The sequence below is a fragment of the Anabrus simplex genome, chromosome 13, assembly GCF_040414725.1.
Source record: "Anabrus simplex isolate iqAnaSimp1 chromosome 13, ASM4041472v1, whole genome shotgun sequence".
NCBI lineage: Eukaryota > Metazoa > Arthropoda > Insecta > Orthoptera > Tettigoniidae > Anabrus > Anabrus simplex.
The window spans coordinates 42,783,599-42,855,687 of record NC_090277.1 but is presented as its reverse complement, the minus strand read 5'-3'; positions in this window follow the sequence as shown (position 1 = coordinate 42,855,687).

The window sequence follows — 72,089 nt, the reverse complement described above, 5'->3', positions numbered from 1 at the left end:
TTAATTAAGGTACAGCCGCAGGATTTGCCTGGTGTGAAAATGGGAAACCACGTAAAACCATCTTCAGGGCTGCCGACAGTGGGGTTCGAACCCACTATCTCCCGAATACTGGATACTGGCCGCACTGCAGCTATCGAGCTCGGTTAGTATAAATTTGTATAACCGGGTGAGTTGGCCGTGTGGTTAGGAGCGCGCAGCTGTGAGCTCGCATCTGGGAGATAGTGGGTTCGAACTTCACTGTCAGCAGTCCTGAAGATGGTTTTCCGTGGTTTCCCATTTTCACACCAGGCAAATGCTGGGGCTGTACCTTAAGGCCACGGCCGCTTCCTTTCCATTCCTAGGACTTTACTGTCCCATCGTCGCCATAAGACCTATCTGTGTCGGTGCGACGTAAAGCCAATAGCAAAAAAAAAAAAAAAAAAAGTAAAACCTCAAATAAGTTGTGTATAAGTTTCGCCTCAAAATCTATATAATCGAAAGCCGCAGAAAATTCCATAATGTTCGTATGTTAGACTTATTGTACTATAATTTGATAGGGTTCTGGAAACTTACTGTAAGGTTTTATTATCCAGATACATTGCGAATGTTGTAGATATTTCCATGTGTATTAGTAAACAGTAAACGAAAGTTCGAGTACTCATTCGACTAGCTGGTCGATCGATGTTTCGAGTGTGTTCCATTAGAGTGTTGTAAGAACTCTTCCAGAAGTCTATCATTCTAGATGGTTGATCGAATAGTATGTATATCGACCTGTCAGTCAGTCAAGTCAGTTCTTAGGACTCAGGCAAGTGATGGACTGCGAGTAACTGTTCGGCTCCGAGGCGCAGTCGGTGAATTCAAGAGAGTGCATGTTAAGTGCGCGAGTCAGTGTTGTTGATATCTACTTGTCAGAATCGACTCCAGGATACTCCGCTATTGAGTGTTGTAGTATCAGTTGCTACTGTGTCTAATTGTGTGTTGTGACGTATAGTGTAAATAAAGTAATTTATACAAGAAAGTGAATGTGTTCTCGTGTGATATTTATTTACGTAAATTAAAATCGCATTGCAGAACGATACATGAAATTTGAAGTGTGGTACGAGAGCTTGAACGCGGTCCACTCAGCCTCAGGAGGTCAAATGAGTGGAGGTGGGTTTGATTCCCACCTCAGCCATCCTGGAAGTGGTTTTCCGTGGTTTCCCACTTCTCCTCCAGGCAAGAACCGGGATGGAACCTAACTTAAGGCCATGGCCGTTTCCTTCCCATTCCCCAACAAGGCCCATGTTCAGCATAGCAGGTGAGGCAGTCTGGGCGATGTACTGATCATTCTCCCCAGTTGTACCCCCCGACCGAATGTCTCACGCTCCAGGACACTGCCCTTCAGGCGGTACAGGTGGGATCCCTCGCTGAGTCTGAGGGATAAACCAACCCTGGAGGGTAAAGAGATTAAGAACAAGAAGACGACTCACATTAGCACTCTCGGTGGTAGAAAAAGGCAAACTGCCAATCTAATCGACCGGATAACGATGATTACGAAAAGGATTGTCATTTTAGAAATAAATGAATATGTTCCCGTACTTCATTATATTTTATTTACCTAAAATCCATAGCTCACATCCCTAGGATGTTTTCACAATGAGTTGCTTGCCTGGAGGGATTTGCCTGTGGATTTTTGGGCTGGGGGCCAATCCGGAATTAGTATCATCAATTTAGCGTTGAGCGACACCGAGGTAACCAGGCAACCAGTGTTCGTCATCTCTTCCTCACGCTATTACCGTGTGCCAGAGCTCTGCCTTCTATATACAGCAGGTACAAAATGCTCCGTGTTTTAAACGATTTTCCACTGTCTTTGACTGGCGTTTCATCTACGTCACAGCAAAGCCCCCTTAAACACGGTAATGTCACTGAAGGCAGCAGAATTTTTCTCTTATGAATATTTGTTGCCATAAAATTATATGCTGCATCAGCTGCCATACTGTTGGACGTAGATCTGGATGCTAGATATTTCTTTCGATTTGTCCGGCTCCATAGCTAAATGGTTAGCGTGCTGGTCACAGGGGTCCCGGGTTCGATTCCCGGCAGGGTTGGGAATTTTAACCATCATTGGTTAATTTCGCTGGCACGAGGGCTGGGTGTATGTGTTGTTTTTATCATCACTTGGTACTTATCACGACGCGCAGGTTGCCTTCGGGCGTCAAATCGAAAGACGTGGACCTGACGAGCCGTACATGTCCTCGGACACTCCCGGCACTCTATATCTCCCCTGTGGGTGGAGTCAAAGGATGCAATATCTGTACCCCTGCATGTCGTAAGAGACTACTAAAATAGGAACAACCAAAGGATATGTACTCACTCACTCTAAGCCCAAAACACATTCATGATTCTATGCTTTGCCGTGTAACGAAGAACTTTACATGCAGTTTTCCTCATCTGCTTCCTGGAGCAGATAAGAGCACAATGCAGCTTCCACAGAAGTCTCGGTCTCAATATGGAAGCTGTCAGGGTGTGGGTGGTGCTGAAATCCCACTTTCCGGCACATTGAGGAAAACAATGACAAACTACCTCATTCGTCAACCTGCTAGGTACGTCCCATTTTGGCACCGCCATCGCATTTTAAGGTATGCCTATAAACGGCTTAACCTTTAGTGGTGGTATATGAGGATATAACCAATCTTTGGACCGATAATGTAATAGACAGACATTCAGAGACTTGCCCGCATGGAGGTTTTCGTCTTCCACTATACGTTCTTATTTAAAAACTGTTTTACTTCAATCCCTTTACGGGATACATCAGTGTGAGCCCAAGCTTCTGAGCCAACCTGTAGTGTGTATATGACTCTTAATAGAAAACGAAAATAGAAGAAGAAGAAGAAGAAGAAGAAGAAGAAGAAGAAGAAGAAGAATGTGGTGTAGTGGTTAGTGTGATTAGCTGCCAGTCCCGGAGGCCCAGGTTCGATTCCCACCTCAGCCATCCTGGAACTGGTTTCCCGTGGTTTCCCACTTCTCCTCCAGGCGAATGCCGGGTTGGCACCTATCTTAAGGCCACGGCCGCTTCCTTCCCTCTTCCTTGTCTATCCCTTCCAATCATCCCATCCCCTCACAAAGTCCCTGTTCAGCATAGCAGATGAGGCCGCCTGGGCGAGGTACTGGTCATTCTCCCCAGTTGTATCCTCCGACCCAGAGTCTGAAGCTCCAGGACACTGCCATTGAGCCGGTAGAGGTGGGATCCCTCGCTGAGTCCGAGGGAAAAACCGACCCTGGATGGTAAACAGATAGGAAGTAGATGATTTTTTGTGTTTACTAGTGGCTTTACGTCGCACCGACACAGATAGGTCTTATGGCGACGATAGAATAGGAACAGCCTAGGAGTTGGGAGGAAGCGGCCGTGGCCTTAATTAAGGTACAGCCCCAGCATTTAGCTGGCGTGAAAATAGGAAACCACGGAAAACCATCTTCAGGGCTGCCACAGTGGGATTCGAATCTCCCGGATGCGCGCCTCTAACCGCACGGCCAACTCTTCCGGTAAGCATAAGAATAGGAATAAGAATAAGAAAAATAATATGAATAAGAATAATACAGGAACCAGAGGTATAACACAGACTGATTTTTAAATAAAAAGTTCACGCTTGCACAGGTTTTCAGGACAGAATTAGTCCCAGAACAAATACATCATGGACAGAAGAGCGATGAACATGGCAAAGTATGAGAATGAAAGAATAGTGGACAAGGAGAAAGACCAGAAGAAACGAAGCTGAACGAATTAACATGGTCCTCAGATGGTCAAAACGAAAAGAAAAAGAAGAACAAGGGGAAGAATCATTAACCAAACCGAAAAATTATCAGACGCTCTCCGGAGAAGAATTTATCTTTATGGTCACTTGATCGGAATGAAACAAAAACACTGGTATTTTTTGGCATTATAACAACCAATCCCAAACGAGAAATTCTAGACACGCTTACATTTCGAAATAGGATTGCATTCCTCTGGTTTTCGGAGCCACCGAGGTGCTGGAATTTTGTCCCAGAAGAATTCGTTTACGTGTCAATCAATCTTACCAACGCGAAACTGACGTATTTGAGCCAAGATCGAACCTGCCAATTCAGGTTCTTAAGTCCAGCACCCTACCGGCCGAGCTTCTCAGCCCAGCTTCGAAAGCAACCTTAAAATTTTGGCCGGTACTGTAGGTCTACTTGATCGACCGTCGTACATCACACCAACAACACACATTGGTGAAAAAAAAAATACATTTTATTCCATTTTAGCCGGTTAAAAACTAGGAATTATGGGAATTAATTTAAAAAAAAATTTAAGCCCTGTTGTCTTATCAGCTGATTCTTTCTTTTATTTTCTTTAATTATTTGCGGAAAACTTTCTTTCCTTCTTTCTTTCTTTCTTTCTTTCTTTCTTTCTTTCTTTTACCCTCAAGGGTTGGTTTCTCCCTTGGACTCGGCGAGGAATTCCACCTCTACCGCCTCAAGGGCAGTGTCCAGGAGCTTCATACACTGGCCCGGGGATACAACCGGGGAGGATGACCAGTACCTCGCCCAGGTAGCCTCACCTGCTATGCTGAATCGGGGCCTTGGTGGGGGATGGGAAGATTGGAAGGGATAGACAGGGAAGAGGGAAGGAAGCGGCCGCGGCCTTATGTTAGGTACCATCCCAACATTTGCCTGGAGGAGAAGTGGGAAACCACGGAAAACCACTTCCAGGATGGCTGAGGTGGGAATCGAACCCACCACTACTCAGTTGACCTCCCGAGGCTGAGTGGATCCCGTTCCAGCCCTCGTACCTCTTCTCAAATTTCGTGGCAGAGCCGGGAATCGAACCCGAGCCTCCGGGGGGTGGTAGCTAACCACACTGACCACTACACCACAGAGGCGGACAATAACTATTATTACCCCACTTAAGTTGTTAGACTGTATCGTTAGACCCTGTCGAATTTCGCTCAGAGCTCATCAAAACTCTTACCATGATATAGCTTACTTTCTTTTCCAGTTTTGATGTAAATTCCCCCATCCTTCTGCACTCTATACCCGAGAAACACGCTTACTTTTCGTTGTCTGTACATTATTTTGCTCGCTTAAGTGCGGCCAGTATCCAGTATTCGGGAGATAGTAGGTTTGAACCCCACTGTCGACAGCCCTGAGAATGGTTTTCCGTGGTTTCCTATTTTCACACCAGGCAAATGCTGGGGCTGTACCTTAATTAAGGCCACGCCCGCTTCCTTCCCACTCGCAGCCCTCCCCTGTCCCATCGTAGCCATAAGACCTATCTGTGTCGGTGCGATGTAAAGCAACTAGCAAAAAAAAAAAAACATTCTTTTGCCCCCACCCCCGCCCCTCCCCACTTCTAATTCCCAATCACCGCTACTGACAAACACACACGTTAAATCACCAAGAATGAAAAAAAAAACTTACCTTAAAATATACAGCATTTTCCTTTCTTCCGATCAGCTGATCATTCTTGCCACGAAATATTTCATCACTACCCTCTACAATCTAGGCCAAGAAAATGTTTTAAAATGAACACTTTCACTGGGTTAGGTACTGTACAGTTCGCACGGCCTGGCAATTGACACAACAAGAGAACACCCACATGTATGAAGAGAAGGACACAGAATGCAATGCGCTCTTTTTCAAGTCCGTCAATTCACCCCTCCCTTCTTTCCCCTTCACTATCTTCCCTTATGCTTACCCTCGACTCTCCTCTATCTTTATTAACTAACCTACATCCCCTCCCTCCCTCCCTCCCTCCCTCCCTCCCTCCCTCCCTTCAGAGCAGTAAAATGCAGCCAAGATCGCAGGGAGATACAAATTGTATATGTGTGTCTACTGAATTAGAGAAATGAGTCTAAAGACTGTAACAGCAAGCAAGGAGAGATACTCTCTTATTATTACCATCATCGGAAATTGCAGTTCAAGAAGAGCTTTGCAACACCCTCACGGAGAACTAATTGGCATAATGTCTATATGCACATCTGAATCATGAATTATACTCCCTTTCTTTCCTAAGTGCCAACGGCCGTAGCAGTGTTGAAACACCGGATGCCGGGAGATCTCCGAAGTTAAGCAACATTGGGCGTGGTCGAGAGTTGGATGGGTTGCCAAGCGCTGTTGGCGGGGGGAAAGGAACTGACCACCCTACCGTACGTAAACTCCGGCTCAGGCATACCTCTGCGGAGGTTCGGACCTGCCTTCGGACAGAATAAACCCTTACCTTACCTCTTTCCTAAGTACAGGGTTACGATGAGATAACGTGTTTAATGTAATCATATAGAACTATCTACTGTGTAGAGATGAGAAGAATGCAAGAATGAGAAATGTGGCCTGCAAGCACAAACTTCCTGTTCTGTCCAGGCAGATCGGCTCTTATCTGCTCTTATCTGCTCTTATCTGCTCTTATCTGCTACACGAAAACATTGACTCACACTTTGCAGTTTGCTGGATTACAACTGACAAGAGCGAAGAGTTGCCAGTAAAAGATAATATGTAGTCGCCTGGGTAGTAGCGGAGTTGCTATGGTAACCATTGCGTCACTGGCTCTGCTGGTGAAAACCCCTTCGCCCCGTGCCTCACCGGGCATGTGCATTCTTCTGATCTCCCAACAATACAAGTGACTACACTAGATATTTATGAATTTTATGATGCATCCAGTAAGCCTGTGTGGTTCAAGCGGCGGTGCGCTGGACTCTAATCGCTGGATTCGGTCACTTCATGTGAGAATTGTGTTGAACACAGTGGAGGCGGGATAGGTTTTCCTCCGGGTACTCAGGTTTTCCCTTTCATCTTTCATTCAGCAATACTCTGCAATATCACATGATTTCATCTGTCAGTCATTAATCATTGCCCCAGAGGAGTGCGACAGGCTTCGGCAGCCGGCACAATTTCTATCCTCGCCGCTAGATAGGGCTTCATTCATTCCATTCCTGACCCCGTTGAAATTGGGAACAGGCTGTGGATTTCCATTTTCATGATGCATTAGAAGTGGCTGAATTCTTACGATGATTTTCGTCCTCGCACAGAAACAATGTACACCATCGAAGGGTGTCTTGGCTTACCTGTGCACTGGATAGTTGTTCGGCTATATGGTTAGCGTTCTGGACTTTGGCCAGGGGGTGCCATGTTCGATTCCCGCTCAGGTCGGTGATGTTTAAGCTTAACTGGTTAATTAGTCTGGCTCGGGGACTAGGCGTGTTTTCTTCATTAGAAATCATCTTAGGTAGGGGCCAATCTTCGCAGACAAGCAAATCGCCTATAGGCCGTCCACTAGTAAAAGATCTGCACTATCCTCTCCGGAGGATATACGCCATTATTATACTGGATAGTTACAGCTACATTTGTGAGTGCTCTTCGCCGTGCCATTCACTCCTTAGGCCTCCGAATTCGATTCCAGGCCGGGTGGAGGGACTTAAACGCTCAATTATCTTGGCTTGAGGCCTGGTTGTTTTTACTGTCTTCAACATCTCTGCAAATCATACGCCACACACAACACTGTCTCCCACCTTACTAACACGCAGACTGAGCGGGTTGGCCGTGTGGTTACGGGGTGTATAGCTGTGGGTTTGCATTTCGTAGACAGTGGGTTCGAATCCCATCTTAGGCATCCTTGAAGATGGTTTTCCGTGGTTCCCCATTTTCACACCGGGCAATTTCTGGGGCTGTACTGTAATTAAAACCATGTCCGCTATATTCCCTTTCTCACCCTTGCATCGCCGAAAACCTTCGATATTTCAGTGGGACATTTAAACCACTGGCAATGTATACAGGAGGTCGATTAACAGTTATAATCAGTTTCCTATACACGACAGATGCTGCCACAGCATTACAAGCGTAGCACCACGCTAGCAATTGCCACTCTAAATTATTATTATTATTGTTGTCATTATTATTTATTTATTTAGAATGGTTTCAACCTCCTATGGGTTACGATTACACAACTTCCCTGATTGTTGATGTTCTTACTCCTTCATTCTCGGACTCACTTTTGCTCGTTCCTCACCCTTCTTGTTCTCCTGGGTTTCTCTACGGACAGACCCGTCACCTCTGCCATTTTCCTTCCGAACACTGCTCTGGTTGTAATATCTCCCTCGTCAATGCCACATTTTTAAGATCCTGATGAAGTTCTTTCAGCCATGGTATTTGGGTCTTTCTTCTTTCTTCGAAGGTGAGAATCTTATTTACTGGGCGTCCCGGTGTCATTCTTCTCAGAGGTCCATAGAAAGTCAATCGCCTTTTCCTTATCGAGGTTGAAATGTTTTGGCATTTTTAATACAGCTCCTGATTTGATCTCAAACGGAGAGTAAACTCACTTCCTGTTGCTTTCTTGGATTCCATACTTTTCCTCAGAAATTTACGTTCTTTCTCTCCTATTTCTGTGATCACCTTTCTGCCAATTGTCTCTGCTGCATAGAGGAATTCAGGTTTCACCACGGTATTATAGTGTCTGAGTTTGGCTTGATAGGAGAGGGATTTGGACTTAAAACTTTTCTGGCATAGTCTGAATGCAATCTCCATCTGCTTTGCTCTTCCTTCGATAGCTGGCTTCTCGCTATTGTTAGGAGTCAGAATCTCCCCTAGATGTTTGAATTTGTGGACTCTCTTTATGTCACCATACTTAGTCTTCATTGTGCATGTTGGTTCTTTGGGATCTATGTTCATGTACTTAGTTTTCTCAAAGGATATTTGCAGTCCTGCCTTTTCTGCTGTTTCTTGCAAGACCTCTATCTGTGTAGTGGCAGTCTCTAGATTTTCATCGAAGAACACTAATTCGTTTGCAAATGCAAGTATTATTATTATTATTATTATTATTATTATTATTATTATTATTATTTGGCGCTGTGGAGGACCACATTAAGTCTTGTTACATTTGGCAGTGAGCTTTGCTCCCTTTGGAGCCCAGAATTCCCTCATTCTGTCTGAGTGAGCCTGCTTGCGTTCCCCTGTCCAAGGGACATCGCGTCTTCATTCCGGTTGTTGGTCTCGGGTTAGTCCGTCACTAACTTTTCTCGGAAGAGATCTCTGTCAAAGGTTCTTTCTGGTTTAATTTGTACAATTTGGAGGCCTTCTTTGGCATTTCTAAACCAAAGCATCGTGGTTTGGGATTTTAAATTCGTTTTAACAATAAAAGATCGTTTTGGTCAACCCGTTTCCGTTGCGGATTGTGTCTGCAGTTTTGTCTGTTTTGCTACAGACTTCCTTGTTGGAGAAATTTCTTTCGGATAATAATCCGGCGTGTAGATACTCTGGTGGGACCAGTGAACGTAACATTAACCAGGAAAATCACAACTGAAGGAAATTTATTTGGTACTGTATTAACCACAACGTTTGTATCAGTTACTGTAGGGGTGAAAAAAGAAAAATCCACAGCCTGTTTCGAGTCATTTGACCGGGTCAGGAATGGAATGAATGAAGCCCCAACCTAGCGGCGAGGATAGGAAATGTGCCGGCTGCCGAAGCCTGTCGCACTCCTCTGTGGCAATAATTAATGACTGACAGATGAAATGAAATGTTAATGGAGAGTGTTGCTGGAATGAAAGATGACAAGGGAAACCAGAGTACCCGGAGAAAAATCTGTCCCGCCTCCGCTTTGTCCAGCACAAATCACACATGGAGTGACCGGGATCTAGCGGTGATAGGCCGGCGCGCTGCTGCCTGAGCCACGGAGGCTCCTTACTGTAGGGGTATGGGTCAGTTAACAAGTCGGAAGTCAATGACACGGAAATGCCTCATTTAGAGAAAAACTCCTTAGCTGACATAAATCTAATCTGGGATCGAACTTAAGTGTAAGGGGACGTACGGACAACAGTTAACTAGCTATTCCACGAAAACTGGTGAAAATCTTACTTTAGAAGAGGCACTACAAACCTAGACCACAAGGATGGCCTTGAAGAATGGGTGACAAGGAAATAATTTTCACAAAAGTAAAATAATAATGTCCTTAATAAATAATTTTATTAGACCGCTAACCTTCCATTTATTTCTGTATTTTTTTCAGTTAGAACTGTTAATTAAGAATCATAAAACTTTTACTGGACTTTTGAGAAAACAAGTAGCCGTAAAACCATTATTAACTGAATAATGCACGCTTACAATAATTTTTGTTCCCTACAGAAGAAAGAAAACGCGTTACTTTCAATTACATTCCTCACCATTTCATTTGACTGGACGGGTAGTGCAATTCGTTCCCCCTCAATTCAAAGAACTGAGTAATGAACAAATAGTTTTGCCAAAGGTGCATTCAGCAATACCAGCGGTTGGAACGACGGCATTCAAGCGAATATTATTGTTACCTTTTTATTTCCCCGCATCAAGGCACTTTAAAAAATATACGACTTTTTGTGCAACTCAGCGTATCATAACTAGAGCGTAAAAACTGTACTCAAATTAAAAGCATTTTCCCCTACCGCGAGGAACTAACATTATCAGTTTCGGGGACTATCAAAATTAATATTTTCGAACATGAATGGAAAATTGAATGCTATTTCAATATGATGCATATATTTTAAACGGGCAAAAGAAGAAGAGAATAGTAAAGAAGAGTTTGTATTCACAGACTGAAAGTGAAGAATAAAATTTCAATTTCATAGATATAAATCTGTTATGTCAATTGTAGCATGGATATTTCTATTGATATGAAAGTATAAAGGCGGGCAAAGAACGTCTGATGTAAGGCTAATGTTAAATTATAAGGGACAATCAAATGAAAAGCGAACACCTGCTACAACGTGACCATGGAATGGTTTTATTCAAGAGTAATTACCGAAAGCGTTAATACATTTTTCCCACTGGGAGACGAAGTGATCAATTCCAGTTTTGTAGAAAGAGGTAGGTCGCTGATTGATCCACAACTGCACCCATTCTTGAACTTCCTCGTCCGAATGCAATCGACGTTCTCACAAGGTGGAAGATCCGGGCTAAACGGAGGATGTTGAAGGGTTTCCCAACCAAATAGCCTTCGTTAGATTGGAAGTATGGGGGTGAACAATATCATGCAACAGGATGACTCGTTCGAGAGCATTCCAGGATGTTTTGACTTTCTAAGTTTCTGCTAAGTGTCTTCATAGTGCTGCGCCACCAAAAAATAACCACACTTCTCTGCTCTTCTTTGCTTGCCTCCATTTCTACACCTGTACAAACACACTAGACCAGTCCACGCACCAACCAAGACATAATCCAACAACTGCGTGTATCTGTGTATCTGTGAGTTGTCACTATGCAATTCTCCTAACCCAGCGATGACAGCATCGATACGAAACAACAGTGTTGCGACCTTTCGAGAGGAATGTGTGTTATGGTGGGTGTCCGGTTTTCATTTCAATGCCCCATATACCATACTTAGATGTCTTACAATAAGCAACAAAACCCTTGAGCGAAAGACATGAGCGTGGGAAGTTCCGAGAACAGCTCACTTCTAATACTGTAGTTTGTACTGTGAAGACTTAAGAGGGCGAAATGCGAAGCCAGGGCGCAAGCAATACCACAGCAATGTAACTGGCTGATTATATTGTAAATAAAAGACAGGTTATATGAACGAATCGTATCCATAGAATTTCATTATTATTTCTGTCTTAAATTGAAGATAGTGATTGTTTTAGAGTAACTGAGTAAAATTAGCGGTGGATTAATAAATACCCTTATTAAAACAGATATATACACATACGTACATTGCCGTGTATATTAGGAGTGTCTACTGGAATTCAATATGTCTTTTGCCGTTTGTTTGTGAAGTCTTTCAGAGCAATTAAAGTTATTTGCTTTGTTTGATTATTATTATTAAATTACTGCGATCCATTCCGATTTCTTTATCTTTCCTCCATAATTTATTAATTAATATTATAATTGGTCCAGGGGTTGTGAATTTTTTGGTGAAATACATGAATTAGGTCTTGCAATTTTCGCAATATTATTGTTGGTCCAGGGGTCATGCTATTTTTGGTGAAATACATGAATTAGATCTTCCAATTTGCGTCAAATACGCTCATTGTTATAGTTAAAGGAGGTTATTCTATCCTAGACACTTTTCACCTCTATTTTTTTCAGTTTGAACTGGCCGCATTAGTCAAGATGGACAAAGATATTGTGAATACACCGACATAGCACTCCCCTTGGTCAGTGCTAGCCCTGCATCTCAAGAAGGAAACAAGATGAAGTGGAATACCACAGACGAGAGTCGTGTCTATAGCGAATGGCTCAGGTAGGAAAAATTGCATAAATCCCAAAAGAAATTCGAGACAAAATAAACCATACTCGCTTGCATACTTACTACAACCCCTTAGTAGCACTTGAATTAGTATAAGATTCTATATTCAATGCTATTTTCGTCATGGTTTGGAATTTATATTCAAATCGCCAATTTGAAAGACAAAATCCAACTGCAAATTTTGGGCCCCTTGGTAAATTTCCAACGTCTTTGAAATTATTTAAGAAAAGTTTAGATAAGCAAACGATAGAAAATTTGCCACCTGGCGACAGCCCGAAATGCAAATCAGTGGTGACTGATTGACAGTACACAGTCATCACAATACAAGTCATCAGACTCCTTTCCACACACTCAAGTACACAAAGGTGATTACTTAACCCCCAAAATTAATCATTCCGATTTATCTCATTCAGTGACAGCTGCCAGTAAAAAATAAATTAGTGACAGGCTGCCTGTTATTGCAAACAGGAGTGCGCGCGCCTGCTGGTCGCTCCTCAGCTTGACCGATATTTCAGTTGTTGAAATGATGATTTGATGAACGAATTGGAATAGAACCGAACTGAACTTCTTTGACTTCAACTTCACAAGTTATAAAGGCACGAAAAAAAAGGCATACGACTTATGGAAGTACACGCGCTGACTGGTATGGAATGTTAAGGAGTGTTATGGTTCGCGCATGTTCAATTGATATCATTGCTAATTAGTAGTATCCGGATTTTTAGTCAGTAACAGGTTAGAATGCAACCTTATTGAAGCGAGTAACAAGTATAGTCTGTCCTACACAACGCTTGAGCTATGAGATTTGCATAAACATTAGGGGTACGTACTATTAGAACCCTTGGAATTCATGTTACTCTCACTACATAACGGAAGAACGGGCTAGTCGACACTTCCTAATAATGTTAATGTTATTTGCTTTACGTCTCACTAACTACTTTATAAGGTCTTCGGAGACGCCGAGGTGCCGGAATTTATTCCCGCAGGAGTTCTTTTACGTGCCAGTAAATCTACCGACACGGGGCTGTCGTATTTGAGCACCTTCAAATACCACCGGACTGAGCCAGGATCGAACCTGCCAAGTAGGGGTTAGAAAGCCAGCGCCTTAACCGTCTGAGCCACTCAGCCCGGCAGTCGACACTTCCTACTAACCAAATTAGTTTGCAATCTAACCTATGACTGCCCTAAAATGCGTGCACCCAGATTATAAGCCATACAATTTTATGCTGTCTTTAATTTCACCCTGTGGGACACGACATTGTCACGCGGGACAGGGTGTTGTGTACATATTAATACACACCCTATCGGTTACACCCAGCACGAAACACGAAGAACAGAGACACACAATATTGAATATATTCCTTCAAATAGGGTTGCCCCACAGGTTCCGGCTGTAAAATAGGGCTGGATTCATACATAGCGCCGACTGAAAATAATAATAATAATAATAATAATAATAATAATAATAATAATAATAATAATAATAATCCGTTTACACTCCAGAGTTGGTTTTTCCCCCAGACTCAGCTAGGGATCCATTCTTTACCACCTGAAGGGCAGTGTCCTGGAGCGTGAGACATTTGGTCGGGGATACACCTTGAGAGGAGGACCAATACCTCGCCCAGGCGGCCTCACGTACTGTGCTAACACGGTTCTTGTGGGGGACGGGAGGATTGAAATAGATGGGCAATGAAGAGGGAAGGAAGTGGATGTGGCCTTAAGTTAGGTATCATTCCGGCATTTGCCTCGAGAAGAAGTGGGAAACCACGGAAAGACACTTCGAGGAAGGTTGAGCGGACCCTGTTCCAGTCCTCGAACTACTATTCAAATTTCGCGGCAGAGCTGGGAACCGAATTCGAGCCTCAGGGGTTGGCAACCAATCACATTAACCACTACACCACAGAGGCAGCCACAATAAATTATTAATAATAAATAATAATAATCTATTCATTCATTCTATTAGGCCATTCTTTTCTTCTTCTCACCTTACCAATACTTTCTCGGTGGTTTTTTCCTTCTTCCGTCCATTTACCGCCTGATTTCTTCTTGGCTTTCTTTCGAAAATTACCTACATTATTTTCTATTTCAGTTTGTTCTTTTTTAATATTTAGCAGTTCCAAATCATCTTCGTCTTCTTCGAAATAAATGCTGGGTTAGTATTAATATTTTTACAGTGTTCAAAAGTTTTTAATCTGCCTTTGTCCACTCTGAACAAGTGACCAAAGAATCTTTATCTTCCTTTTTCCGAAAGCATGGCCTATTTTTTCTGATGCTTTGTCTAAATTTCATTCTGGTCTCAATTTGTACATGTCATTCTTACAAATAGGTCCCATAATTTTCCTTAGGATTCTCTTTCCTGTTTTGCTTAATATTCTATTTGAGAAGGTATTCAAACATTCTGTTGCATATCAAGCTGCTGTAAGGATTACAGTTTTGTAGTGTCTCAATGTAGAATTCCTGTATACTGACTTTTTGTTGTAGACTATACTCATAATAAATTTTATTCCATTTTGTGAATTTGCGTCTTCATGCTGTTACCGTTATAATTCCAGCTAGGTATTTGAATTTGTTGACACTCTTGATAGTTTCGTTGTTGGATATTATAATTGATACTGGTGATCCATTCTGTTTTTCCGCAGGAAACTTTTAATCCTATTTTGACCTCACACTTTTCAAGGTCTTGTTCTTCCCCCTCCCCCTTTTCCAATTACCTGGGGTTGGTACTTTGCACGGATTTAGCCTGGTTTTGATGATGATGATGATGATGATGCTTGTTGCTTATAGGGGCGTAACATATAGGTCATCGGCCCCTAATGGTACGAAATGAGGCGAAATGTAATAACAATTAAAAATCCAAAATCATCCACTGACTAGAATTCAAACCGTGATGACGAAGAATGAATGGATGGATAAGAATTTAAAACAATCAGTGGATCCGACTCGCAATGCCTCACATTCCCAGCAACTAAGGTTAAACAATAGTATTACTAACCAAGGGGCTGCTTCAAAAGCACAGTCCTGAATCGGTCATGCTTGTAGTCTAATGGGGTCCAACATTCAGGTCATCGGCCACTCACATTGGTACTTCTCGCTAGGAAAGTAGAGCCATGGTATTTGCCATGTTGCGGTACTAATCAAAAGTAGCGTAGACTCGCGGTATTCCACACATTATGGTGCTACTCACAGGTAATGAAATTCGCACATGTATTACAGACCTACGGACATTACGGCGCCATTTACAGGCAACGCAAACCTATGGTGTTCCTCACATAGGTGTACTAATCACAGGGATTCGTACTACCCCGTTGTGTCGTTCATAGAGTGGTACTAATCACAGGTACTGTAAAACTCATCCTGATTCACACACTGTCGCTATTAATCACAAACCTAGTGTGTACCCAACATAGTGGTACTACGCGCAAGTAAAAGCGACCCATGGTGTTCCCCGCGTGGTGGTACTTATTACTAGTAGTCTCATGGTTCTAATTCGATCTTCCCTTGGCCGCTCCTTTTAGTCGCCTCTTACGACAGGCAGGGGTACCGCGGGTGTATTCCTTACCTTAATCCCTCACCCACAAGGGTACGAGTGTTTGGTCCGCGAGAGCTATTTTATTTCCCTCAAGTCCGCCGGCAAGCCGGTTAGGACACCCCTATCCGCCACCTGGGGCGCGCCACTTGGGAGTAACACCTCTACCCCTGTTGTTTCGTGGTACTAGTTTTACAGTCGGAACATTTCACTGTAGATGAATAATAATAATAATAATAATAATAATAATAATAATAATAATAATAATAATAATAATAATAATGTTATTTGTTTTACGTCCCGCTAACTACTCTTTTAAGGTTTTCGGAGACGCCGAGGTGCCGGAATTTAGTCCCGCGGGAGTTCTTTTACGTGCCAGTAAATCTACCGACACGAGGCTGACGTATTGGAGCACCTTCAAATACCACCGGACTGAGCCAGGATCGAACCTGACAAGTTGGGGTCAGAAGGCCAGCGCCACAACCGTCTGAGCCACTCAGCCCGGAGAAGCATACTAAGGCGAACAGAAATACCCAGTTCACGAGCCAGAGGAATTAACCAAATGCAGTTAAAATCCTCGGACCGGCCGGGAATTGAACCCGAAACACTCGGAACAGCAGGCCACTAAACTAATTATATATCGGTGAAACTGGACAACATAGATATCTTCATTCTCGTATGAAATTTAAGACAAAATATAGAAATCACTTGCCGAGTGTATCCAACCGACTTTTACGATGAATGACGTATGAATGAGCTTTCGTTAAAAGTTACAGTTGTAGTTGTAACTTACAGAGTTCTACTTTAGTTTTTATTTCTATTATTACTATTGTTACTTTCTTAATGAATTTTCATTGAATATTTTCATGTTAAACATTCTATTCATAGTGTTTTATTATCATGTCAATTATGTCTGTGTTTTACTATTAATTTAATTACATTTTAATTTGTCTTTTGAGATACATTTTGGTGTATTAGTTTAATGCTATTGTAATTGCATTGTTGAAATGAATCATAGGGCTTAAATCCCTCATGTTACCACAATATAAACGATATATCTTTCTACCTATCTATCAATCTACATACTCTGTGAAAGAGAAAATCCACTGTGGATATTTGTCCTTATACTAGGAGTTCTCAAAGGTTCAGCCTACCGATAAATCTATGAAAACAACAGAAATTAAATACTTTTACTTAATTTTCATAGAAATTTAAAGAATATTAATCGCAATATTCAATATTTTCGGACAGCTACAGCCTGATTCTATACATTTCAATGGCAATTATTTTAATTTATACAGACGGTTTTGCACAAAATGGAGGGAATCTCTTAAAATCACAATATTGAAGAACATTCGTAGGGAGTCTAAACCATTTGAAAATATTCACAGAGGAATTTGTGCTTAATCTGTGCGCACCAAAAAACATACCATTAACTTCCCAGTTATTAATTTTAGACTTTTATCCCAAGTCAGAAAAACAAGGTTCTTAGTGCCTCTTCTTTACTGTATCAACCGCTTTGTGCTGATTTTCATATCACTCAAATCTGACTGTTGAATTTCCTGTCGATGACTACAATGTCTAATGGTATCATTGAACCTTCAGTTGACGTACATGTTACTTCGTTATATAACTAAATTATGACATATAGCCTATACAGCGAACTGTTCATTTGGAAAATCTGGACGGATATTATAAATTATGTTAACATCAATTATTACATTTTGTGAACAGAACATTTTGGAAGTCATATTAAAATTTAATAAACTATTTTTAACAAAGCGAAATACATTGAAAACAGAAATAAAAGATATAGAATTGTACGAAGAAAATTTCTCGAAATTGTTTGCAGTGGTTTTGATTAAATATTCTTAATATGTTCACAAACCAAGACGAGTTCATTGCTGTTCACAGGGAGAAATATCAGAATTATTTCCTGTTTCGAAATAGCTTACAGTAAGAAATACTTTTCATTGGAAGGACATTAAATCAACAATCAATGAAGTAAGATGCTTCAAATTCTAAATGTTCTTTCAGAATAGCAGTGTGTATGTTCTTTGTGCAATCAGATACAGACATTTTCCCGCGATCAAAACGCACTTGGTTTACCTCATGCGGTCCATTTACATTCTCTCCGCAATATCTACATAATATTTACCCCAGAACATTGTAAATGCATCACATTTTACAAAAATGTTTTAAAGAAGCTGAAACAGATTAGTCAGCAAAAACTAACGCCTTGTTTGATGTAAATTAATTTATGATTATCTGACTAGTATGTAAGAAATTCTTACGAACAATATTCAGTGGCCGAACGATTTTATCTTTCTTTGATATGAACATAGACAATATGCATAAATATAGCATACTCTCTTTTCTACAAAGGAAGTAAACTAAAACTAAATTCTTCAATTATTTTCTTTAAGAATAGAATTATTCTCTAAATTATGGTTTATCATTTTAAATCTCTAAAGGGAAGAAGGGTGATTAAAGGAAATATTCTGAATGTCAACGAGTAAATACAAAGACTAGCATAAACGATATTCAAAATATATTTGGTTGCGAATTGCTATAAAGGCTTAAATTTCATCATAAACTCATTTCTGTATCTCTAACATTGAAAGAAGCTTTTATGATTTTGTTACACCAAAACTTTTGAAAAAGCATAATGGATTTTGTTCATAGCTTATTAGAATGGCCTCTCGTGTTCTTCAATATACACTATTACAAAAATATTTGGAAAAGGTAAGTATTTAAACTATGGATATTCAGAAACGTGTTTCCTTTGAATACAAATGCTGTTATTTCTAGCTACGAAGCTGTTAAACTAATTTTGACATGACTTTTTATCATTGAATTAAACTTTGAATTTGGGAAAATAAAAAGCGTTCAGTCCACCAGAAGACAAAATATTTGAGGGCCAGTTACAACAAGCTAAGGGGATGTGGTGGCGAAGAATTATGGATCAGTTAGTTTTCAATTAAACGAACACTGATTCAACTTTTAAAACAATCTGCACTGTTCTAAAATAGAAAAACCTGAAACGACAAAGACGACTAATTGTTATGCATACATTAGGTTTCAAAACATCATAATTATACGGAGAAATTAACCATTCATAATTAGCCTCAATCAACACTGCATCTACGCACTTCTCCTTTCGAATTAAATATGAAGAGAAATATACACATAAAATATCTTAGCAAGGGCAAAAAATGTATAAAAATCACAATCTGATGCCTATATTTCTTCAGTAGATTTTAGTATGTTGATTTCATTACGTTGAATTCATTTCATAGACAAATTTGTTTCACTGTTCCAAAAGTATTTTTGATGTCAAATATTCATGTTGAATTTCACATGTGCCTATCTTCTTAACCTTGAATTATGATGTTTCACAAACATTACTCATCGAGAGACCAGTAACATCAGGGGAAAGGGTGAGGGGGCGTGATCGTAAATCACAAATAGAGAATCACTCCCTTCCATTTAGTGGCTAACAATCTTAACAACATTCACAAAATTCTTTTAACGATTCCAAACCATATTTTTCATTATGTGTGTGTAAAGGTATTTTAAATCTCTGATTTATACCTAGAAATAGTTGATAAATCTTACACGAGAGGAGGGGAAGGGATTTTCCAGTGTACAAGTGAGTAATAACATGTACACAACAAACTCATGCAAAAGGGAACTGTTAAAACGCTTTAATTTGTATACAACTTACCACTTGTTACTGTCTTCAGAAGAAGTGACAATCACCGTTATGGGGCCACTGCTGCTGCTGCTGCTGTATTTTTTCAGATCCATTCCGTTGACAAAGACGACGGTGACAAAAACAACAGTTAAACAACGACAACACCTGCAGTCCGCTTGGAAACAACCAAAACAACCACATTGTCTGATAGTAAACAACGATAAAAATACACAACTAAATACACGTATAATGAGCAGATGTTCACTTACGAAAACACTTTAATTTCAGTCCTTTTTGTTTCTTCGTCTTCATTTCGTTGTTAGCTGTTTTGGAAAACTAAACATCAGTGGCTTAGTTTTCAAAAGCAAAGACTATAATATAACAGATGCACCATCTATTGTTTCAGTTTTAAAATTTCCTATATTTCGTGCTTGTTTAAGTTTAAAACGTCACTGAACGGTCACTTATTTAATTCTTCAGTTCTTCAGAAAAAAATATTTGCGTTGTATTTTTTTTCTACTGTGGTTTCATTGAGAATAATTAGAAGAAAATGTGTTTTCGTAAAAATAAAACAAGTACGATAGTAATACTCTTCGAGTAGTACTCCTTTATTTTCGAAAAGAGTAAAAAAGGAACGAAATAAAAAGAGATGACGATCGGTCAGCGTAAATGTTACAGCGTCTGCGTGTTAGTGCGGTCTAACTTCTACCTGTTGGGTCTACAGCTGGTGAGTTCCATCCATGTGCATTTCATCCTCTCCGAGAGAACGAGAGAGACAGAAGAAGAAAGATTCCCTCCCCCCTCACCCCTCTTCTCTACACTCCTTCATACCTAGTCCCTCCTCTCCCCACCTTCTTCAACAACTCTATCGCTTTCTCTGTCCCACCTTACAAACTAACTCCTTCCTTCATTTCTTTCCTAACCTTGCTTTTTTTATTTATATTTTTTTTTCTTACTCAACTACTATGCGGCGGTCTCCCTTTTCCCCCGTCTTTCTTCCCCATCGCCACTTCTAGTACACACACACACCACACATGTGTGTGTATCTACGTAAAAAAAAATGTACATCCCAGCTTAGAAAACACTACGCATAAAAACACCTTTTAGAACGCACGATGGAGATGATTTTAAGCGGGAGAAAAGGTTTTATGAATATTAATAAATCAAACTCATGCCACACAATTTCAGCTCCATAGTAAGAGCTTCTGTGTCTCTCCAAGTCATTTCTGCTTAACTCTACAGTAGTTAGGAATAGAATACTCCCATCTCCTACTTCCGGATATCCTGAAACTGGGGAGAGAGCGAGAGAGAGAGAGAGAGCGAGAGAGAGAGAGAGAGAGCATTTGCTTATTGAAAATCATGAAATTTGATACATGAATTACATTCTCCTTCTTACAATTAATGACTGTTACTACACTAAGTATAATTTATTTTGTCCTAGACGTTGTATATATGTTCAGACCTCAGTTCTAAGGCTCGTTGAATACTCAACAGGTCTGCCATCAGCTGTCATGGATGGCCTAGGTATCACTGAAGAGGCGTACCAGGGAAATGAGGAGTGAAGTACTTTCCCGTTGCTTTCCTCACCGAGCCAGAAGTTGCTAGACGTTAACAATGTTATATAGTCTAGGACAGCATGTGTTTTCCCCTTCCTTAGCTTATTTAGTGCTTATTTTTGTGTCACAATTAATATGGAGTTGGCACCTGGAATTGATGACATTCCCTCTGAATTACTGACTGCCTTAGGAGAAACCAGCATGTCAAGGTTATTTCACTTAGTGTGCAAGATGTATGAGACAGGAGAAGTCCCATCCGATTTTCGGCAGAATGTTGTTATACCTATTCCCAAGAAAGCCGGTGCTGACAGGTGTGAAAACTACCGCACCATTAGTTTAGTATCTCATGCCTGCAAAATTTTAACACGTATTATTTACAGAAGAATGGAAAAACAAGTTGAAGCTGAGTTGGGAGAAGATCAATTTGGCTTCAGAAGAAATGCAGGAACACGTGAAGCAATCCTGACTTTACGTCTGATCTTAGAGGATCGAATCAAGAAGGACAAGCCCACGTACATGGCATTCGTAGATCTAGAAAAGGCATTCGATAATGTTGATTGGACAAAGCTATTTATGATTCTGAAGATGATAAGGATCAGATACCTAGAACGAAGAATTATCTACAATCAGTATAAAAATCAGTCTGCAGTGATAAGAATCGAAGGCTTTGAAAAAGAAGCAGCAATCCAGAAAGGAGTGAGGCAAGGCTGCAGTTTGTCCCCTCTCCTTTTCAATGTTTACATAGAACAGGCAGTAAAGGAAATCAAAGAGAAATTTGGAAAGGGAATCACAGTCCAAGGAGAGGAAATCAAAACCTTGAGATTTGCCGATGATATTGTTATTTTATCTGAGACTGCAGAAGATCTCGAGAAGTTGCTGAATGGTATGGATGAAGTCTTGGGTAAGGAGTACAGGATGAAAATTAATAAGTCCAAAACAAAAGTAATGGAGTGCAGTCGAACGAAGGCAGGTGATGTAGGAAATATTAAATTAGGAAACGAAGTCTTAAAGGAAGTAGATGAATATTGTTACTTGGGTAGTAAAATAACTATGGCAGAAGTAAGGAGGACATAAAATGCAGACTAGCACAAGCAAGGAAGAGCTTTCTTAAGAAAAGAAATTTGCTCACTTCAAACATTGATATCGGAATTAGAAAGATGTTTTTGAAGACTTTTGTGTGGAGCGTGGCATTGTATGGAAGTGAAACATGGACGATAACTAGCTCAGAAAGAAAGAGAATAGAAGCTTTTGAAATGTGGTGTTACAGAAGAATGCTGAAGGTGAGATGGATAGATCGAATCACGAGTGAAGAGATACTGAATCGAATTGGTGAGAGGAGATCGATTTGGCTAAATTTGACGAGAAGAAGAGATAGAATGATAGGATACATCTTAAGACACGCAGGACTTGTTCAGTTGGTTTTTGAAGGAAGTGTAGGTGGTAAGAACGGTAGGGGTAGACCAAGGTATGAATATGACAAGCAGATTAGAGCAGATGTAGGATGCAATAGTTACGTAGAAATGAAAAGGTTAGCACAGGATAGGGTGGCATGGAGAGCTGCATCAAACCAGTATATGGACTGATGACTCAAACAACAACAACAACCCTACAATAACAACATACATCACGACTGAATTGAATGAGTGAATGACTTGGACTGAATTGAGCATTCCATCATGAATGAATGAAATATTGACTGCCAAAGTGAATGAATGAATGCTCTGAACTCAAGTTCTCTCTCCCAGTGATCATTGTTTTAAGAGGAAGTACAACTGGGCAACCATCCTCTACATAATACTAAACAGAACGAAAAAAATGGAAGGGATCCTACACTTCGAAAAATAAAGATATCGGTTAAAGAAAGACAAAGGCCACGAAGGGCGTGAAAATGAAAGACTCCTTAGGCCTCGATACCTAACGCCGTCGGGGTCGTAAAAGAACAAGTGTTGACCAAGAGAGGTCAGATAGGATAGGTGAAAGTGAGGAGCCTGGCACAAGTAAGTGGAAGCAATGTCAGGACTCAGCTCAGGGCTCCGTGGTCGCCAACCCAGGCTCAGTCACCTCTTACGACAGATAGGGGATAGCGTGGGTGTTATTCTACCGCTCCCACCCACAGGGGGAGCTCGGGAGAAAGTTTAATGAACAATGAATTGATGAATGGATGAATTGATAAATGCATGAATGAATGAATTAATTAATTAGTTAATTCATTAACAGTCTTCTCTCCCAGTCACGGATAGACTACAGTAGTTCCGCGCCATTCATTGTTGAACGAAGTTGCGCGACCTACCACATATATCGTTAGTTATTTCGCTACTTTAGACGGAAATACGTGCGTCCGCTCCTTGAATTCAGTTCAGAGAGTCTTGAGTTTGATTCCCGGCCGGGTCAGGGATTTTAAGAATGTATAGTTACTTACCCTAGTTCGTGGACTGGACGTTTATCTTCGTCTCTATAAATACACACAACGCACTACCAACCACTACATAAACACGGAACCGGAACCGGAACCTTACCCGGTCGAATCACTGGAAACAGGCTCCGAGTTTTCATTTCAATCCTGTATTAAAGCCACAAGTCTTTAACAAAAAGCCGAGCTTTCATTCATCTTTCATCAGGGTATAGAAATACCTCATGGAACGTGGAAATCTGTTGAATCACGACCACATTCTCCACGCCCGCCTACAGTAGCGGCGTTTGGGAATTAGAAGAGAGGGGGCGAAATATTTCAGACAACAAAATGTACCCGGGTTTTGATGCTCTCTGACCGAATTTCGACACAGAGGTAAAAGTTGACAGTTTACCAACTTAACTGCGTTAATTATAGCTTTTGAGATTTTGATTCAATACTATACAATACATCTTTCCCCAAAGGAACAATAATTAAAATTAAATAGAATTACGGCGTCATTGTGCAATTAAAAATCATTTAGCATTTGACTACACACTTACAAACTAACAAACACTAAAGAGACTCCCAGACTGACGAATACTTGCGGAAACAGGGTGAATCATACCTCAGAGTCAATGACCTTGGCAAATATATATATTTATATACCACCGCTACCCTTCCTCAGAGCACATGCAAAGTATTTATTACTTGCTGTGGGGCTATACAAATCGGTTAGCCGCGAATAGTGCCATGTTTTGTGCATATTTCCGCTAATAATTTTGTCAATAATTAAAGAAAATAATTAGCTGAGGAGTGCGACAAGCTTCGGCAGCCGGCACAATTCCTATCCTCACCGCTAGATGGAGGCTTAATTCATTCCATTCCTGACTCGGTCGAATGAGTGGAAACAGGCTGTGGATTGTCATTTCACCTCCCATTCCTCTGTTCTGCTTTCACATTCCTCTCCTCTTGAGGTATCACTGCAAAGATAAATTTAAATGAAGAATCTCAGGACAGCCGACGGTTGGGGCCAGCGAGCGCTAATGTGAGTCAATGTATTGTTTCACTTAAGCACCACTACGAGCGCTAATGTGAGTCAATGTATTGTTTCACTTAAGCACCACTACGAGCGCTAATATAGTCAATGTATTGTTTCACTTAAGCACCACTACGAGCGCTAATGTAGTCAATGTATTGTTTCACTTAAGCACCACTAGGAGCGCTAATGTAGTCAATGCATTGTTTCACTTAAGTACCACTACGAGCGCTAATGTAGTCAATGCATTGTTTCACTTAAGCACCACTACGAGCGCTAATGTAGTCAATGTATTGTTTCACGTAAGCACCACTACGAGCGCTAATGTAGTCAATGCGTTGTTTCACTTAAGCACCACTACGAGCGCTAATGTGAGTCAATGTATTGTTTCACTTAAGCACCACTACGAGCGCTAATGTAGTCAATGTATTGTTTCACTTAAGCACCACTACGAGCGCTAATGTAGTCAATGTATTGTTTCACTTAAGCACCACTACGAGCGCTAATGTGAGTCAATGTATTGTTTCACTTAAGCACCACTACGAGCGCTAATGTAGTCAATGCATTGTTTCACTTAAGCACCACCACGAGCGCTAATGTGAGTCAATGTATTGTTTCACTTAAGCACCACTACGAGCGCTAATGTAGTCAATGCATTGTTTCACGTAAGCACCACTACGAGCGCTAATGTAGTCAATGCATCGTTTCACTTAAGCACCACTACGAGCGCTAATATAGTCAATGTATTGTTTCACTTAAGCACCACTACGAGCGCTAATGTGAGTCAGTGCTTCGTATCCCGAATGCAGACGCGTAGAGCCACGGTAGAGTCGTGGCCACCCGTGCTTTGTTCGGTTGGCCGGTCGCAGTGCAGAGCTGTTGGACCACGGACCAACCTGCTAGTTTTAATAATTCCTAGTTTCAGCCTGATAAAATGGAATAAAAATGTAATGGTTAGGGGCCAGTGTTGCCAACTTAGCAGATTTTCCACTAAATTTGGCGCAATCAGAAGACTGTCGGCGGAGAAATATATCATTTAGCGGACAGCGGATTTTTTGGCGGAATTATTATAGTGGAATTTAGTGTTTTATCCATTTTACGTCTTTTTAAAAATTTGCACTTCAGTCTGCCTCCGAGCTATTCCGTATTTCTTGTCAGGAGCTAGCAGTCACATGAGGAAAACATGTTTGGATTTGATGTTATGAGATCATGGTAACATGGTACTTATCTCTTTGTTGGCGAATGACGACAGATAATGAAACTGTGAGAGAGTAGCATTTATATTCATGCTAAGAAGGAAGACCGTTTAATGAACTGGCCTGTTCTGTTGTGGGCCTTGAGGTAGGGGATTCACCTAGTTTGCATCCGGCAGTAAAACGGCTACAAGTTTTGCCTCGCCGGCTCGCAGGCAGGGAATTAATCCCAGTGAAACTCACAGATCAGGTGAGTGCAGACAGTTACTTTTATTATTATTATTATTATTATTATTATTATTATTATTATTATTATTCTTATTATTATGACTATTATTATTATTATTATGATTATTATTATTGCTCATTATTTGAGATCGGATTTCTTGTCAGAATTTTAGCGGTTTTTAGTAGTATTTAACGGATCTTGAAAATATAAGTTGGCAACACTGCTAAGGGCTCCCTAATGACTGGACTCAGGGATCGTCGCGCTGTGCTGTGGTGGTCGGGGGCGATGTTACTGACTCACCGGCCTCTGTCGACAGTTTCTGGATTACAGATCTCCATGTCTTTGATAACTTGAAGCCATCTTCCCTGTTCAAGTTTTGTATTTAATAAAAGAAAAATCCATTCAGGCAAGCAACTCAATGTTGAAAATATCCTAGGGATAAGAAGAGCTGCGAATTTTAGGTGAATATAATACAATAAAGTATGAGTGTATGTTCTTTATTTATTCCTAAAAAATACAATCCTGTTCTAATCATCGTTATCCGGTTGATTAGATCACGGCCGACTGGATGTAAAGAGCTAGCTAGAGCAACGCATCAAGTCGGCCGTGATTACATTAGCAGTTTGCCTTTTTCTACTACTAGAAGCGCTAATGTAGTCAATGCATTGTTTCACTTAAGCACCACTGCGAACGCTAATGTAGTCAATGCATTGTTTCACGTAAGCACCACTACGAGCGCTAATGTAGTCAATGAATTGTTTCACGTAAGCACCACTACGAGCGCTAATGTAGTCAATGAATTGTTTCAATTAAGCACCACTGCGAGCGCTAATGTAGTCAATGCATTGTTTCACGTAAGCACCACTGCGAGCGCTAATATAGTCAATGCACTGGTTCACGTAAGCACCACTACGAGCGCTACAATGCATTGTTTCACTTAAGCACCACTGCGAGCGCTAATGTAGTCAATGCATTGTTTCACGTAAGCACCACTACGAGCGCTACAATGCATTGTTTCACTTAAGCACCACTACGAGCGCTAATGTAGTCAATGCATTGTTTCACGTAAGCACCACAACGAGCGCTAATGTGAGTCAATGCAGAGTTTCACTTAAGCACCACAACGAGCGCTAATGTGAGTCAATGCAGAGTTTCACTTAAGCACCACAACGAGCGCTAATGTAGTCAATGCATTGTTTCACGTAAGCACCACTGCGAGCGCTAATATAGTCAATGCATTGGTTCACGTAAGCACCACTACGAGCGCTACAATGCATTGTTTCACTTAAGCACCACTGCGAGCGCTAATGTAGTCAATGCATTGTTTCACGTAAGCACCACTGCGAGCGTTAATGTAGTCAATGCATTGTTTCACTTAAGCACCACTGCGAGCGCTAATGTAGTCAATGCATTGTTTCACGTAAGCACCACTACGAGCGCTAATGTAGTCAATGAATTGTTTCACGTAAGCACCACTACGAGCGCTAATGTAGTCAATGAATTGTTTCAATTAAGCACCACTGCGAGCGCTAATGTAGTCAATGCATTGTTTCACGTAAGCACCACTGCGAGCGCTAATATAGTCAATGCACTGGTTCACGTAAGCACCACTACGAGCGCTACAATGCATTGTTTCACTTAAGCACCACTGCGAGCGCTAATGTAGTCAATGCATTGTTTCACGTAAGCACCACTACGAGCGCTACAATGCATTGTTTCACTTAAGCACCACTACGAGCGCTAATGTAGTCAATGCATTGTTTCACGTAAGCACCACAACGAGCGCTAATGTGAGTCAATGCAGAGTTTCACTTAAGCACCACAACGAGCGCTAATGTGAGTCAATGCAGAGTTTCACTTAAGCACCACAACGACCGCTAATGTAGTCCATGCATTGTTTCACGTAAGCACCACTGCGAGCGCTAATATAGTCAATGCATTGGTTCACGTAAGCACCACTACGAGCGCTACAATGCATTGTTTCACTTAAGCACCACTGCGAGCGCTAATGTAGTCAATGCATTGTTTCACGTAAGCACCACTGCGAGCGTTAATGTAGTCAATGCATTGTTTCACTTAAGCACCACTGCGAGCGCTAATGTAGTCAATGCATTGTTTCACGTAAGCACCACTACGAGCGCTACAATGCATTGTTTCACGTAAGCACCACTACGAGCGCTACAATGCATTGTTTCACGTAAGCACCACTACGAGCGCTAATGTAGTCAATGCATTGTTTCACGTAAGCACCACTACGAGCGCTAATGTAGTCAATGCATTGTTTCACTTAAGCACCACTACGAGCGCTAATGTAGTCAATGCATTGTTTCACGTAAGCACCACTACGAGCGCTACAATGCATTGTTTCACGTAAGCACCACTACGAGCGCTAATGTAGTCAATGCATTGTTTCACTTAAGCACCACTACGAGCGCTAATGTAGTCAATGCATTGTTTCACGTAAGCACCACTACGAGCGCTACAATGCATTGTTTCACTTAAGCACCACTACGAGCGCTAATGTAGTCAATGCATTGTTTCACTTAAGCACCACTACGAGCGCTAATGTAGTCAATGCATTGTTTCACGTAAGCACCACTACGAGCGCTACAATGCATTGTTTCACTTAAGCACCACTACGAGCGCTAATGTAGTCAATGCATTGTTTCACTTAAGCACCACTACGAGCGCTAATGTAGTCAATGCACTGTTTCACGTAAGCACCACTGCGAGCGCTAATATAGTCAATGCATTGTTTCACGTAAGCACCACAACGAGCGCTAATGTGAGTCAATGCATTGTTTCACTTAAGCACCACAACGAGCGCTAATACATAAATCAGTGCAGAGTTTCACTTAAGCTCTTATAACTACATTCGGTGTGGACAGTTTTTAGAAACTCATAAAACGCCTGAAGGTATTGAACCAAGGAACACATTACAGAAATAATTATGTAAATAAGTTGATTTGGCTAGGATTTGAATAAAAAAGAAAACGAGCAAAGAAACAAGCAATTTTAGGCAGTTTTTTTCAGAGCTGCATTTAGGCCGGAAATGATTTTCGAATTCTTTTTAGTTTGATAGAATTATCCAGAATTCCCAATTTAAAAACTTTCCGGGTCCATTAGCCCTTGAACTTTTGGCACAATTGAGGAAAGTTCTAACTTTTTACGTTTTTCGTAATATGGAGACCCCTAATTTATCAGCTATGTTTTCTACATTAAAAATATAGTATCTAAATCAGTAGAAGATATGCATTCAGGAACAGCTATTAGTTTTCAGGAGTCCATTGCAAAAACTAGACTGCGAAGGTCCTAAATTGTGATGGGTGTTTTTTTAATCTCCTAACAATTAAGGGGCAGTCACGCTACTTTGTGAGAAATAATTAAAGATTAGATTCGACTAGGAGATTAATGAACGTAATCTTGGAATGTGATTCGAACTCAGATTCCACAAATGACAAGTCCACGGTGAAGCCGTAAATTTGAATTTGAATAATCTTAAAGAGAATTTTAATCTTTATATAGGAGATAACACACTTTTTTTCCCCTTTTTATTGCCTACAGATGGGTGACCTTTGCGTCTGAGAAATGTGAGTTTCGTCCTGCACATTGTCGTCTAAGAAAAAGACAGCGGACTGTTTGTTGGTAAGGAAAGAAAGAAAGAAAGCAAAAGAGAGGAGGACGGAAAAGGAGAGGTGGAACAAGGTCAAACAACACGCAGAGAGACAGACAATTCCTAGCCTCCAGCTACTTCACTAAGAGGCAGTTATTCAAATCATTCCGGCGATGGAGATTACGATTTGCTGTACCGACACCTCTCTGATGGCAACATACACACATGGCAATAGTACATTTATTTTCTTTTTTATTTAAATTCATCTCCCATTCCTCTGTTCTGCTTTCACATTCCTGTCCCCTTGAGGTATCACTGCAAAGAGAAATTTAAATGAAAAATCTCCGCCACTAAGCTTGTGTTTATATCTCATTTTCTTTATGAAAACAATCCATCTGCTCTGGAGTCTATAAAGCAATTTCTCACGATCTGACAGCTTTAAATAAGCACCCGTTACTCTAACAGGTACGCCCTTGGTAAGGCAATAGCCAACCTCAATGCCACTGCGGGTTAGATGTTGTCCCTCTCTCCCGAATACAGCAGACTCTCCGTAATTCGAGGTGGACAAGACCAAGAACTACTTTGGGTCGGTAGATGCAGAGTGGGTCTCGGCCCACAAGTGACAACGGTTGGTCCGTGGTCCAACAGCTCTGCACTCTAACCGTTCAACCGAGCAGAGGAGGGGTGGCCACAGCTCTAAAGTGGCTCTACGCCTCTGCATTCGGGATACGGGATAGGGCTGGACCTCATAGCTGGCCCCAACCGTCGGCTGCCCTGAGAAGGTTTTCCGTGGTTTTCCATTCTCCTGCACTGAGACGAATGTCGAGACAGTTCCTAGTATAGGCCACGGCCGTCAACCCCTCACCTTCTCCGCGCATCTCCTTGACTGTAACGAATCTCCCCGCCTCCGCCTTTTATAGTAGTAATAGTAAGGCTACTTTGTACTATCGAAAAAATAATGTCAAATATCACTTTAGGAAAACCAAATTATCGATCTACGTATCATTTTTGATAATAAGCTAACGTTCAACGATCATATCAATATAGCATTTTAAACGAGAAATTTGAGACCTTTTACAAAACCTTCTGCATTGAATACATTATTTGTTACCTTAGTAAGGAACATTTATTAATATTCTGCAATAATTTGAAGCAAGTGAATGCTATTGTAATTGTAATAAAACAAGTTTCTACGTTCCCTTTACTACAAAACCTTTAATATTTTTAACGTTGAAAATATTTCTTATTAGATTAAGTAAAATTAAGCAATTTCCTCAAATGTGCCGAAAGTTGAAGGGGTAAAGGGCCGGGAAAGGTTTTAAATTGCGAGTCTTGGATAGCTCTATCAAACAAAATAAAAAAAATCACTCCGGCGTAAATGCAGTTCCGGAAAAACAGCCTAAAATCGCTAGTTTCTCTACCCGTTTCTTTTTTTATTCAAGTCCTTGCCACATTAACTTATTTACATAATACTTTCCATGGTTCGATACCCTTAGGCGTTTCTTGAGTTTTTGAAGAATATCCACACCGAATGTACTTACAAGAAACCCTGCACTGACTCACATTAGCGCTCGTAGTGGTAGAAAAAGGCAAACTGCTAATCTAATCGATCGGATAACGATTACGAAAAGGAATGTAATGTTTATGAATACATAAAGAATATATTCTCATACTTTGTCATATTTTATTCGCCTAAAATTCGTAGGTATATCCCTGGGATGTTTTCAGCATTGAGTTGCTTGCTTGAAGAGGTAGAACTGTGGATTGTTTGTCGTTTCGACACATCAAACAAGTTAATATAATTACATTTCCTCCATTGCAAATCAGACGGTCTTTCTTTTCTAAACAAATATTTTTTTAAATTTTGCTATTTGCTTTACGTCGCACCGACACAGATAGGTCTTATGGCGACGATGGGATAGGAAAGGCCTAGGAAGTGGAAGGAAGCGGCCGTGGCCTTAATTAAGGTACAGCCCCGGCATTTGCCTGGTGTGAAAATGGGAAACCACGGAAAACCATCTTCAGGGCTGCCGACAGTGGGGCTCGAACCCATTATCTCCCGATTACTGGATACTGGCCGCACTTAAGCGACTGCAGCTATCGAGCTCGGTAAACAAATATTAAGGACAATCTTAATAGTATTTATTTATCTCACAAGTCTGTTTTTTATAAGTTGCCTTACGTCGCACCGACACAGACAGGTCTTAATGGCGACGATGGGACAGTGAAGGAAGCGGCTGTGGCCTTAATTAAGGTACAACGCCAGCATTTTCCCGGTGTGAGAATGGGAAACTACGGAAAACCATCTTCAGGGCTGCCGACAGTGGGGTTCGAACCCACTATCTCCCGAATACTGGATACTGGCCGCACTTAAGCTACTGCAGCTATCGAGCTTGGTGGTTTCCCATTTTCACACCAGGCAAATGTTGGGGCTGTGCCTTAATTAAGGCCGCAGCCGCTTCCTTCCCATTCCTAGGCCTTCCTTATCCAATCGTCGCCATAAGACCTAGCAAAAAAAAAAAAAGTAACTGTGTGTTTCAGTAGGATATTTTTCCCTAACATTTAGCTGGGAGATTTGCGGAATACAAGGTACTGGGCTCAACAACTTCCATCACTACGCCTGCTAGAGTGCTGCAGGAAGCATGGTTCCCCACTCCCCAGTAGGCTTTCCGACACGGTGAAGACAGTCTCCTCCACAGAGTTCAAGCTGTAATAAAGGAGAAAGCCATATTACTGTCCACTATATCCGAAGAACACTAAGAAGACAGTTTCGAGTAGGTTTCCGGACACTTTGGATCAGATAGTGTATACTTACATATTTTACTCGTGTTAGCAGCATTTTAATCTCGGGAGGTGGGGAACTCACTGACAGAGACGCAGCATTCCAGCCAGAGACTCCTTCAAGGTCAGTGAGTAAGGGACATAATCCTGCGTCAACATTTGGACACAATTTTCCAATATTTTTTTTTCTTCACCTTTGTTGTTCATAGTTTATATACATCATCTGCTGAAGGGGGAGGCCTAGCTCAACACGGGGAAAATAGGCCAATATTCATTCGATTGTTATATATGCTACAAACGTTGTTGACAAATGCTGTACATACCCCAGGATTGGCATGCTTAATAGCAATCAGAAGCAACTTCAATAATGTCAGAATTCTATTTATAACATTTTAAAAAAAATGTTCAAAATTTACCGCCTTTTTAACAATATATCACGGTTTCCTTCATAACTCTCTTACTGATTCACGGATAATTATGATTTTTTCAGAGTATCCTCCCATAATGTTGTACTACAATCTGTACCTCATTCAGATCAATAGGATTTAAATTCGATTTTATATTACATTTTCATTTAAAAAGCTATTAATATTTTCTGGTGCTCGGAATAAAAACGCGACAAAAATCCAAATCACAGTCTATGTTAATGATCGAGGTTCATTTTGTATCTGGAGTTTTGATACACACATTAAAATAGGAAAAGTACGAAAATTCTTGTAAACTTGGAATGTATAAGGAAAATAGTGATATTCTGTTAAGAAGGCGGGAAATTTTGAATTTTTTTACTTTAGAATATTAAAATTATTAAAATTCCGACATTATTGAAGTTGCTTCTGGTTGCCAGAAAGCATGCCAATACTGGGATATGTGCAGCAATTGTCAACAACAATTGTAGCATATTTAACAATCGAATGAATACTAACCTATTTTTTTCCTTTGTTAAGCTGGGTCTCCATGCGGATGACTTGGTCTTAGTGGCAGATCATTCTGGAAGCCTACAGTCTAATATTTCAGTGCCTAAAATTAGGTGCAATTAGTATGATTTTAAAATTAGCCTTTCCAAGAATACAGTGACGTGAGTGGGTAAAAATAGAAACCAAACAAAATTGATGTCAGGTTAGAAATACAAAGCACCCGGTGAGTTTGGCCGGCGGTTAGGGGCGCGCAGCTGTGAGCTTGCATCCAGGAGATAGTGGGTTCGAGTCCCACTGTCGGCAGCCCTGAAGATGGTTTCCCATTTTCACACCAGGCTGTACTTTATTTAAGGCCACGGCCGCGTACGCCTTTCCTATCCCATCGTCGCCATAAGATATATTTGTGTCGGTGCGACATAAAGCAAAGTGAATAAAAAATACAGAGCTGGAACAGGTAGATTATTTCGAGCATTTAGAATATGTGTAACTTCTATGAGTCTGCGTGGCTCAGGAGACAACGCACTGGACTCACACCGCTGGGTTCCGTGGTTCAAATCTCGGTCACTCCACGCGAGAGTGACAAAGCGAAGGTGGGACAGGTTTTTCTCTGGGTACTCCCGTTTTTCTTGTAATCTTTCATTCCAGCAACACTCTCCAATATCATTTCATATCATCTGTCAGTCATTTAAACCCATAACAAAAAAAAAAAAAAAGTAACTGTGTGTTTCAGTAGGATGTTTTTCCCTAACATATAGCTGGGAGATTTGCGGAACACAAGGTACTGGAAATTGACTGGCAATCGTAGGGTCCCAACCTCGGGCTCAACAACTTCCATCCCTACGCCTGCTAGAGTGCTGCAGGAAGCATGGTTTCCCACTCCCCAGTAGGCTTTCCGACACGGTGAAGACAGAAGAGTGCGACAGGCTTCGGCAGCCGGCACAATTCCTATCCACGCCGCTAGATGGGGGAGGGGGCGCCTTCATTCATTCCATTCCTGACGTGGTCTAATGACCGGAAACAGGCTGTGAATTTTCATTTTAACTGATATTCATTTAAAAATTGTTTAACATTTGGCGGTTATTTTACTGCAAACTGTAAAATAAGAGCTGACATATCGGGCAGTATGTTAAAGATAGTTATATGCAGTCGCTGACTATTTTGTAGAAATTATGCCGAAGAATTCTTACCCTTAGGCTAAAGTATAGATTTATCTTTAATGGTTTAGCCAGCGTAAGCTAAAATAGCTGCCTGCTGTCATTTCTTGATGGATACAGTACTTTTGCATCCATCTCTTGGCACAGGCCAGAGTAAAGTGTAGCTTCCACCGAAGTCCCAGTCTCATCCATGGATGTGACAATATGGAAGCTGCTGGGGTATGGGTAGTGTTGAGTAATGACATTCATGACTAGTGCATCTGAGTGTTACGAAAGGTGCTGCTCATAGGGTCAGTTGTGCTGCAATAGTACTTTCTGGCCCAGTGAGGAAAGCAACGGCAAACTACCTCACTCCTCATCTTGCCTAGTACGCCTCATTTTGGTGCTGCCAATGGTTTTTTGGGTTTCCTTATAACCGCATAACCTTTGGTGGTGCTATTTGAGGATCCAACCAGCCTCTGGGCTGATGAATTAACAGACAAGCTAAAATAGGCGCATAAACGGTTGTTTTCTTTCTTCGACTTGCTTCGTTTAAATCGTTACTATAACATAAAAACACTCGTTGGCTGAACGGTCAGCGTCCTGGCCTTCTGTTCAGAGGGTCCCGCGTTCGATTCCCGGTCGGGTCGGGGATTTTAACCTTAATTGGTTAATTCCAACGGCACGGGGGCTGGGTGTATGTGTTGTCTTCGTCATCATTTCATCCTCATCACGACGCGCAGGTCGCCTACGGGAGTCAAATAGAAAGACCTGCACCTGGCGAGCCGAACCCGTCCTGGGATATCCCGGCACTAAAAGCCATACGACATTTCATTACTTATAGTAGAATATGTGTTAAAGATAGATGTATGCTTGAACATGTGCTGGGGTTCTGCAGGAGCACCGAATTACAGCGTAACAATCGTCACCATCGAGTAAGGACATCAACTGCTCAAGGCCCGAGGCAGCGTGGATGTGAGGTGCACAAAGAAGTTCACTGCGTCTCTACCGACGACTTAACGAGAAGAGTGGACATCATCAATAAGAGAATAAAGCGATCGTGTTAGATCCTACCATTCGCTTCGAGAGGGACCTGCAACAAACGCAGGATGTTAATCTGGAAAAACAGTCAATTTATACATCACGTCTGCCATATCTAGCAGTCAAATATAATATTGCTCTTGGTCAGTGGGTTGTCAGAGGCCTCCTGTTTGGATCCGGAGGTACCCTGCAGAATAACACGGACGCTATCCTTCAAAAATTTTTAAAAAGTCATTTTTATGACGTAGAGAAATTACAGATCGGAAGAGATTCTGTGCAAATTATTCAGTTGCATTTATACCTGAAGTCTCTACGATGAATTTTCCAGGAAAAGAATTAATTTCATTATTGTAATTATACACTGTAAGGTATGTATTCCGGACCTTATGGTCATCCTCATTAGAGGACGGTCCGGCTCTATGGCTAAATGGTTTAGTGATAGGACATTCGATTCATTTTACTGAATCGATTCATTTGATTTCGTTCACGTTACTGAATCGATACAGTGATCCGATTCACGGCTCAATGGTCACCGCTCCTACTGCATCTGCTGCATCTGTGTAGTATGTGCTATACTGACAGTCATCTTAAGATCTTAGCGGTCCCTTTGATGTTAGTCAGACTTCTGGTCGGTGAAAAGGCTTCCGCAGCGCCAAATAGTTCCCTAGGTTTGTTACTTGTTCCTGAAGTCAGGAGCTTCCTTCAGTTTGGTTAGATATTCTGGTGAACTGACTTGATGAATTAAAATTTTTGCCCTGTATAAATATGGAAAATATATCACAGGTTGTATGTTATTCGGGTTCGTTTCCAACTCTTATATTTCATACGTAGATGGCTGTGAATAGTTATTGTTCTCAGTGGTGTATGTAGCAAAATAATAATGATTTAATATGATATTGATATCTTATTGCACTGTGTACTTAGTAAGTTTGTTCGAGCTCATTCCACTGTTGATAAGTTCGCATAATAGGTGGGACGTTGAAGATGGATCCAAGAAAACTGTTGGCAATACTGGCTGCAACAGCGTGTTCACTGTTCAGTATTCATAATGGCTGCCAGCTGTAAGCAAGACGTGTGTGACGCTCAAGACGCTTGAGTTCCCTGTGAAATACTTTAAAGCTAACAAAAGTAGAGGAAAATAAAGTAGAAAATCTAAACCAAATTGTTTTAAACGTTTACAGTAGCCTACGAGATTAGAATCCACTGTGAACTGTGGAAGACGTGAAAAAGTCCGCGCAGCTGATCGGCATTTCTGTGCACAGTGTTTACGCCGCTCGCTTGGAATGGAAAATCCAAGTCTCCAGGGAAAGAACGATGTGTCAGCTCAGCACTCGCCGTAAATAAAACAGGAAGGGCCTTAACACGGTATGGGAATAGGATCTTTGGCGTATTCGATGATGATGATAATAATAATAATAATAATAATAATAATAATAATAATAATAATAATAATAATAATAATGTGTACTTTACTTTATATTCGCAACCGCATTCTACCTACAGAAATGTTGTCATGAGAGGATCATGAGTTCGTTTTTACCTTCCGAATGACGAGACTACAATATTTACAACATTCCTGGAAGCATTGTATTTTGCAATCCCACTCACCGGTGGGTTTTTCAGCTTTTTTAACTATGAGAAACTGCCACTGACAGTCGTTGCAAGAGAGCGGAATCGTATACGTATGTTGTAAGTCTCCATGTGCCTCACACAAATCGCATTATGAAACAAAAATAATTCTTGCTTCTCTTGCCTCGGAATTCGTCAGTAATCTGTAGGTTTTATATGGTCAATGAAGGAATAAATAGGTATGGTACGTAATCAAAGTACAGCTATGTGAAAGGCAGTGATTTCGTTTGATGCTTCACTATTTCAGAATGAAGTACTGTACTTGTCAGATGGACGCACGGCGTTAATGATAAGCTGGTTGTGGCGGAGATGGGAAGGGGGAACAGGGGACGTGCTCACATGCGGAAGGATACTTTTCCTAAGCTCTTAACTTGAATTTCAGTATAGTAAGACAGCAGCAACAGCATTCAGTGCTCGCAGCTGCCATCTGGTCTTCATACTATGAACTCCTTTCTTAGAAAAAATGCTACTCTGATACATCGAAGGTTTCCCGCGACGCAGGGTGGGAGAGGTTAGGATTAGGAAGGTAGCAGCCGTAGCCTGAATTAAGGAACAGTCCAAGCATTTCCTGGTGTGAAAATGGGGAAAGTACGGAAAACCATCTTAACGGCTGCCGACGGTGGGATTCGAACCCACCATCCCCCGAATGCAAGCGCATAGCCACGCGATATTAACCGCACGACAACTCGCTCAGTCATTTTTGAAAATATGTATTATTCTATCAGCTGAGGATTTTTTTAATCGTCATATTTTGTATAGGCTACCCGAGATGTACAGTAGTCCGCTGGTTTTCTGATTCAACATACTGTTATTGCGTCTGTCCACATATGATTGAAGTCTTATGCAACGATGTGACATATGAACTGAGAAAATACTGAGCCGTTCTTCCCAATATAAAACAGGTACTTTTGAGTGGTCATGAGCATGACTCATAGTCATAGGGCAGGCTAGAGTCGAGTTTAATTGTCAAATGTCAACTAAGTTATAATACTAAGATTCATTAAACTAATAAATAGTATAACCTAATAGCCTACTTACTAGCTACTTCAGAATTATGTTGTGACTACCTTTTTAACACTGCAAATAAATCCATCTATTATTTTAACCTCCCTGTAAGAAGAGGACAGTGAATGCAAATGGGTATTATTTTCAAATGAGCTGAGCTCGAGAGTCCATTATAGCATACGATTCTTTCAGTGTAGCATGGCTCACTGTATGTCTCGCTGCAGTGAGCCGATAAGGAACCGTGTGTATCTTGTGTCTCACTGAGCCGCGCTCGTTCACGATTCTTTCGATGTGCCATGATTCACTGTCTCGCTGCAGCGGAAGCTCCCCGTCAACGTCCAGTGAGTGCGCCACTCAGCACTGTCCGCTGGGAGTAAGCTGAATCGTGTGCCGTGAGCTCGCCGTTCCTGTGAATCGATTCATTCCGACACTTGAATGAATCGATACACTGCTTCGAATCATGCATTCAGTAGCCAACACTAAAATGGTTAGCGTGCTGGCCTTTGATTTCGGTGGCACGGAAGCTGGGTGTACGTGTCGTCTTAATCATCATTTCATCCTCATCACGACGCGTAGGTCGCCCACCGATGTCAAATCAAAAAACCTGCATTTGGCGAACCGAACTTGTCATCGGACACTCCCGGCACTAAAAGCCATACGCCATTTCACTTTACTGCAGGACAGATGATTTATTTTTTAATAAATCTTACTACTTATGCTGAACAGTTCTTACCGGCATTGTATAAATGTATCTTTAAAGATTTAGTCATTGTAAGTTAGAAAAGACGCGCGAACGGCCGTTATTTTTTTCGACTTGTTTCAATGAAATCGTTACTGCTCGACTGCCTGTAGTTATAGATGAAAGTCTCTATAAATAAACATTTATCGAGAAATTACCTGTCACAAACAGGCAGGATCGAGGACTTTATTTTATACTAAGTAGAGATGAAAATGGATTTGAAGATCAATTAACGATTACAGGAGAAATAAACCAAACCAAACCAAACCCCATGGCACTACAGCCCTTGAAGGGCCTTGGCCTACCAAGCGACCGCTGCTCAGCCCGAAGGCCTGCAGATTACGAGGTGTCGTGTGGTCAGCACGACGCTTCCTCTCGGCCGTTATTCTTGGCCTTCTAGACCGGGGCCGCCATCTCACCGTCAGATAGCTCCTCAATTCTAATCACGTAGGCTGAGTGGACCTCGAACCAGCCCTCAGGTCCAGGTAAAAATCCCTGACCTGGCCTGGAATCGAACCCGGGGCCTCCGGGTAAGAGGCAGGCACGCTACCCCTATACCACGGGGGCCGGCACAGAAGAAATAAGTAATACATATTACTTGGTGCATTAAGAACATGTTATCGCCAACATCGGCGATTACAGAGAACTGTTGTGGGTGGAAGGAGGATGCACATGTCTTCGCAGTCATCGCAAGCATAAAATGACGCAATAGAATATTTTATTGTTGATGTTTTCACGCCTTTCAACTTAACGGCAGTGTCATTACTGCCTCCGCCGATTTTCCTTTCAGCGTATGGTTTTTAGCTCCAGGTACCAGATGTTCGAAAGCACACTTCTTTAGCTGCTTTTTTTGGTACACCCAATGGGGTTGAGATTTTCACTGTGTGAGAGTAAATTTTGTGGGTGTAGGTGTCATGGTGCATGCATGGAAAGGAAGGTAGCGACTGTGGGCTTCAGAAAGGCATCATCCCCACATTTGCCGGCAGTTGGAAGGGGGAAACCACAGCATCACAGATGATCATTCTGAGCAACTGCTACGTGACCTCGATAGTGTTGTGAGATGGACAGCAGGCAATGGTATGTTGATAAACGGGGTTAAAAGTCAGGTTGTGAGTTTCACAAATAGAAAAAGTCCTCTCAGTTTTAATTACTGCGTTGATGGGGTGAAAGTTCCTGTTGGGGATCATTGTAAGTATCTAGGTGTTAATATAAGGAAAGACCTTCATTGGGGTAATCACATAAATGGGATTGTAAATAAAGGGTACAGATCTCTGCACATGGTTATTAGGGTGTTTAGGGGTTGTACTAAGGATGTAAAGGAGAGGGCATATAAGTCTCTGGTAAGACGCCAACTAGATATGGTTCCAGTGTATGAGACCCTCACCAGGATTACCTGATTCAAGAATTGGAAAAAATCCAAAGAAAAGCAGCTCGATTTGCTCTGGGTGATTTCCGACAAAAGAGTAGCGTTACAAAAATGTCGCAAAGTTTGGGTTGGGAAGAATTGAGAGAAAGAAGAAGAGCTGCTCGACTAAGTGGTATGTTCCGAGCTGTCAGCGGAGAGATGGCGTGGAATGACATTAGTAGACGAATAAGTTTGAGTGGCGTTTATAAAAGTAGGAAAGATCACAATATGAAGATAAAGTTGGAATTCAAGAGGACAAACTGGGGCAAATATTCACTTATAGGAAGGGGAGTTAGGGATTGGAATAATTTACCAAGGGAGATGTTCAATAAATTTCCAATTTCTTTGAAATCATTTCGGAAAAGGCTAGGAAAACAACAGATAGGGAATCTGCCACCTGGGCGACTGCCCTAAATGCAGATCAGTAGTGATTGATTGATTGATTGATTTATTGATTGATTGATTGATTGATTGATTGATTGAGGGAGAGAATATAAGTACTCTGTAATTATGACAATTACATTCAGTTAATTTTGTAAATACTAAAGTTACCAAACGTATTTCAATTGACAAAATGTTCTTGACTGAATGGTCAGCGTTGAGGCCTTCAGTTCAGAGGGTCCCGGGTTCGATTGCCGGCCGGGTCAAGGATTTTAATCGCGTTTGATTAATTCTTGTAGCTCGGGACTGGTTGTTTGTTCGTGTATGTCCCCTTACTTTACCCCTCATATTCATACAAAACACTACACGACCAACCAGCACAGAAACACGAAATAGTGATTACACCTCTCCACATAGGGTTGGCGTCAGTAAGGGCATCCTGCCGTAAAACAGAGCCTTATTACATATGTACGACGCAGTCACCACTCACGACCCCAAAACTGTGGGGAAAGCGGTAGAAGAAGTAATACAAGAAGAAGGATTTCCAATTAACAAAATGGCACAAGAAATCTATATAATAAAAGAGGTTACTAAAAACAGCTTTGGCAAATCCGTCCGTCCGTTTTACTGGACCAATTTGCTTCATTTCTGTTTTATTCTCTCCGAAATTACCTGCCAGTGAATCATGAGACATTGAAAGGTCTCTACGTTCAGCCAAATTTACATACAAACATATATACATCACCATTATAGACCGTTATGCCATCCAGCGTGCTGTCTGCAAACCGCTGCGAATTTACTAAATGTCTTCACAATCCTCTATTTGCAACTAGTGCTGCGGTCTCATTTAGTTCTATACCTCTTATCTTTAAATCTTTAGAAACCGAGTCTAACCATCGTCGTCTTGGTCTCCCTCTACTTCTCTTACCCTTCATAACTGAGTCCATTATTCTCCTAGGTAACCTATCCTCCTCCATTCGCCTCACATGACCCCACCACCGAAGCCAGTTTATGCGTATAGCTTCATCCATTGACTTCATTCCTAACTTAGCCTTTATCTCCTTATTCCAAGTATCTTCCTGCCACTGTTCCCACTGTTTGTAACAGAAATCATAAAATCAAATCACTAAAGATCACTCCGGTTCCATTATTAAATGGTTAGCGTGCTGGCTTTTGGTCCTGATGGTACGTGGTTCGATTACCGGCCGGGTCAGTGATTTAAACCTTCATTAGTTAATTTCGATGGTGCGGAGGTTGGGTGTGTGCGATGTCTTCAGCATTAGAATTATGGCCCCATTTTCATAGACGCGCAGGTCGCGTATACGGCGTCAACTTGAAAGACCTGCGCCAGGCCCCTTCAGAGGCCACACGCCATTACTCCAATAATTGCACGCGAAGGCTTAGCCTAAGCAGCAATACACACTGTACTTGTTAAGCGACTAACATTTTCACTAATATTCTGATATAATTGATTTTCATCCTTAGTAATGTAATTGCAAGCAGCTATGTCAAGTCAAAGAGTATACACTTCCTCTGATGATCGAATAATACTATACACTCTTTGATTCTCTGACCTTCCCCAGCTTCTAAATATGCTCAACAGATGGCAGAACGTGCTGCTAAGAGAAAACACATGCACAGGCTGAAAGGTATCAAGTCGACTAGCCTTCTGTATGACCATTAATAAAGCACAGGGACAAACTTTTGAGAAAGTGGGTGCCTACTTACCCGAACCAGTATTCAGCCGCGACCAATTGTGTGTTGCACTATCTCGGGCAAGATCGTTTGGAAATGTTAAGATCCAGATACGTCCGAATGGTCGAAGCGCAGAGAACGTAGTATCGAAAAAAGTGTTAAAAACTACATTACGTATATTAAATGTTCATAAAGCTACTAAAAAAAAGGCAGGCAAAACAGTACGGCTACGACAGGCTGTGGAGCAGTGCAGGTCCACTAGCGATTATACTTTACTAATCCACTACATATCCCATGCCCGTTTGGTGGACATATCTTTAAAATTTGGGCAGCCTTAACCTCCTCAGGGCTGCCTGGCCGAGGCGGTAAAGGCGTGCTCGGTTCGCCCGGAAAGACGTGAGTTCGTATCCCCGTCAGGAAGTCGTAAAATTTAAGAAACGAGATTTCCACATCCGGAGGTGCACATTGCCCTGAGGTTCACTCAGCCTACACCAAAAATGAGTACCAGGTTAATTCCTGGGGCCAAAGGCGGCCGGGCGTAGAGCTAACCACTCTACACCATCACGTGCCGAGGTTAACAATGGTGGAAGCCTTTACCTTCCACTCCTCCAAGGTCCTTCATGGTCTGTATGGAGGTGACTTTGCTTTTGCTTTGCTTAACCTCCTCAGGTATTTCCTGCAATTTAACTAAGTTATATAGTCGAGGATACCTCTTCATAAACTACATATCGTCCCTGCCGGGACAAAACCTCCTATGTGAAATAAATTTAGCTTAGAACTTTGGCCGGTAAGGTTCTGTCATCTAAGGTGCAATATTGTGTGCATATCATCATCATCATCTGTATCTGTTTACCCTCCAGGTTCGGTTTTTCCCTCGGACGTTTAGCGAGGGATCCCACCTCTACCACCTCAAGGGCAGTGTCCTGGAGCTTCAGACTCTTGGTCGGGGGATACAACTGGGGAGTATGACCAGTACCTCGCCCAGGCGGCCTTACTTGCTATGCTGAACAGGGGCCTTGTGGAGGGATGGGAAGATTGGAAGGGATAGGCAAGGAAGAGGGACGGAAGCGGCCGTGGCCTTAAGTTAGGTACCATCCCGGCATTCGCCTGGAGGAGAAGTGGGAAACCACGGAAAACCACTTCCAGGATGGCTGAGGTGGGAATTGAACCCACCTCTACTCAGTTGACCTCCCGAGGCTGAGTGGACCCCGTTCCAGCCCTCGTACCACTTTTCAAATTTCGTGGCAGAGCCGGGAATCGAACCCGGGCCTCCGGGGGTGGCAGCTAATCATGTGTGCATATTGCCAAGGCATTCTCGCTCTTCACAAGGTATGTGCTGCGGGTCAGTATATCTCCAAAACATATCATCACATAGGAGGTTTTGTCCCGGCAACGACGATATACTTTCTCTGGTTTCGCCTTCTTTATAATTCTTTTAGTATATTGCTCTAATAATGTTACATAATTTTGCTGTTTGTTACCGACTTCTTGCATTGTCCATTTAATAGCTCAGTATGTGAGTACATTTCTGGTTCATTTTCAGTTTCACTTATCTCATTTTAACCGTAAGAACATCATAAGTTACTGTAGGAATGCGTAAATACGTCGCACAAACATACATTGCTATAGTACGGCACGTTAAGCTTCATTTTCCTTTACACACATGCATAGGAAAATGAACACAACGAAAATTGTTCTGATGGACAGCATATCCATATGCGACAAGGTGGAGTGACGAGCAGGGTGCGAAATCGGAAAAAAATGGTGGTGGTGGTGGGGGGGAGAAGGATCGTAGGGCTTATCTACTAGTGTTTATTTCAAACAGTATGTAGGGGTATATAATCCCCTTTCTAAGCAAATTACCCCCTCCCCTTGTAAATTTAAAATGTTTTTGTTTGAATTCTGTTGTTATAACAAGAATGATGTTCAATGGAAAATTATTCCCGGGTTTCATATGTACTTACCAGAATGAAACATGAAAAATAGGCTGCATGTACGGAGTTGCCTGCGCTGCGTGGTTTTATTGTTCAAGGTCTGGTAGTCATCCTATTATTTCTAACTTATGTGTATTATTGTTGATGTTTTTATGGAAATATGCACAGTAAAGGACATTGATATCAGTCATACATGTGTTACATTTTCCTCGTTTTGTAATGAAAGAATCCCCCCTGGGCAATTTTAGTGGGGGGGGACCCTCCCATCCCCCCGCGATTTCGCACCCTGGTGACGAGTCCTGAGGACAGTAATGAACAAGAAATACATTATGATCCGCCTCTGTGGTGTAATGGTCAGTGTGATTAGCTGCCACCCCCGGGGGCTCGGGTTCGATTCCGGGCTCTGCCACGAAATTTGAAACTGGTACGAGGGCTGGAATGGAGTCCAATCGGCCTCTGGAGGTCGACTGAATAGAGAAGGTTCGATTCCCTCCTGAGCCATCCTGGAAGCGATTTTCCGTGGTTTCCCAGTTCTCCTCAAGGCAAATACCGGGATGGTACCTAATTTAAGGCCACGGCCACTTCCTTCCCTCTTCCTTGTCTATCCCTTCCAAAACTTCCCATCCCCTGACAAGGCCCCTGTTCAGCATAGCAGGTGGGGCCACATGGGCAAGGTACTGGTCATCCGCCTCGGTTGTATCCCTCGACCCAAAGTCTCACACTCCAGGACACTGCCCTTGAGGCGGTGGAGGTAGGGTCCGTCACTAAGTAAGAGGGAAAACCCAACCCTGGAGGGTAAACAGATTAAGAAGAAGAAGAAGAAGAATAAGAAGAAGAAAAATGCATTATGTCATACAAGGTATTGTTTCTTCACAGATGATATAATTATACCACTTCCATATATTTATTGCATGAAATGCATCAACATTCGTTTTTTTTTGTTTTGTTTCTTTTCTCGTATGGCTTTATTCTTGTACACTCCCATCAACCACTAATTCATCCTTCTTTGCTAAGCTTTGTGCCCTTATATTCACTTATATTACACAATTCTACTAGTGTTCTCTTGACATTTCATTCTGTTCATATTATTTGTCTTTCTATGTCTTTCACTCTTTGGACTACCACAATCTCCTGTCACCCCTTGATAAATTTATTCCGCCTCTGTCGCGTAGTGCTATGTCTGAGTAGCTGCCATCCCTGAAGGCTCGGGTTCAATTCCCGGCTCTCCCACAAAATTTGAAGCGTGTTACGAAGACTGGGACGGGGTCCACTCAGCCTCCGGAGGTCAACTGAGTAAAAGGGGTTCGATTCGCACTTCAGCCATCCTCGAAGTGGTTTTCCGTGGTTTCCCTTTCTCCCTCCAGACAGTTGCCGGGATGGTACCTAACTTAAGGCCACGGCCACTTCTTTCCCTCTTCCCCCACAAGGACCCTGTTCAGCATAGCAGGTGAGGCCGTCTGGGAGAGGTACTGGTTCTCTTCCTCAGTTAATCCACCACCATTTTCCTGGGTTGTAAATGGGAAATCATGGAAAAGCAGTGGGGCTCGAACCTAGTGTTTCCCGAATGCAAGCTCATAGCTACCTGAGCCAAACACTGCAGCCACTTGCTTGGTGGCTCAAGCGGCAGCGCGCCGGCCCCTCACTGCTGGGCACCGTGGTTCAAATCCCGGAAGCCTGGAAACAGGCTGTGGATTTTCATTTTCATGCCTCCCGAGTGCTGCAACGCGCTGAGCTAAGCTGTTCGGTTTTGTCACAGACTCAGAGAGTACCTCAATGTTACTAAAACTACAAGTACAATATTTCCCCTCGTATTCCAGCAGCTCAAAAATTTCCTTACTTCCTCAGCTGTTATATAAATAATTACACTAACATAAATTTCAGGTCTCATTTTGAACTATAAAAAGACTCGTTTGGCAATATTCCAAAAGGAAAAAGTAACACAACACGAAGAGGAAAAATAAATGATGTAGGTTACTTTGATGTAATTTCCACATATCAGTGTCCAGTTATCTAATATTATTTTTGGAATTTTATCCTTCATCTTAATGCTAAGACACGCGGCTATCTTTGTATGCATCTAGATTTAAGAGCAAGTCTGTATAAGATTAAAAAGGGACACCCAAGCCATAGGAAGACAATTTCCTTCGACATCGTTTTGTGGGTTGGTTGACTGGGAGGATCAGCGTTGCATGGAAGGGCAGTAAGCATGGATATGGGAAGATAGAGTAAGGGCCTGATGAAGGAAAATATTAGAAAGAAGGCATTTTTTAAAGAGGGGAGGGACTGTCTATGAGTGCCGTGCCTGCCTCTCACCCGGTGGCCACGCATTCGATACCCCGCCAGATCAGAGTTGGTTCGATGTCCATTCTGCCTGCGTGATTGTAATTGAGGAGCTATCTAACGGTGAGATGGCGGCCCCGGTCTAGAAAGCCAAGAATAACGATCGAGAGGATCCGTCGTGCTGACCATGCGTCACCTTGTAATCTGCAGGCTTTCAAACTGAGCAGCGGGCGCCTTATAGGCCAAGGCTCATCAGAGTTTTAGTACCATAAGAGGTGGGATTGTTCCGCTGGGATTTCGCGAGAACGTCGCCCGACGTTAATCTGACTTAGAGTGAAATGAACGACACACTTTAGATAGTCAATTCTTGCCGGGATGAGTGGCTCAGACGGTTGAGACGCCGGTAGGTTCCACCCTGGCTCAGTTCGGTGGTATTTGAAGATACTCAAATACGTCAGCCTCGCGTAGGTAGATTTACTGGCACGTAAAAGAACTTCTGTGGGACTACATTTCGGCACCTCAACATGTCCGAAAATCATCGAAAAGTAGTAGGTCCTGCATATTTTCATATGGCCCTTCAGAGGGCCAATCACCGAATTCTTTTCTTTTCTAGTTCTGTCCTCTTAATTTCCTGCTTATTCTGGCATCCTGTATTTTGCATCACATAATTTACATTACGGGTCTTTCCACATCAATTCAAACAAATTTAGACACTCTTCACCACATCAGTACCGATTTTGTAAATATTCTTGTAAATATCAGTGCAACAGCAACAATGACAAAATAATAATAATAATAATAATAATAATAATAATAATAATAATAATAATAATAATAATAATAATAATAATAATAATAATAATATTTTTTATTAGGGGCTCTACGTCGCACCGACACAGATAGGTCTTATGGCGACGATGGGATAGGAAAGGCCTAGGAGTTGGAAGGAAGCGGCCGTGGCCTTAATTAAGGTACAGCCCCAGCATTTGCCTGGTGTGAAAATGGGAAACCACGGAAAACCATCTTCAGGGCTGCCAATAGTGGGATTCGAACCTACTATCTCCCGGATGCAAGCTCACAGCCGCTCGCCTCTTCGCGCACGGCCAACTCGCCCGGTATAATAATAATAATAATAATAATAATAATAATAATAATAATAATAATAATAATAATAATAATAATTGTTACGGAGTTACCCGTGGAATGCAGAGGTCAAAGAAGGTGCGGGCCGGAATGGGTCTAACTACAAGTCCGAAAGATGAATTAAAATTTCAATAAAGGTTATATTTTCAATAGACAATAAGATTTAACAAATTTTCACTAGGTGAAATAACAATAAAAAAACACAGGTACACTGATAACTTTACAAACGAAAGCACAAGTTTCGGGGTATTTACACGTTCTGGCTTCGAGCCTCAGTTACACAACCCTTGAGCTACTAGCCCAACATTACCAAGGTACACTCATTTATTCAAAGGGCAGAAAACCCCTTCATTGAAGGAGCACTTGCTCCCAACTTTGAACCTCAAGCCTCCCAGAGGCACTTTTCAAACACAAGAAATTTTTCAAGCCTATTAAAGGCAATACCTTGCCATCGAAGCACAGCTTACAATAATTTAACAGGAGTATCTCGTACCCAGCCTACAGGGCCATAAGCGAAAAATAATATTTTAATTAAATGGCCCAAAATACCAAGATGAATGGAGGCGTTGCTTGCACTCCTACATGAAACTTTATAAAACCTACGGGACACTAGGCCGATGATACAGGGGCTATTCCCAAACTTGGAGGTGACTCGTATAAGAAAGGTTTAATACATTAAGAGTAGAAAATCGGTTATGAAAACGTAGTCACCTCAACTCAAAATGAAGGGGAGCTCGAGAGGGTAAAGCACTCTCTATCCCCGATTTACAGTTAAATAATAAGAAACTTTTACGTAAGCCGGCACTAAGTTACATTTTTCGAAAGGTAGGTTACATTGAAAAAGTTTCGGACCTTCCCCGAGGGCTAAACTGCTGAGTTAGCAAGAAATAAAGATGTTGGCGGATGAAAGAGGCGCTTCCCGCCTCCTGCTATACTTCCATACTCTAAGGTAGATGTTGTACGAGTGGCCGAGAGCAAGAAAAATCAGCAGTTTTATACTCTCGGGGAAGATTCGAGACCTTTCATGAATGATTTAGACACACCCACAGTCGTTTATTGGGTAGCTTACAGTTACACATCAACATTGGGGAAGAGAGACGCCATTGGCTGAAAATTAATGACAGAAATTTACGATTGGCTAATTTCAAAACTGGCGGAAAGAAAGATTAATATTGCCAACCCACAAATGAAAGCACAACATTTAGTAAAGAACAAACTTATAAATACAAAATATCTTCAAGAAAAGTTCCTTTACTTCGCACCAGGGTGCATGATCATAGTTTTTGGTAGAGACATCTGTGAGAGAATGTCCACATTTCTTGGTAATTAGTAAACAAAAACAATTCGAAATTAACACAGTGACATCTTCTGATAAACGGTTGAATTTATTCAGTTTTAAAGTTCAGAGTTTCAGCTGTAGAGGAGTACTTTAAGGCAGAAACTTCAAATGTGCGGCGTATAGGTGTACCAACCGGTACAACAACAATAATAATAATAATAATAATAATAATAATAATAATAATAATAATAATAATAATAGGAGCCTCCGTGGCTCTGACGGCAGCGCGTCGGCCTCTAACGGCTGGATACCGTAGTTCAAATCCCTGTCCCTCCATACGAGATTTGTGCTGGACAAAGCGGAGGCGGGACAGATTTTTCTCCGGGTACTCCGGTTTTCCCTGTCATCTTTCATTCTAGCAACACTCTCAATTATAATTTCATAGCATTTATCAGTCATTAATATCACCTTGGGAGTGGCGACCCCATTGTACTAATAGCCTGTATCTGTTTCATTCATTCCATCCCTGACCCGGTCAATGACTGGAAAGCAGGTTGTAGGTTTTTTCAATAATAATAACATAACTAATAATAATAATAATAATAATTCAATGGATGGATGGATGGGTGGATGGATGGATGGATGGACGGACGGACGGACGGATGGATGGATCGAATCACGAGTGAAGAGGTAATGAATCTAAAGACACCCGGGACTTGTTTAGCTGGTTCTTGAGGGAGGCGTAGGTCGTAAAAACGGCAGGGGTAGACCAAGGTGTGAACAGGACAAGTGGCATGAAAAACTGCTTCAAACAAGTCTATGAAAGAATAACTCAAACAACAACATTATATTATTGTTATATAAATTATTTCGTGAAAAGATCTTTGAAAAAGGAATAGTATTTTCCTTTATACAGACTTTGATATGTCCGTTTTTCAGCATTCAAAAACAGTTACGCATAAATGCACTTTGCCCCATTTACTTTGATAAAAATCAGCATGTGGCACAGCTTCTCTGACGAAAATAAAATCATGGATAAATACAAAACATCAAGAAGTGGCTCGTCAAGCAGGTAAAAACATTATTTCAAATGTTATGGAAGTTTCCTTTCCTTTTTTGTTATCATAACATGAAGTAAAATATTTACGAATATTTCTTTCCATTAATTCGATTTTTTACTCTCCACTGATAACATTTCCAGCTGTCTTAAATTTTATATCACATTATCTGTCTGTTAGGTCATCAGCCCAGAGGCTGGTTGGATCCTCAAATAGTACCACCAAATGTTATGCGGTTATAAGGAAACCCCAAAAACCAATGGCAGCACCAAAATGAGGCGTACTAGGCAAGATGAGGAGTGAGGTAGTTTGCCATTGCTTTCCTCACTGGGTGAGAAAATGCTATTGCAGAACGACTGACCCTATGAGCAACACCTTTCATAACACTCATGCACTAGTCGTGCTCTGAATGTCATTAATCAGCACCACTCATACCCCAGCAGCTTCCATATTGTCACAGCCATGGATGAGACTGGGACTTCGGTGGAAGCTAAACTTTACTCTCGCCTGTGCCAAGAGATGGATACAAAAGTACTGTATCCATCATGAAATGGCAGCAGCCAAATATTACATTGTATATATTCGTAAATATTTTAGAAATTCCAATAAATGACGTACCGTAATGGTTCATGTCCAAGATTACTTATAGTAATGCAGTGTAGTTCTGTACGAAATTTCAAAACTTTGTGTGCCTTTTTTTTAACAAGTGGCTTAATGTCGCTCCGATACAGATAGATCTTATAGCGACGATGGGATCGGAAAGGCCGAGGAGTGGAAAAGAAGCGGCCGTGACCTTCATTAACATACATTCCCAGCATTTGCCTGGTGTGAAAATGGGAAACCACGGAAAACCACATTCAGGGCTGCCGACAGTGGCTCGAACCCACTATCTCCAGGATGCAAGCTCAGAGGTGCGCGCCCCTAACCGCACGGCCAACTCGCCCGGTACTTCGTGTTTCTGGACATCCAATTCAGAAATTCATTCTAATCGCAATCACATCCACAATATGTGGCATGACTGTTTGTGTTGTTGAACTGTCAGATTTGCACTTCAATGGTGGCTATACTGGCTAATTGCCATCAGTCTGGGTGACAGAACAGTACTAAACCTAAGTGCATCGTCTAAGGACAACTAACAGGATATCTTCACAAGAGAAGGTCCTCAGTAACGGACCATTTTAAGTATCTACCCTGCCGTCATCCCTGCACTAGTTAGCAAGAATCGAAACGTGAGAACAGAAGTGTAACGAATAAGTTGGTAGGAAGGTAGTGGAAGAGAACGTTAAAACTAACAACCTATTTTGGTAGTGATAAATTTTTCTCAAGAAAAAAGGTAGGCTTGGTTCCTCAAAGAACACCTCAGAACTGTAGTCTCTTTATTACGATTTTTATAACCACCACCCTTTTTGAAAGATTTACACATTCAGCTCCTTTTTACGGAAGTGGATCCTGTGTGTATTATCGATTCGAGAAGCCGTCTTGATACGATAATCCTATTTCATTCTTCAGTAATTTCCACGCCCTACAGAAAGAAAAGGGGGGAACTCAATACACTCTTCATGTCAACATATAAATCTCTTTCTTACTAATCGGAACGCAGCCCTCGATATAACCGATGTACCATCAACCCTCTCACCATTTAACCACTATATCAATAATGAGCATTGTCATGCATTGGTGCTTTGGAGACGAAGCGGTCTATTTGGTATATCCGTCTGTCTGTGTGTTTGTTGAGCTAGAAAGGAGAGGGAGGGGAAGGTGGTTTTTCTTTCAAAATGAAAAGAAGGACCTCTCGCGCACGCATTGTTTGTTTTCCTATTATAGCCGAATGAACATAATAGAAGTCCCTTATGGTAACACGGGACAGTGAACGCCCTTGTTGGCTTAAGTAATCCACTAGCACGGAACTGCCGCCGGTACAAGATTCCACCGGTTCACGTCAGCCTCTAAAAGAGAGTTCCTGCGCATCCAGCGTTGACTTCACCGCAACACTTTCCCGTTGAACCAAACGGGACAGACACACTCACGCACTGAAATGTAATTCTACAATAATAATAATAATAATAATAATAATAATAATAATAATAATATTTCCTAAACTTTTCCCAGTGTATGGAGTACCAAGCGATTCCGCTACGTGATTTGAATTGCGCAGCTGTGAGTTTGCATTCGGGAGATAGTGTACATCATCACTGTCGGCAGTTCTGAAGGGGGTCTTCTGTGATTTCCTATTTCGTACTCTCACCATTTCACTGGGTTATATATTCGTTATCTAAGTTGTTTATTCTCTTCTTTGTTCACCTATTTATTTATTATATATATGTATATTGCAATTTGCTTTTCGACGCACAAACAGGGATAGCGTTGGGAAGGAAGCGACCAAGGCTTTAAATAAGGTACGGCCCCATTTGCCTGGCGTGAAAATGGAAAACCACGGAAATCCATCTTCAGGAATGCCGATGGAGGGATTGTAGACAATGTGATGGCATATAACTAGTGTCTGAAAATTAATAATGTTAAATGCTTTACACCCCACAAATTACTTTTACACCGGGTGAGTTGGTAGTGCGGTTGGGGGCGCGCAGCTGTGAATTTGCATCTGGGAGATAGGGGGTTCGAGCCCCACTGTGAGCAGACCTGAAGATGTTTTTCCGTAATTTCCCATTTTCACACCAGGCAGATACTGGGGCTGTACCTTAAGGCCACGGCTGCCTCCTTCCCTCTCCTAGGCCGTTCCTATCCCATCGTCAGTGTCAGTGCGACGCAAAGCATGTAGTAAAAAAATATTTTTACGGATTTCGGAGACGCCGAGTGCCGCAATTTAGTCCCGCAGGAGTTCTTTTACGTGTCAGTAAATCTACCGACAGTAGGCTGACGTATTTGAGCACTATCAGATACCACCGGACTGAGGCATTTAGGATCAGAAGACAAGCGCCTCAACCGTCTGAGCCACTCAGCCCGGCGCGTTTGAAACTTGAAACTCCAAAATATCGAAAATTAAAGCTCATACCAGAGAACTTCGTCCGGCTCCATGGCTAAATGGTTAGTGTGCTCGCCTTTGGTCCAGTGGGTCCCGGAGTCGATACCCGGCCGGGTCGGGGATTTTAACCTTCATTGGTTATTTCCAGTGGCTCTCGGCTGGTTGTGTGTGTGTGTGTGTGTGTGTGTGTGTGTGTGTGTGTGTGCCGTCTTCAGCAGTATAACTGATCGTAGCTAGGGCCCCATCCTCACAGACACGCAGGTCGCCCACAGGCCGTCAACTCGAAGGACCTGCACCGAGCCTCTTTGGAGGCCATACGCCATTAATTAATAACCAGAGAACTTCAACATAAGTTTAATTTTTTCTTTACGTCGCACCGGCACAGATAGGTCTTATGGCGACGATGGGACAGGAAAGGGCTAGGAATGGGAAAGAAGCGACCGTGGCCTTAATTAAGGTAGAGCCTTTGTGAGAATGGGAAAAGAAGTATCCTGTTCAGGTCTGCCGACAGTGGGGTTCGAACTCACTATCTCCCGAATGCAAGCTGACAGCTACATGACCCAAACCAAGCTGCCACTCAGTTGGTAAGTAAAAGTTATGTACCCACGACAAAATCAGTGTGCGTCAAACTCCCCCTTACTATCGGCTGTCCCTCACATACAACATGGCATGCTGGTTGTGGAATCCTTCCTTTCCTTGCTTGCCTTTGAAACAGGTTTTAAGCTTTAAAATTTCAAGTGATGATGACTATCAATTTCTATCCACTCCTCTCCGTAACAAGCTCCCTGGAGAGCCCATGACATGCCACTTTTTGTTCCGTACACACAATCTCCTCCTCCACTAACCTAGACGATCTCTTATCTGAGAGTGGTCGCATCCAGAGGGATGATTACGGGTAAACATCGAGATCATAGGACCCGGGGATGTCGTAGTCATTAGCCTCTCCATTACCCAATCATTATAAATGTTACACCAAAATTACACCTACCTGACAAATAATAATAATAATAATAATAATAATAATAATAATAATAATAATAATAATAATAATAATAATAATAATAATAATATGAGAAAACTCAGCACATGGAAGGAATTACAGAAAGCATACAGGATCACTTGGAACAGGTATAATAAAAAATCAATATCTCGGAATGAAAAACTTAGACACTATAATACAGTGATCAAACCTGAAGCGTTATATGCCTCAGAAACCTTAATCATTGGTGGTGGATCTTGAACCAAAGACATTGAGTAACAAGAAAGGAAAATTTTACGAAAAATTTTTGGCCCAGTTTGTATAGATGGAATATGGAGAAAAAATCATCCCAGGAGATATATTGTCATTCTGAAACAAATTCTTACACTTTTCGGAAAAGACGATTGAAATTTTATGGACACATTATCAGAATGAACACTAACAGACAGTGGTTTAGTTGGACCGGAATGGGCCGAAACGCCGTTCCGGAAAATATTTTGCCGCTTTAGAATGACGTAATATTTTTACATTCAGTAAGAATATCTTATAATCTATACATAGCGCTGAAACGTCATGGGTGTACAATGAGATCCACGCCGAAAAGAGAAATAGTGTGCTGGTTGCAAGATCAAGCGGACTTATTTTCATAAGCAGCGTTGGACCCCCTGTGCAAATATTTAACCCACAACCATATGTCAAGTCATGGCTACGAAAGGGGAAACGTTCAGCTGATGAAACAACTTGTCGGAAACATAAGGCCGCTGATTTTGACATCTAATACGAGTCCATTTGGAAATTGCTGAATTAATAAGCTGAGTTCCTGTAAATATTTTGTTCCAACTACATCACTGCTAACAGGCTAACTAAAAGAATTTTCAACCTGGCCCTTTCGTCTAAAACCAAGAACAGCTGGCTTCGTGAAATTGAAACACATCTCCAGGAAATCAATATATCAGAAGACATTGTACAGGACAGATGTAAATTCAGAACCAAAATCGACAATCACCACTTTGAAGACAAACCAACACCAGAGCTACTATAACTTGGACAGAAGAACGAAGGAAGAAGCTCAGCGAGAGGATGAAGAGATTTGGGGAGGAAAATAAGGCCAACACATCAGCTAAGCAAGTTCAACCGTGCTCCTGAGTAGGGCATAACGATGTAATAATATTAATAATAATAATAATAATAATAATAATAATAATAATAATAATAATTGTTTAAAATATACAACGAAATACCTTATGAAATAAAATATATTTTAAAAATTACATAAATTTAAAATTTTATTTAAGGAAATTATTGTTTTAGTCCTACCTGGTCTAAAAATATATCTGTAAATTAATAAGTTAAAACATGTAAACATTGTATTTGTTATTAGTTAGGCGATAGTTTAGTGTCCTTCAACGTCATTCTACTTTTTTAAATATTGTTATTTGTACGATTGTAGTAGTGTCAATTTTAAATTCCGTTGTAACTAACAGATATCACAACTAGAGTATGATCGAATTAATACCATCCAATGTTTACATTTTAAATGTAATGCATATATCCAATCTATACAGCCCCTTAAAGTGAGCATTGCTGGTTAGGGTCTTTCATGAATACATAAGGTAAAGGTTATTCTGCCCGAAGGCAGGTCCGAACCTCCGCAGAGGTGTTGCTGAGCCGGAGTTTACGTGCGGTAGGGTGGTCAGTTCCTTTCCGCTCCTCCATTCCCTTACCCCCACCAACAGCGCGTGGCAACCCATCCAACTCCTGACCACGCCCAATGTTGCTTAACTTCGGAGATCTCACGGGATCAGGTGTTTCAACACGGCTACGGCCGTTGGCTCATGAATACATAAAGAAGTAAATAAATAAATAAAAATAAAAATAAAAATAAAACAACGATACACGCTCCTTAGTTGGTCACGTTGTTTGGGTCATTAGTCCATAGATTGGTTTGAGGCGGCAGCTGTCCATACAACCCTATCCTGTGCTAATCCTTTCATCTCTACGTAGCTGCTACATCCTACATCTGCTCTAATCTGTGTGTCATATTTATACCTTGGTCTACCCCTACCATTCTTCCATCTAAAATTTTCCTCAAAAACCACTGACCAAGTTCTGGCTGTCTTAAGATGTGTCCAAATCATTCTATTTCTTCTTCTCGTGAAATTTAGTGAAATCGATCTTCGCTTACCAATATGATTCAGTATCTATCCATCTTACCTTCAGCCTTCTTCTGCAACACCACATTTCATAAGATTCTATTCTCTTTCTTTCTGAGCTACTTATCATCCATGTTTCACTTCCATACAATGCCACGCTCCAGACGAAAATCTTCAAAAATATCCCTCTAATTCCTATATCAATGTTCGAAGGGAGCTAATTTACTTTCCTAAGGAAGGTCTTCCTTGCTTGTGCTAGTCTGCATGTTATGTCCTCCTTACTTCTGCCATTGTTAGTTATTTTACAACCCAAGTAACAATATTCGTCTACTTCCTTTAAGACTTCATTGCCTGATCTAATATTTCCTGCATCACTTGACTTCGTTCGACAGCACTGCATTATTTTTGTTTTGGACGTACTTATTTTTATCTTGTATTCCTTCCCCAATATTCTGTCCATACCATTCAGCAATTTCTCCAGATCTTCTGAAGTCAGATCAATATCACTCGCAAATCTCAGGGTTTTGATTTCCTCTCCTTGGATTGTGATTCCCTTTCCAAATTCCTCTTTGATTTCCTTTATCCGCCTGTACTATATAAACATTGGGAAGGAGGAGGGACAAACATGTCTCACTCCTTTCTGAATTGCTGCTTCTTTTTCATAGTCCTCGAGTCATATTACCGTGGACTGATTTTTGAACAGATTGTAGATAATTATTCGTACTCGGTAAAAATGAAACGGCGTATGGCTTTTAAAGCCGGGTGCAGGTCTTTCCATCTGACGTTCCGTTTTACTCTAGGCCCACTAGATGGCAGGCAGAGTAAACCGGAACTCTCTTGGGCGTCTATGGCTGAGATTTTAATGAATGTTGTCGAGTAAACACCAAATGTTTCACCAGAGATCTTTTACATGCTGACATCGTATGACATGGAGTGGGTCCAATGGACTTTTTTCCGCCCTTCAAAAATCCCACTACCTCTGCCGGGTTTGAACCCATTATCTTGGGATCCGGAGGCCATCATTCTACCACTGATTCACAGAGGCAGCTAGTAACAACGTAGTCTAAGGTCAAGCCTCCAAAAGTTTGCATGCCAATACATTTTGCCTAGTATTTTCAAGAATATATCTTTCAGACTGATGAAACACTTGCTAGTACATTGAAGATATATTATTGACAATCTGTATATCTCAGTTTGTTTGCGACATGTTCCAATTTTGTGTACATATGATCGAAAATTTTATTATTATTTTGAATTTAGGAATTACACTTTTTGAGCAAGCTGCAGTACATTTTTCTAGTCAAAACATTTGTGCAATTTCGTGTCACCACGATAATCCACAGTGCATTAGCATTACGTAGATATATATAACTTCATAGATTTGTTTCATTTTTTGCAGATAATTTGTATTTTATTTAGACAAGTAAAAATTGACAAATATGAATACCAGCCCAAGAATTAACATTGCCATTTCTAGGGCTATATCACAGAATACAAGCGTCTGATCATCTCTGCCGATGCGATACAGACGAGAAACAACAATAAGAATGTGGACATGACACATACACGGAGAAGAACAGTTAAAACGTTTGAGGAATGCCCTTGTTAATATTTGAGCAGCCAGTTTCCCTCTTGGAAGACAGTCTCACAATGAAGATTCATAGCGCCATGCAGCAATGTTGTGGTTTATTGATGCCACTGCAGCGAGTCTTGGTACTCAATAATGCAGCAGAATTGCTTGCTTTCAGGTTACCATCACATGACGAGCTTCCACTCCGCATCTCCCATTGTATCTCACAGAAGTTCTGTTATCTATATCATTCTCCATAAACCTGCATCCAGAGATGGTTGGCGTTTTGAACTCTGTAATATCTTACTATAACATTTTCAAAATTCATGCTCCCACCATCTTTGAATCGACAGAGTGTCAGGAACACTGATGTGAGTAAAGTTAAATAACAGGAACACTCGTTTAACCTATACATTTCCATTTATTTAATAACAACCTCCTGTATTTACAGGTTGACCCTAAGTACAAGGTAAAACATATCAAGGTTTCCTGTACAGTTCTATTAATGGAAGAAAAATGTAATTAATAAAGGAACAGTACAATTAGCGCGGCATTTCAGAGCTGTAGCTGTAGAGGCGGTGTCTCAGGATCTTGTTGGAGCCCCGGAGGATGAGAATCGCAATTTCGGGGATGAGCTTCATTGGAAGTTGGAAGCGCTTGCACGTGGCGACAAAGAAACGAGGTACGGTACCACGAGCTCCGACCATTACCCCTATTATTTCGATTTCCTGAAGGTGGTATTTAGATTTGTAGTAAGGGATAGTGGGTTTGTGTATTTTAATCTTTTCTAGATGAACCTCCTCTGGCTGACCGCTATGCTGCTCGAACCTGACAGTCGGATCTAATATGAATCCTTGAGAAAAGTTACCTTTAAAGGCTGTAATGTCAATTTTCTGCGAACTACCGTTTATGGCCAGTTCGTATACCTCCTCATATACATTGAATCCCTCCTTTTCCAGTTCTTCGTCAATTGATCTGGTGGTGCCGCGTGTTTCTTAGGAGCTCCCCGCGTGTGCAGAATCCCAGGACATGACCAAGAGTTTCTTTCTCTCCGTGCCAATGCCGACAGAGGATGTTGTCCAAATATTGTCAGATTTGATAGATAGATAGATAGATAGATAGATAGATAGATAGATAGATAAAAGCCTTTATTTTCTGTGGCGAAGTTAGGGCTCTTGGCCCTTTCTTACACTTAACCACACACACACACATTATTATTATTATTATTATTATTATTATTATTATTATTATTATTATTATTATTATTATTATTATTATTATTATTATTATTATTATTATTATTATTATTATTATTCCATACAATGACATTGATTAACTTAAAATACTAAGAACTACAAATAACACTAATTTTTAAGACAAAAATATGAATATATACATGCAAAGAAGAATGAAAGAAAAAGTAACTGCCTACATAATACAGGTTTGAGGGGAAAAAATCAATACACAACAAAAGAAATAAGAATGTAAAAATACTAGTAAGCTTAATAAAAATACTAAATGAAAATTTAACTAATTGTATCCTTGCAAGACTAGATCTAAGTTAAATACTGTACTTACTACTAGCTATTTTTAGACTACTTCTACTTCGTAAATACAATATGGATGTTTTTTATTTAATTTAAATTATTATATTAAACCAATATTTAATTTATTGTGCAATAATCTCATATTATTTTCACACACAATCACTCGTTCCACTCATACAGGTACTGTACCTTGCTGGAAGCACTTAACGAGGAACTGCTGGTAGGAGGTTTTAAATATACTTTTTGATGCAGCATTCTTGATGTCTTTGGGAAGAGCATTCCACCATCCCGAAGCGGTGATAGTAAATGATCGATGGTATTGTGGTTGTTCGGTGGACAGGTATTTCTAGGAGGGACACTGAGCGAGTATCATGGAGATGTAAAGAACCAAGGTGACGAAAATTGCTGGAGAGATAAGCAGGGATGTCTTCCGAAAGTACCTGGTACATAAGAGTATTTGCATATAGTTTACGCCTGTCGTCTAGTCGTAACCAAGATAACTGTTTATAGTAGGGAGAAACTCGAGCGTCATACCGTAAATCCATAGCATATCTAAGAGAAGCATTTTGAGTGCGTTGTAGTTTCAAGCTTAATTCTTTTGTTATATCCGTAAGAATTACATCACAGTAGTCAAAAATGGGAAATAATAATGACCGAACAAGTTGAATTTTTAGTGATCGGGGGAATACATTTCTGAAACGTTTTAAGGGGTGCAAGCCACAATAAACCTTTTTGCAGATATTCTTAAATTGCGCTGACCAGTTTAGAGTTTCCGTTATAATAACACCAAGGTTAGAAACTGATTCACAGTAAGGTATAACAGTATTATTTAAAGTTACGGGAGGAATGCAATTTTGTTTTAAAATGTGAAGATTCTTTGATGTACCGATGATAATGGCTTGCGTTTTATGGGGATTTAATTTAAGGTTGTTTTTAATTGCATAGCTATTAATTTGCTCAAGGTCAGCGTTTACATTACGTATTGCTTGTTGTATATTATTGTGCAGTACCTAACAGAAATTTAATACCACGAGTGAAAATCAGTTAATGAACTCCTAGTCCTACTATTTAAGGAGGGGATAGATAATCGATTAAAATAAGCCAATAGATGTACTCTCACAAAAAACTTAAATATACCTTTTTTTCCGAAATGAAATTAACTTCGCGTGGGCGCGTGATGCAGTCGAGTGGAGCATGCGTTCTTATTATCTTTGGAAGGCTTATCAGACACCGTTCGTCCTACCACACACTTCCTGCAAGGGAGTGGAGATAGATAATTTTAATTTCTCTGTGACGAGATTGACGAGTCGATGACAACATTAGGATTACTTTTCATTTAATTATTTCCAAAGCATTTACTATTTAATTGCCCCAATCATTCGAATGTAAATTCAAATGAATAATCGAAAAATTAATCGAATAATCGAATAAAATAATCGAATAAGCGATTACTTTGTATTAGATTATCCTATCACTAGTACAGCCCACTCATTTGGAGTGAAAATGGGAAACCAAGGAAAAACAATCTTGAGGACTGCTGACAGTGGGGTTCGAACCTACCAACTCCCGAATCCAAGCTCACAGCTGCGCGACCCTGATCACACGGCCAACTTGTTTGGTAAGGAGCTAATGAAGGTGAATGGAATTTGGAAAGGAGGTGGAAGGAATCGTCTGTGATGTGTGAATAGGAACTGTCCCGGGATTTGCCTGCAAGTGAAAATAGGAAACCACGGCAAACCACTCTCGTGACAGCCGACGCTAGGTTTCAAACCCATTCGCCGCCCGAATGCAGAGTTTGGCTCCATACCCTATCCCATTAACCTGCGGCCAATCCACTCGGAATTAAACCCATACATTTCTCCTCTTAAATACGATTGGGGAGCTGATATTCCAATGCGTCAGAGGGAGGCTGATAATTGTTGTTTGTAATGCTTTTTTTTTAGTTTCGTGATGTACAATTGATTACGTCAACCGGATAAATGTTTTTCCTTAAACCAAAATGGTACGACCCGGAATTGATAGCACAAGCTCCTTGAAGACTAACCTACGGTCTTCTCTAGTGGCTAGTAGAGGCAGAACTCCGAAACTGGAGTTTATGTGGTCGTGAACATCCTGTATTCTTAGTATTGATACAACTCGCTAGGTGGTGTGTCTGTAGTCTCCACTTCTGAGGTCAGGTAGCTGCAGGTGTGTCACCACACAAACGACCTTCTGAATGCTGCTGACTAAAAAAGACTGAACCACACCTCTCATTGTCCGAGCGATTTCTCTCTCTCTCTCTCTCTCTCTCTCTCTCTCTCTCTCTCTCTCTCTCTCTGCCATTCACCGGACTGTTAAATTCAACAAATCGTGTCCCTGCACAGAGTTTTAATATTTTTCATCTTCACTGATTTACGAATTTGCTAACTGTGTTTCTCCCCAGATTCATTTAATAATAATAATAATAATAATAATAATAATAATAATAATAATAATAATAATGTTATTTGCTTTACGTCCCACTAACTACTTTTTAAGGTCTTCGGAGACGCCGAGGTGCCGGAATTTAGTCCCGCAGGAGGTCTTTTACGAGTCAGTAAATCTACCGACACGGGGCTGTCGTATTTGAGCACCTTCAAATACCACCGGACTGAGCCAGGATCGAACCTGCCAAAAGGCCAGCGCCTTAACCGTCTGAGCCACTCAGCCCGGCCCAGATTCATTTAACAACCTGTTTCTAGTAAGTGCATGCCTTAACTGACAAGGGGGGGTCCCTACTCGTCACCACCGATTTCGCTCAAATTTATAGAACATGCGGGGCTTGGCTAGAAATGAAAATACCCAAAGTGAGAACTCCAGATGGCCAAGCGTATAGAAAATAAAATAAAAATAAAAATGTTGACGCGGCTGTCGCACCGTATAAGCCACTTACCTTAGGGGGCACGCCGAGCAGTTGTTGGTGTAGCGGTAAGAGCTTGGACTTGTAACTCGATGGCCGTGGGTTCGACTCTCCGTGCCGAGAATATTTTTATCAATTTTATATTATTAATTCATTAATTAATTTATTTATTTATTTATTTATTTATTTATTTATTTATTTATTTATATGCAAAAGGCATATAGGACGTCATTATTTTAATGGGCGCACAATTGTAGAAAATTTGGAGTTGCGAACTTTCCCTATGTGTTCAAACATGGCTATCTCCTCTCCTTGGGGAATGTGCCATAAATGCGAATAGTCGTTTCGCTGTAAGATTCGTTTTCACCTGATAAGTGAAGGATGCTCCTGGCGCTGTACACAAACAATAGATTCCTGGCGCAGGAAGAAAAATGTCTGAAAATGAAACCCCAATTTTTTACCTTTTCTATGCCTTTTGCGTACAAATAAATAAATAAAATGAATTATTCACCTCTTTGCTTAAGTGAAACATGAATAATATAAAAGTTGACAGAAAAAAACATTCTCCACACGGCGAGTCGAACCCACGACCATCAAATTATCTGTCCGAGCTCTTACCACTACGCCAACAACTGTTCGGCTTACGCACTAACGTAAGTGGCTTATACGGTGCGAGAGCCGCGTCAACATTTTTATTTTTATTTTCTATACGCTTGGCCATCTGGAGTTCCCACTTCAGTTACTTTCATTTCTAGCCAAGCCCTGCATGTTCTATAAATTTGAGCGAAATCGGTGGTGATGAGTAGGGAATGCCCCCTTGTGAGTATTTTAAGTGTTTTTAAATTAAACTTCTTTTTAATCTTCCTTTTCTTCTTGGTTCGAATAGGCCTACTTTGGGCCACGCGCTTGTTCAACTGTTGCGCTTTGATCTCGCATTTTCTTCCGGTGTTTTTCCTGAAATCCATCGAATTACAGACCCGTCTATCTTCATGATATAATGTTCTTAGTTCTTCAATGCCATTGCCAGTTTCTGTCAGCCAAGTGGTACGAATCTTCTTGCTCTGCCAGAAGATGAACAAGCGACTGGTCAGTCTTTTGGGAGGCAGTATTCCTCTATGGCCGTAGAAAACTACTCTCTTTTTCCTAGCACAATTGTTATTAACTGCTGCTTTGAATAAATGGTTAGCATTACAGATTTATGTTCGAAGTGACCTGGGTTCAATTCCTGGCCAAACCGAGGGTTTTAGCTGCATCTTATTAAGTCGTCCAGATTGGAGACAGAGTGTATGTGATCCAGTGTTTCCAGATCTAAAAAGAATATTTCAAATGATAGCGCTCAAGAACTTTGGAAGATTTACTCAAGATTTTGGAAGATGTTTGGAAACTGTCTGTTTTTATTATTTTACTGAAAATTAAATGATTTTACGATTAACATTCGCCGATACATCGGTCAGTCAATCATCTGAGGATCTTCCTCTTTCTCCTTGGCCTTGTAGATGTGGTTTTTCGTTAGACACAGAGAGATCATACCTAGTTCCAAATCCAAGAAAATTACTATTTGATTGCCCCTAGAAGTTATGTGATAAGTCATGCATTGCTAGCCCGGTTCACTCTGCTGTCTTATTAATATGGTTATATGGGAGCAACCCGTACCGTTCGCACGTTAAAGAACTAGTCCTCACATCACAGATTCTCTTACAACTGATAGTAGATGAAGGGAACCTTCTTTTTCTTCTTCTCCATTTCCCGCTTCCAGTCCTCTGGGTCGGCTTGTGAATCAAAGACCGCCACAGTTTTCTATCTCTCCACCACACCCTTCTTTCCTCCAGTATTTCTTCCACTTTTACTCCTATCTTCTCTATACTCTTCTTCAGCGTATTCATCTACCTCATCCTGGACCTTCCAGTTGTCTTCTCCCTATTATTTTCTCGGTAAATACTCACTTTGTAATGCTATCGTCTTCCTTTCTCATCACGTGTCCATGCCATTTCAGCTTACTGGTCTCTATCTTGTCTTGTAGTTTAGGGGAAACCAATTCTCTCCCTTATTTCTGTGTTTCTGAGTTTATCCCTTCGTGCCTTCCCAATTATTCCTCTAAGGAATTTCATTTCGTCAATTTGAATTCTACTTTCATCATGTTTTATTGTTGTCCGTGCACCCACTGTGAATGTCAAAATTGGTGTATTTTCTTGCATTTCTCTGAGACTTCCCGTCTCCCCACTCTACCACTCACACTTTGATAAAACTCATTATCTTGTTGGATTCTCTTTCCAATTTGTTCCTTTATTTTCCAAACCTCTGCTAGTATATTTTCCAAATATTTGAAGCTTTTTTCAATGGTTTTCCATCTACTTCAATAATCTGTCTTCCTTCTGTGTTATTTCTCGCCATGAGTGCTGCCTTTCCCTTCACACCTCACTTCATTCCATATTCCTCTATCTCCCGATTCCGTACAGTAACTTATTCTTGTACTACCATTTCTTCTTCTTCTTCTTCTTCTTCTTCTTCTTCTTCTTCTTCTTCTTCACATATTACTATGTCGTCTTCCCGTTTTCTGTTGAACATTCTTGTGGATTTCATCCATGACTCCAGATTCTCTTACAGCTGATAGTACATAATATTGTAATGATGTGCAATCGCGTAAAATAAATTAAATTAAAATTAATAGATCATTTGTGGTGACCGGCGCCAGATTATGGAATTCCCTGCCAGCTCAGATCAGAGAAACTAGCTCTTTATCAAAATTTAAGGTCACCTGCCGAGACTACCTGCTGAGGACAGCTGACTGAATGGTTGAAATATGAATGTGTGTGCATGCCAGTCAGTTTTAAGAGATTTAATATTAATTAGTTTTCATATTAATTAGTTTTAATATTAATTTACCTAGTAAGTTAATTAAATTCTTTTAATTCTATTAATTTATCTAGTTTTAACTATTTTAAGTATCTTAGAATTTTATTTAAGACTTTAATTAGTATGTGGTTAAGTGTAAGAGAGGGCCTCGAGTCCTAACTTAGCCACTGTAAAAGAAGGGCACTAATAAATAAATAAATAAATAAATAAATAAATAAATAAATAAATAAATAAATAAATAAATAAATAAATAAATAAATAAATAAATAAATAAATAAATAAATTGAATATAGCGAATTTCTCATGTCTGAAGATTCCGCTGAAATAGGTTCCTTTCCTAAGACTTCACATGATTTCCCGTCTCAACTGAGCACTGCGTCTGTGATAATATGGAATATTTAATATTCTGCGCGATATCCACATTTCAAAGACCTGCAGCGGAGCAGGATCTGTCATCGCGGCGTCCCTTAAGTCGTCTACCATTAAGACTAGGGAAAGGACTTTTAGGTACGAATGCAAACGTATTTAACCAAGGCGCAAGTGTATGCTAACAACACTACGGTTCTGCAGTGAGATTTGCATAAATATAGCGATCTGAACTATCAGAACCCCTAAAATTTATGCAACTCACCTTACATAACTGTAGAGCGGCTAGATGATACTAGCGCCGTGTTTAAATACGTTTGCATTCTAACTTATTCGTGCCTTAAAATCCCTTCGCTATGCATGATTCTATGCTTTTCCATATACCGAAGGAAATCTACATGGTTTTGAATGCATTATACGAGAAATACAAATAACATGGCAGATCTAATTAAGGCCGATCGTTCCAGCCAGTATGAACAAGTGTTAATGAAAAAAGGCAGTGCGCCGGCCTCTCACTGCTGGGTTCCGTGGTTCAAATCCCGGTCACTCCAAGATTTGTGCTGGACAAAGCGATGGGAAGGGGGGGTGGGGTGGAGGACAGACTTTTCTCCGCGCACTCCGGTTTTTCTTGTCACTTTCGGGGCGTTTACGCCATGGAATGAAAGAGAAGTATATACTGTATAGTAATGGGGATAATCAGTCTCCTTGTGGGACACCAGTTCTGATATCAAACAGTTCGGAAATCAATTAATAATAATTAATGTTATTTGCTTTACGTACCACTAACTACTTTTTAAGGTCTTCGGAGACGCCGAGGTGCCGGAATTTAGTCCCGCAGGAGTTCTTTTACGTGCCAGTAAATCTACCAACACGGGGCTGTCGTATTTGAGCACCTTCAAATACCACCGGACTGAGCCAGGATCGAACCTGCCAAGTTGGGGTTAGAAGGCCAGCGCCTTAACCGTCTGAGCCACTCAGCCCGGCAGTTCGGAAATTATTATTATTATTATTATTATTATTATTATTATTATTATTATTAAAATATATACGAGATAGAACACGAAGAAAATTAACTGTTGTACGTAATTGTGTATTTAAATTCTTGTCCTAGTAACCGATATTACAGAGTCTCTGAAATATATATCGTGTTTTAGAGCGAGGTAAATGGATTAATACGCTTACAGGCTGACACTATATACACAAACAAACAGAATTAAAAGAAAGAAGACCATTCCTGGAATTGTAACGCTGTTATTAAATAATGTAGGCAGTACCAATGACCAGAATTGTTTAAGGGCACTGTTTTATTTTGGTTTATTAAGTCTAATCTAGATTCACAAGTTCCCCCTCTGTTCAGCTCCCACTCTGGTTATGCAAATTGTCCCACTCAGTCTGCCGGTCTCATGATATCATCTGCCAGATATTATACACTGTAATCTGGTCCAGGGAGAGGAAGGGGCTGACACTTCTGATGGCGCGGACAAATTGAACCTCAGCGTGTGACGTCACAATGGACATTGGAAGCAGAGGAAAAGAGACAACGTTAGTATAGTTTTAATCACGCAAAGTTGATCCCTAAAAATAAAAATGGCAGATCTAATTAAGACTGATCATTGCAGTCAGTATGATCAGGTATTAATGAAAAAAGACGCCTTCGTGACTCAGGCGGCAGCGCGTCGTTCTCTCATATCTGGGTTCCGTGGTTCAAATCCTGGTCACTCCATGTGAGATTTATGCTGGGCAAAACGGAGGCGGCATAGGTTTTTCTAAGGGTACTCCGGTTTTCCCTGTCATCTTTCATTCCAGCAACACTCTCCAATATCATTTCATTCCATCTGTCAGTCATTAATCATTGCCCCCCGAGGAGTGCGACAGGCTTCGACAGCCGGCACAGTTCCTATCCTCGCCGCTAGATGGGGCTTTATTCATTCCATTTCTGACCCGGTAGAATTACTGGTAACAGGCTTTGGGTTTTCACTAATGAAAAATAGAGCTGCCTTTGTATGTCAGTCTTAAAGTGCCATCTTCAGAATCAAGACATCACGGCTTCAAATCCAGCAGAGATTGTAGCATTTTTGAAAAGCGGAAGAAGGCGCAACCGGCACTTCGTGTCTTACAATGTCGGCATGTTCTACTGCATAGTTTCAGTGAGCAAAGCGAATTATTACTATGTAAATTCCGTCTGTAGGGTTTTAATGTTGGAAAGCACTGTTTTAGAACGAAAGGCTAAACCTGAGGTAAGAATATTAATTATCCAAGTTCCAGGTCTACCCAACCTACTAGATTACAATTGAGGAGCTATGTGTCAGTGAGATAGAAGCTCCTGTCTAGAAAGCCAAGAATAACGAACGAGAGGATTCGTCGTTCCGACCACACGGCACCTTGTAATCTGCAGGACTTTGGTATGAGCAACAGTCACTTCGTAGGCCATGACACTTCGGGATTCTTACGCCATGGAAAGAAAGACAAACATTAGTACTGGGGATAATGTGTCTCCTTGCGGGACACCAGTTCTAATTTCGAAAGGTTCTGAAATGTCTCCATTATTATTATTATTTAAAAATATCCCGATTCTTATCGTGAAGTGTCTTATCAGTATTTGAAATATAAAATACGCTCATCATGCAATTCTACCCACCTGTTCACATGAAAATGTCTTATGGCTGGGAACCATCTGAAAAATTGCGTCACCGGGCGAGTTGGCCGTGCGGTTAAGGTCGAGCAGCTGTGAGCTTACATCCGGGAGATAGTGTGTTCGAGCCCCACTGTCAGCAGCCTTGAAGATGGTTTTCCGTGGTTTTCCATTTTCACACCAGGCAAATGCTGGGGCTGTACCTTAATTAAGGCCACGGCCGCTTCCTTCCCACTCCTAGGCCTTCCCTGCCCCATCGTCGCCATAAGACCTATCTGTGTCGGTGCGACGTAAAGCAAATAACACCAAAAAAATTGCGTCACCAAACTGGCGATACAAAATGTGTGAGGCGATGTTTCCTAGCAACTGTACAGGCTGTGATGTGAAATATTGATGGATGACCATGACGGGGACTTGTTATGAAAGAGGGGCGTTAGAGTACAGATGGTCGATACGATCTTCTCTCTGTGCGTGAGGTTGGTAACACCTACCTGTCGTAAGAGGCGACTGAAAAGGTCCCTAGGGGCTCTGAACTTTGAAGCGTGGGTTGGCGACCACGAGGCCCTTAGCTGAGTCCTGCCATTGCTGCCACTTGTATCAGACTCCTCACTTTCATCTATCCTATCCGACCTCTCTTGGTCGACTCTTGTTCTTTTCCGACCCCAACGATATTAAAACACTCGAGGCCTAGGGAATCTATCATTTTCACGTCCTTCGTCGCCCTTGTCTTCCTTTGGCCGATACCTTCATTTTTTGAAATGTCGAATCCCTTCCATCTTTTTTCTCTGATTTGTGTTATGTAGAGGATGGTTCCCCAATTGTTCTTTCTCTTAAAACAATAACCACCACCACCACTGATGTGATATTCCAGGCTGTGATGTGTTGATGGATGGAAGTTCTTTATCAAAGAGGTCTAATCTCATAACACTCTGGAGTACTAATTATTTCATTCGTGGCAGTTTTACAGGCCCTGAGTCCCCCCTTTCATTGCACTGTATCCTACACTTGTCGACTCAAAATTCCATACAGATGTCTTTCGAAAACAATTCGTTGGATGCAGTTATTCGTTTCCAATTTGAGTTTCAGTTATTGAAAGACATGTCTATGGTCATTTGGTTATTCCGAACGGATATATGACACCATTTTTCGTTTGTATCTTGCCAGTAAGGGCGTACTGTGCGGGCCTAATGTTTTTCGATAAGTTTGTACAATCGAGTCGTTCTCCTTGATCCATTAGAGAGAACACCGCCCTATCAGTCAAGCGGGAGTCTTCGCTAAATAATTAATTACCGAACTCGGAGTGACAACTATCCTTCTCCTTCATATGCACGCACATGCATAAGACAGGGACATGCTTGGTTATCGACAAGGTAATAGATTGAAAACACTCGTCTCATAATTCCCTCACAAATTAATACATTATTTAACTTGTACACACTGTGCGTAACAACTTAAGTGTTGTAAATTATATGCAGAACATATGACACGCGGAAGACATAAAAAGTGTGGTTTTTTGCAAGTAAAACAGGAAAATCAGTATGCAAGGCAACAGGTAGGGTCAGATTGTGCTTCTGAAACCGAACAAGATTTCGGTCGCTCGATAGGCCATGGCACTTCGAGGATGTTACGGCATGGAAAGAAAGAAAAACATCGAAACCGACTTTAAACCTATTAGGTCGTATTACGTACATTTAGAACAAAAATGGCCAACCGAACACTAGTGGGATCCGAACCCACAACCTCCCAGTTGGCCATTTTTCTTCTGTACTTAACATCTCTTTAACACGTACTAAATGTACGTAGCACAACCTAATACGTTGAAAGTCGGTTTCGATTACAATGCGGTCGTGAAAATTCAATATTCAAAGAAAAACATGTATAATAATGGAGATAATACGTCTCCTTGTGGGACACCAGTTATGATTTCGAACGGTTCGAAAATTTTTCCAGGAAATTAAACTTTTAGCAGGATAATCAGTATGCATTGCACCTGGTGGCGACAGATTGTGCTGTTGAAAGCGAGCCAAATTTCGGTAAACCATCAGCGAGAATTCAGAGAACATGTGTTCGATTTCAAGCCAAGTCAGGAAGTTTTACCTCGATCTGAGGGCTGGTTTGAGGTCTATTCACTCGGCCTATACAGAGTGGTCGGAAACAATGTGAACAGGGTATATTAGCGTTAGAGGGTTGGTCATAATGATAGGTAATTTGAAAAAAATGCGTCGGTATCTCGCGCCGTTACCAGCTGCTAAAGTTTGCCAATCAGATCGGTTTCAAATGGGCTTTGCGAGGGGGCGTTGCTAAATATGCACGTGGCTTAAGACCGGCTTGAGAGCGCCAGTCGAAGAAAAACTTCACCAGGGGAGGCATTCGAACACGGATCTCCGAGCTGACAGGAGTATGCCGTAGAAATACACTACCGTGACACCGGCTGAAGCCCACTATATTTTTGTGTCGGATACCGATTCCTGTTCCAGCTTTAAATTGATGATGATGAGGCTGTTATTTAAAGGGGCCTAACATCTAGGTCATCGGCCCCTAATGATACGAAATGAGACGAAATATAATGACAAATTAAATGTCCAAAATCCTCCACTGACCAGAATTCGAAACGTGAGGACGAAGAATGAATGGATGGATATGAAGTTAAAAGAATCAGTGGATCCGATCCCCAATGCCTCACATTCACAGAAACTGATGTAAAACAATAGTATTACTGACCAAGGGCCTGCTTCTAAAAGTAAGGTAAGAGTTATTCTATCCGAAGGCAGGTCCAAACCTCCGCAGAGGTGTTCCTGAGCCGGAGTTTACGTGCGGTAGGGTGGCCAGTTCCTTTCCGCTCCTCCATTCCCTTACCCACACCAACAGCGCGTGGCAACCCATCCAACTCCTGACCGCGCCCATTGTTGCTTAACTTCGGAGATCTCACGGGATCCGGTGTTTCAACACGGCTACGGCCGTTGGCACTGCTTCTAAAGAACAATACTGAATCGATTATGCTTGCAGTCTAAAGGGTCCAAAATCCAAGTCATCGGCCCCCCATAATGGTGCTTATCCCTAGGAAGGTAGAGCCATGATATTTTGTCATGGAGTATCGTAGACTAGCGGTATTTCACACATTATGGTACTACTCGCAGGTAATGAAAATCGCACATGTAGTACAGACCTATGGTGTTTCGCACATTGCGGCGCCATTTACAGGCAACTCAAACCTATGACGTTCCTCACGTAAGTGGACTAACCACAGGACCCGCACTATCCCGTGGTGTTCCTTATATAGTGGGTACTAATCATAGGCAGGCCAGAACCATGGTGTCGCTCCTAAATTGGTACTAATAACAGGTACTGTAGAAGCCGGCAACTCAATCTGTTGCTACTAATCATAAACCTATTTTGTACCTAACACAGTGGTACTACGCGCAAGTAAAAGCGACCCATGGTGTTCTACGCGTGATGGTACTAATCACAAGTAGTTTCATGGTTCTAATACAATCATAACTTGGTCGCCCCTTTTAGTCGCCTCTTACGACAAGCAGGGGATACCGTGGGTTTATTCTTCGTCTGCGTCCCCCACCTACAGTGAGTTTTGTGTTTGGTCCGCGAGAGCTATTTTATTTCCCTCAAGTCCGCCGCCAAGCCGGTTAGGACCCCTCTATCCGCCACCTGGGACGCGCCACGTGGGAGTATTATCTCTCACCCTGCTACGCCAGCGTAGTAGGTTCGTGGCATCTTTAAATTAGGTGTTGGTGTTTTAAACTTCATTTCAAATTTTCTTCATAGGGTAGTCTTGAAAAATCTGATCCTTCAGTTATTAGACTGTCCACAGTCTTCTTCTTCTTCAACTGCTTTTCCCACACCTGTGGGGTCGCGGGTGTGAACTGTGTCGCACATGTGGATTTGGCTCTGTTTTACGACCGGATGCCCTTTCTGATTAATAATAATTTCGTGTGGCTATTTCTAGCCGAGTGCAGCCCTTGTAAGGCAGACCCTCCAATGAGGGTGGGCGGCATCTGCCATTTTTAGGTAACTGCGTGTTATTGTGTAGAGGATAGTGTTATGTGTGGTGTGTGAGTTGCAGGGATGTTGGGGACAGCACAAACACCCAGCCCCCGGGCCATTGGAATTAACCAATTAAGGTTAAAACCCCCGACCCGGCCGGGAATCGAACCCGGGACCCTCTGAACCGAAGGCCAGTACGCTGAACATTCAGCCAACGAGTTGGACGCCCTTTCTGATGCCAACCTTATATGGAAGGATGTAATCACTATTGCGTGTTTCTGTGGTCGTTGGTAGTGTA